Below are 72,089 nucleotides of genomic sequence, written 5' to 3'. Positions count from 1 at the left end.
TTTCACTTGATAAATTTTGTAACCATAATTTTACAGTTCCTATTAATGTTCTTTCTATATATCCTGGTGTTTCTGCTATTGCTATTTTATTATCTATTAGTTGTTTTGAGATATATCCTATCCATAATTGTATTGTTTTATTTATATCTGCTACACAATCTAGATCTAAAAAATTATATTGCTCAGTTATCTGTCTTGGTGCCCATTTCTTATTTAACCTTTTATCCCATAATGTTTTGTTTCTATCATATGCATCATAACTTACTCTGTAATAGGTTGGGTTGAAATGTTTTGGATTTTTTACTCCTGATATGCTTGGTTTATCCTCGTTCATATCTCCTGTATTTATTTCTGGGTTTATTTTTATCTTTTCTGTTTTTTCTATAAGTTCTGTGTATGTTTCACTTGTTTCTGAATAGTTTTCTCCTAGTTCTGTGTCTTTATCACTTTGGTCATTTATTTCGTTTATACTTATTTTTGATGGACTCTCCTGTACTTCTTCTAACTGTAATTTGAACTTTTCTATCTCATTTGTTAGTTTTAGTTCTTGTTCTTCTTCTTTACGTTTTTCCTTTTCTTTTAGTTTATTTGCATACATCTGTTTTAGCATCTCTAATTCTTTTTCTAATTCTGTTATTTTAGTGTTTTTTACTTCCTCTATCTGTTGTATTTTTTCTTTAGCTTGCTGTTGTATTTCTTTAATCTCTCGTTTTCTATCTATTTCTTCGTTTTCTTTTGTTATTCTAACCATGGCAGTTAAACTATCCTCTAGTTTTACAGTTTCTTTTTCTAACATTAAGTTTAGGTTATTTCCTATTTTTTTTATATCTTCTTCCTAAGTTGGAAAATATTATTGTTATTTTTAATCCTTCTGGATTCTCATATGTTTTCTCTTCTAGTGCGAATTCTTCTTTATTCATCTTTTATCCTTTAGATAACAAACATATTTATATTCTGTTTTAGATATTATATCGATTAATTTAGACAACCTAGCTTTGTTTATTTTTGTGATACTTAAGTATTCATATTCTATGTATAGTTTCTTTAGTTTCTTTCTAATTTTCTGCGATTTCTTAGTTATTTTAATTGTTTCACTGTTTTGCGGGTTTGTACTATTAATGTCAGTGTTATTTTTCATGATTTGCTTCTTAATATAAATGTTTATTTTCCATAGCTCTGATACCAATTTGAGGGGTCATGTTTAATACTGAGATGTATACCTGTTGATACATATATCCATGGTTTCTATATTTCTCAGATTTATTTCTTTTCGGTGTTGATAACTTTCAAGTTTATCTTCATAGAATTCAATTTCATTTTCTATAGTTAATAAAGCTTTATTACGTAATCTATTATATCTAATTATGTCTTTGCAGGTTTTAATATTGTGTTTAACACAATCTATTTTTCTATTTATGTTACTGAGGGTTTTAAGAAGTTTCCATTTCTGGGTGTTATAGAATCTTATATAATGAAAAGTGTTATGTTTCATTTATAAACAGATTTTATTAACTTGATATGTGATCATTAATCTGAATATAAATCTAGTTCATATAGATCTAATATATCTATTTCTTGTGATACAATTAGTTCTGTAAATGCTTGTTCCATTACATATATTATTTCAAAAGTAACTAAAATATCATAAATTTTTCTTTTAATATCGTTATTAAGTCTGTTAAAGATATATAATATAAGTATTTTGTACTCAATATTTTCTTCTAATAAATACGTGTGGTTGTGGTTGTTCATTCAGATTTACTATTTATCCTTATCATGTATTTACTAAACATATTCCCTCTAACCTCTTTGTTTATCATATTATTTATCATATTTATGCTATTTTGAAGTTATTTTGTATATTGAAAATATATTGAGAAAAATTGGGTATCAACAATACCAAACTTCAACTTCCAGAAATATTGACTGATTATAAAAGGGGCAATAATTACGAAACGAATAATCAAGGAAATAATAGTCTAACCTAAACATTGATATAATAATTAAGCAAGCAATAAAATAAAGGAAGCAAGTTCCACCTGTATGCTTTAACCCAATAACAACATATAAGTACTCGTCACCTCACCTCTACGTTGTTTCCACACATAAAACACGTAGCAAATAGACTACCAAATCCTAATCCTCAAGTCAAGGTTAACCTCGATACGTACCTTGCTCCGCAATCAAATCAAAGCTCAACCAGTGCCTTGCATCTAGAAATAGCTTATAAACTAATCAAATTTAACCAAATATAGTTCAAACAATTGAAAATAAGCTTTAGAAACTACCCATGAGTGGAAATGATTCAATCTTTGATGATTTTAGAAAAAGTCAACCCCGAGCCCGCTTGGTCAAAATCAAAATTCGGACCAAAACCCGATTACCATTCACCCCTGAGCCCGGTTATGTAATTAGTTTTGAAATTCGCCCTCAATTTGAGGTCTAAATCTAAATTTCTCAAAATTCACAATTTCTACCTAAATCCCTAATTTCTAACATAAAAAAATATAGATTAAAGGTTAAAATCAATTGGTGTTTAAGGAAATGAAAAAAAAAAAGCTAAAATCTACTAACCTATGAAGTTTGGATGAAAAACCTCTTCAAAATCGCCTCTAAGTTGAGCTCAAACTTGGAAATGGTGAAAAATGAAGAAAATCCCGACTTTCAGCTATTATATTAACTTGGCGTCAGGTGCTCTTCGTGTTCACGAAGAACAACGGCCAGAAGGCCTATGCGTTTGTGATATCACATTCGCATTCGTGAAAGATTATCTCCCACTTTGCCTTCACGTTTGTGAGCCACAGCCCGTGTTCGCGTTGATTAACATCCCTTCTACCAGGATCCAACAAAGCTTGCGTTCACGAAGGGTAAGCCCCTATCCACTTTGCGTTCGCAACCAATTCCTCGCGTTCGCGAAGAGTAACACCACCCCAGCCCTAATTTCCCTTCACGGTCGCGAGAGTAGCTTCGCAATCGCGAAGCACAAAAGAGCAGACATCAGCAAATAGATGAAACCAGTAACTTCCTAAATCCCAATGGTCCGTAGACTATCCAAAAGTCACCCCAGCCCCTCGAGCTCCAAACAAAACATGCGCACAAGTGTAATAACATCGTACAAACTTTTTCATATGATCAGAACACCAAAATAACACCTAAAAGTATGAATTAGATATCAAAATGCATAAAATTTTCAAAGAAACTTAAGAACTTTCAAATTCACAACGGAACATCTGCATTACGTCAAATCAACTCTGTTTTGCACCAAATTTTGTAGACAAATCATAAATAGTAAAATTAATCTATACCAAGTTTCGGAACCGAAATCTGAACCCAGTAGCTATAAAGTCAACCTACGATCAAACTTTGAAATTTTTTAAACCTTCAAATTACTAGTTTTTAATAAATCGGGTTAAATCAAGTTAGGGACTTATGAATTTGATTCTGGGCATACGCGCAAGTCCTAAATAATAATAGGGATCCATAGGGACTATCAAAATACTGATCCGGGTTCCTTTACACAAAATATTGATCGTAGTTAACTCAAATTCTTTTTAAGGCAGAAATTCACATTTTCTTCAATTTTTCACTTAAAGACTTTTTGGAATGAGACACATACTGCATACACAAATCGAGGTATGCTAAATGGAGAAAATAAGGTCTCAAAATACAAAAATAAAGACAAAAACACAAAATGACATATCGGGTCATCACATTCTCCACCTCTAAAACAAACATTCGTCCTTGAACGGACATAGAAAGGTATCCAGACTGATGAAAAGGTATGGATATCTACTTCGCACATCGGACTTGGACTCCTATGTAGATGCCTCGATCGCCTGACCTCTCTACTACGATCGAACAGAGGGATAACTCTTAGTCCTCAACTTTCAGACCTGCCGGTCTAAAATGGTCGTCTGCTCCTCTTCATAAGCCAAATCCTTATCGAAATGGACTGAGCTGAAATCTAATACACAGGATGGATCACCGTGATACTTCCGGATCATGGAAACATGGAACATGCCCCTCACTAAGCCACCTCACTAACTCTCTCAAGAATCTCAAAAGGCCCAAAATACCTAGGGCTGAACTTGCCCTTTTTTCCGAACCTCATCACACCCTTCATGTGTGAAACCCAAAGCAGAACCCTCTCTCTAACCATGAATGCAACATCATGAACTCTACGATCGACATTACTCTTTTTCCTAGACTGAGTTGTGCCAAGTCGATCCTAAATCCTCTTGACCTTTTCTAAGGCATCCTAGACCTAATAGATACCCAACAACCGAGCCTCTCCCGGCTGAAACCAACTAACTGAAAAACGGCATCGCCTCCCATATAATGCCTCATAGGGAACCATCTTAATACTCAATTGGTCGTTGTTGTTGTAGGAAAACTCCACAAGTGGAAAGAACTTATCCCAAGAACCTCGAAATCCATAATGTAGGTGCGAAGCATATCCTCCAATATCTAAATGGTGCACACGGAATGTCTATCCATCTGGGGGTAAAATATTATGCTCAACTCAACCCGTGTGCCTAACTCATGTTGTACGGCCCTCCAGAAATGCAATATGAACTGCATACACCGATCAGAGATAATGGACATCGACACATCGTGAAGACAAAAACTCTCGTAGATATAGATCTCAGCCAACCGCTCCCTGAAGAATAGGTAGTTGGCACTGGAATAAAAAGTGTCGACTTAGTCAACCTGTCCACAATGACCCATACTGCGTCAAACTTCCTCGATGTCCATAGGAGCCCAACAACAAAATCCATTGTAATACGCTTCCACTTCCATTCGGAAATCTCAAACTTCTGAAGTAAACCACCAGGCCTCTGATGCTAATACTTTACCTGCTAACAATTCAACACCGAGCCACATATGCAACTATATCCTTCTTTATTCTTCTCCACCTATAATGTTGCCTCAAATCCTGATACACTTGGCGACACCCGGATGAATGGAATATCACCAACCATGAGCCTCCACAAGAATCAACTCTCGAAGCCCATCCACATTGGGCACACAAAGCCGACCCTACATCCGCAACACCCCTTCATCTCCAATAGCAGCTTGCTTGGCACCACTATGCCGCACTGTGTCCATAAGGACAAGCAAATGGGGGTTGTCATACTGATGCTCTCGGATGCACTCATACAAAGAGGACCGAGCAAGCGTGCAAGCTAGGACTCGACTAGGCTCCGAATCATCTAACCTCACGAATTGGTTGGGCCAAAGCCTAAACATCCAATACAAGCGGTCTCTCGCCAACTCGAATATATGCAAGTTTACCCATACTCACAGCATTTCCACTCAAGACAATGGCTACCACATTGGCCTTCTCGGGACGATACGAATTGTGATATTAGTCTTTCAACAGCTCTAACCATCTCCACTACCTCAAATTAAGATCTTTTTGCTTGAACAAATACTATAGACTCTGATATTCTGTGAATACCTTACACGACACGCCGTAGAGGTAATGTCTCCAAATCTTCAGTGCATAAACAATGGCTGCCAACTCTAAGTCATGAATAGGGTAATACTTCTCATGAACCTTCAACTGCCTAGACGCGTATGAAATCACCCTACCATCCTGCATCAACACTATGCCAAGCCCAATATGCGATACATCACAATACACAGTGTAGGATCCTTAACTAGTTAGAAACACCAACACTGGAGCTGTAGTCAAAGCAGTCTTGAGCTTTTGAAAGCTCAAATCACACTCATTGAACCATCTGAATGGAGTACCCTTCTGGGTCAATCTAATCAATGGGCCTACTATGGATAAAACCCCCTCGACGAACCGACGATAGTAACCCACTTAACCTAGAAAACTATGAATCTCGATAGCTGAAGTAGGTCTAGTCCAGTTTTGAACAGCCTCAATTTTCTTAGGATTCACTTTAATGACTTCGGTGGATAAAACATGCCCTAAAAAGGCAACTGAGTCTAAGCAAAACTCACACTTTGAAAACTTGGCATATAACTAACTATCTCTTAGAGTCTGAAATACAATCCGAATATGTTGCTCATGCTCCTCTGGATTGCGGAGTTGATCAATATAGCATCAATGAATATGTTCACAAAAGAATACAAATAGAGCTTAAATACCCGGTTCATCAAATCCATAAATGTTTCTGGGGTGTTTGTCAACCCAAATGACATCACCAGGAACTCATAATGCCCATACCGAATCCAAAAAGTTGTCTTAGGGACATCCGATATCCTAATCTTCAACTGATGGTAGCCAGATATCAAATTAATCTTCGAAAATGCTTTGGCACCCTGAAGACGATCAAATAAGTCATCAATCATCGGCAACTGATACTTGTTCTTGATAGTGACTTTGTTCAACTAGCGATAATCCATCACATACTCATCGATCCATCCTTCTTCTTCACGAACAACACTAGTGCACACCAAGGCGAGACACTAGGTCTAACAAATCTCTTATCGAGTAAATCCTACAATTGCTCCTTCAGTTCTTTCAACTCAGGCGGGGACGCACGATATAGTGGAATAGAAATGGGTTGAGTGCCCGAAGCCAAGTCAATACAGAAGTCAATATCTCTATCGGGTGGTATCCCCAGCAGATTTGAAACTCACGCATAACTAGTACTAAATCCATGGAAGGAACATCCGCACTGGAAATACGGATATAAGCCAAATAAGATATATATCACTTCTCGACCATACATTGAGCCTTCACATAAGAAATAACCATGCTGGTGGAATGGCTAGGAGTCCCCCTCTACTCTAATCAGCGTAGACCCAGCATGGCTAAGGTCACTATCTTAGCATGACAGTCCAATATAGCATGATAAGGTAAAAACCAATCCATGCCCAAAATAACATCAAAGTCCACCATATCATGAAGTATGAGATCTACACTACTCTCAAGGCTACCAATAGAAACCACAAACGAGTAATAAACATGTTATACAATAACAGAATCTCCCACAGGCATGGACACATCTATAGGAGCACTCAAAGAATCATGATGTATAACCGGATATGAAGCAAAATCGGATGACACGTAGGAATAAGTAGAACCTGGATTAAATCAAACCGAGGCATCCCTATGGTAAACTAGAACAATACATGTGATGACGGTTCCGGATGACTCGACCTAAGGCCTAGTTGGAAATGCATAGAAATAGGGTTGAGCCCCACCACTTTGACCTTCTTACCTCGAACGACCTCTAGTTGGCTGGGCTCAACCTCCAACGGCCTGACCTCCACCTATAGCAGTCTGGCCCCTACCTCTAGATGGCTGAGTGGACGGTGAAGCAACCCGCACTGGAACCATGGCACGAGAACCCTTCCGAGGCATGCCGCTCTGTGATCTGGGGCAAAATCTAGAAAGGTGCTTTAGATCTCCATAAGTATAACAAGCCCTCGGCTCTTGTGACTGTTGACCCTGGAACTGGCCCTATCAACCTAGATAACCACTCTGATAACTCTGGATTGGAGGTGCACTAATAAGAGTTGATGTTGCACTATAGGCTAGCTGCTCAAGACGAGATACATAAGGACCACCACTAACCAAAGTATCGTGGGATACTTGAAGCGCTGACTAAAACGGCCTAGGAGGATGGCCTCTGCCAAAAGTACCCCTACCTCAAAACAAGGCACCACTAAAACCACCAAATTTATGAGGCCTCTTTTCAGATACCAGCCCCCTCTTCTGACCACGAACCATTCAATCCATCTAGCAATCTCTATGACTCACTGAAAAGAAATATCATCTCTGGTCTCCTTGGCCATCTGCAACCTGATACTGAAAATGAGTCTGTCAATGAATTTCCTCACTCTCTCCCTCTCAGTAGAAGTAAAATGATTGCATCACGAGCTAGGTCCACAGTTGAATATCATACTGGGTAACAGTTATGCTACCGTGCTGAAAGCGCTGAAATTGCCTACGGTACTCCTCTCTCAGAGTGAAAGGAATGAAATTCTCTAGAACTAGTTGTGAAAATTGATCCAAGGTAAGTAATGGTGAACTCGCTGGTCTAGTCAACACATAATCTCTTCACCATATCTTAGTATAACCGGTCATCTAGAACACTCCAAAGTCTAACCCATTGGTCTCAACAATACCCATGTTGCACAACACCTCGTAGCAACGATCCAAGTAATCATGCGGGTCCTCAGAACGTGCACCACTGAAATGAACAAGGAAGAGCTTGGTAAACTTATCCAGCCTATTAAGGCCTTAAAAGACATAGCAGACCTATCCTCGGCATGTGCCCCAACAACCGGCTAAACTACCCCAACTGGATGGGTTGTTGCGGTCTGATATAGGGGAGCCATCTGCTCCGAAGTGTGAGTAGCAGAAGTCTGTGCTCCTCCCCAACTTGAGAGATGGCTAGTTCTATCGAAAATGCGCCGGTTCGGGCTACACTCTTCATAAGGTCCACCAAACAGACTAGAGAATCCTGAAGCACTGGAGCGACTATGAATTCCTCCAGGACCTGAGCTGGCCCGACTGGTATGATCTGAGCTGGGATATCCTACTCATGATCAATTTGAGGCTGCATTGCAGGTGCTGCTGCTCAAGCTCTAGGCTGAGCTCTACCTCTGCCTTGACCTCTGGGTCGACCTCAGCCTCTGCCCATGGTGGTAGCTGCAACAGGGACTTCGGCTCTTGCCTAGCTATAGATGGTGTGCGTGTTCTCGCCATCTGTGAGATAACAAGAATAGAATGCTTCAATCATCAATGATAGAATAAAATTACACGATAGAGAGAAAAGGAAGTGATTTTTTTCCTAAAACTCCATAGCCTCTAGAATATAACTACAGACGTCTCTGTACCGATCCTCCAAACTCTACTAAGCTTGCTCAGGACTCGTGATACCTAAGCAACCTAGTGCTCTGATATCAACTTGTCACGGCCAAAAATCCTAGCCTCTGGGTCATGATGGAGCCTAACATCCACTTGCTAGGCAAGCCGATGAGAGATAATTAAATAGCCAATTTTAACAGTTAAAAACACAATGGTGATATACAATGAGAAAAAAGAACCCATTCTAACATAGTACTGATATAAGTCACGTGATAATATTTACTCCCAAAATCCAGAGTTACGAGTACGCGAGAAACTAGAAGTCTACAAGCAAAGTTTGAAATAAATGCAACTGGTTCGAAAGAAATGAATAGTAAAAGTGGGAAAGGGGGGGACTTCAAGGTTTGTGGACGCTAGCAGATCTACCTCGAGTCTCCGTATGCAATAATCCAAGATGAAGCACCTCACGCACCGCGGGGACCAATGACATTATCTGCACAAGAAGTACGGAAGTGTATTATGAGTACAACCGACCCAAAGTACTCCATAAGTGTCGAGCCTAACCTCGACGAGGTAGTGACAAGGCTATGACAAGACACCTACGTAAATAAACATGTACAAGTGTTATAAAGCAGCAATAATAATACAGAATGATAACGTGAACTTGGAGGGGACATGCAAAAAGGGGCAAATATAACAGCTGTGACAGGTAAGAAATCACGAGATAGCCAAGTACGTCATCAACCTATAAAATCAGATAACCCAATGATATAAAAATGGAATGGTATCACCCTTCGTCCTTTTACTCCCTTCCTCACCATGCAATAATGGTATAAATGAAAAGAATGGCACAGTATCACCCTTCGTGCTTCTACTCTCTTCCTAGCCATATAATAATGAATAAATGAGATGAATGGCACGACGAAATAAAGGAATTAAACAAGCCAAGATAACTCCTACAGTAACCTAAGTCTACCCGGACAATAATATGAGTTTAGCTATGTACAGACTCATGTCACCTCGTGTGTACGTAGCCCCCGCAACAAGTAGCACATATCAAATACATCACCTAAGGATAGTTTCCCCCTCACAGAGTTAGATAAGAGACTTACCTCGCTCTGAAGTTCCACAACCGGCTCCGACGCCACTCTAAAACCTCAAACAGATGTCCGTCACTCCCAAACTAGTCAAACAATGTGAAAATCAATAAAAATATCTCTAATACTCATAATCACTCAATTCATAACAATTTCAAAAAGATCAACCCTCAAGCCCACGTGCCCGGATTTCAAAACTTTCCGACGATAAACTTTACCTATAACAATACGAACTCAAATATATAATTTATTCCCAATTCCATGTCCGATTTCGTGATCAAAATCCAAAAATACCAAATTCTAGGTTTTCTACCAAAATCCCAAATTTCTACTAATTTCCATGTTTAAATCCATATGCAAACCATGTATGTAACTTGCAATAGGTAGGAATCACTTTCCTTGTGTTTCTCGATGAAAATCCCCTCAAAATGGCTCCCCAAATTCAGCCAACCCAAGTGAAAAATGAAAGACGAAGAACCAAATCCTGTTCTTAAAACAACACTGCCCAAACGACCTTTTCGCATCTGCAGTCAATTAGTCGTTTATACGGTTCCGCACCTGCGAAAAATCCAACACATGTGTGACTCCAGCTCAAGCCACCATCCCTCTCTTCTGCATCCCAAGTAGTGCATCTGCGCATCTGCTTCTATGGACCACAAGTTCTTCTATGTTCACGCATCTGCGTGACCTTGCCCGCTTCTGCAGCCCAGGCCTTCTTGGCCAACCTCCGCTTCAACGATCACCTCTCCGCATCTACGACTTCCCAGGTGCGGAGTTTTCCTTGCACCTGCGCCCCCATGTCCTTTTCACCAAATCACACCTGCGATTGACCCTTCATTTCTGTGTGTTCGCACCTACGGCCACTTCCAACGCAGGTGTGGTTGCACCAGATCCCAACTGCTTCAGCTCTTCTTCCAAGTCCTAACTAGATCTGTTGACCATCCGGAATCTACCTGAGTCCCTCGGGACCTTAACCAAATATACCAACACGTCCAAAAATAGAATACGAACTTTGTCGAGGCCTTAAATCACGCCAAGAAACGTCGAAATTGCATTGCTCCTCGAATCGATCTTATAGATTTTCAAATTTCCAAATTCTATATCTTGTGTCGAAACATATCAAATCAATCCGGAATGACTTCAAATTTCGCACACGAGTCATAAATGACATAAAGAAACTATTCTAAGGCTTGGAAACCCAAATGGACATCGATAAAATAAAAATCCACTTCAACTAAAACTTATAAAATTCAACCAAAATGCCAACTTTCCATAATAGGCGTCGAATGCTCGCGGGCCACCCGATTCTCAACCCGAACACAGGCACAAGTCCAAAATCATCATATGAACCTATTGGAGCCTTCAAATCTCGATTCAGAGGTCGTTCACTCAAAAGTCACACTTTAGTCAATTCGTCCAACTTAAAGCTTCCAAAATTAGAATTTTCCATCCGGATCAACTCTGAACTTCCTGAAATTCAATTTCGACCACATCAAGTCATAAAACATGAAGTGAAGCTACTCAAGGCCTCAAACATCCGAACGACATGCTAGAGCTCAAAACAACGGATTGGGTTGTTACATTCTCCCTCACTAAAACATACGTTCATCATCGAACGTGCTAAAAATTGCTCCGGAGTTTCCCTGAAATCACTGTTCAACACCTTGTGTATCTAACCCTGCCACCACAACCCAGTTGAGCACATTAGCTCGATCCAGAAAGAAGATTCTCCCTTTTATTAAGTCAATAAGCCTTAGAACCTAATTCCAACCTCTGAATTCCTCTACCAGACCTGATTCTAACATACGAACACCGTTTCAATCTCCACACGCTAAACCCACACATGATCATGCACCCATCCTGACATTACACAACGCAATGCATCACTCATTTGCCCAAGGAAACCTCTCCCAAGCACAATAGGTGCAAATTCAATGACCCGATACCTATAGTATACCTTATAACACATATAAACCCTATTCCAACTCTCGCAACATTGCCGCAATGAAAGAGATGTGTAGAAACTCATAACTACCTGCCAAATCAACAAATCATGGAGTCTCTCCTCCAGACAAGAATCATTACCTCTTGCTGAACTGAATAACAATATTTTCTCTTTAATATACCCTACAGAACTCTGATTGCACTGATCCCAGGTCCAGTAAATCTTGCCTCGCCCACTACAAGCTACTTAGACAATAAGCCACCTCACACACTAACCAAGATTCCATATGACATCGTCAATGCGCCAACAATCTACAACTTGAATATGACACATAAGGAAGAACAAACTCTAGGAAAAGAACTACCCGTACCGCGTAACGAATAAAACGATCGAACAGATGCCATGAACCCTCCACAGAGAACAAGAAACAAAATACACAAGAATGGATATAGAGAACTATATTCATCATCTCACTGTTGTGGCATGCAACCCGATCCATACATGATACCGTTGCGGCATGCAACCCGATCCAAATAATATACCCGTAGCGGCATCCCACGTGATCCACACATAATAATAAATAAGGAATACCCATCAAGACATAATACTTATACCTATAAAATACCCGAATACCGACCACAAGCACGCCAAGTGCATAATACAACCCCAGAGAGACGGATAATGTCATACGCTACAAAACCAAAACACGATTAAGGTACGATACATGACCTGCATCTAGAGCCGTCCTGCTCCTATACACCACAAGCTATATATGTGTGAATAATCAAGTCGTCTCAAAACCCACATCGCACAATAGAGTATTACACAGAATAACTGATGATAGGAATAACATCTAATGCCCGATGACTCCTCCGTAAGCAATGCTATGACGAATGAATACATCTAGGCTGACGTAGAGCACACATTCACATTAGACCCACCAATGAACCTCAAACCGATCCTAATCATACCATATTGAGCTAATGGCTTTTCAAGGATCCATAATGTCCTTATTCATGAAAAACACAATCAGCCGTCCAATCCGGAACAAACCCCTACAGTCCACAACCAAATGAATAGAGTTCCTTTCAGGCATAAACCCTCACATTAGCGATAGTACCAAGATCTCCATAATTGGTTTCAATCCTTAACAATCAAGTGACTAACATGCCACACTTATACAAATTTCCCCGTGGGATACGCTCCTATGATCTTTCCTGCCAGGTAGTAAAATCTGAACATTAGTGGCCATCGACCATGCTAATTCCATAATACTGGCCAAGCATTCGCGTTTCAATACCCAACACTCCTACCACAAAACATCAAGCTGCCCGAAAATAGTGTCAACATACCCTGAACATCTGAAATCCTCCCTCGCTTCTCGGAGCTCGTGACATTCTCATCAACACCAAACTGCAACCTTGATCCTCAACTTCCAATTTCTATGCCGCTCACTACACCTAACGTGCTGCTACACGAGAATCCCAGGGCTTCATCATAACCCCGGAACTACTAGTAAAACAAAAACTTCATTGGCTAGAAACCTTTCACTTAACTCATTTCAGAAGAACCGTTGCAACATGCAACTAAATTCCCATAACTGTAGAAAATAGAAACATCAAGTCGTGATCTAAGCCGCCATAACTCTTTTGGGATCCATTTATACATAAAAAGGCCATTTTGATCAAATACCTCCCAAATCAATCAAATTATGGTGGTTGTCAGCCCACACGTACAACCACAAACCACCTGTATAACTTAACACGCCGAAGGAACTGATCATTGCCAAAATTATGCTGATTCAAACCATTACTAACCGACCTCACTTCTTCCAATTTGCTCTTAACTTGCCTTAGAAATTATAATAGCTCCATTCAAAAATATAACTAAACTCAACAACACTCATCCCAAGTGACCCAATTCACGATACCATATCGTCTCAATACCCATGAACTGCCTCATGCCCTCCTCATGCGCACAATAGTATCTCCAACTGGTACATCAATTCTGAAAGACCTTCTGTGAATCCGAAGCTTTTTCTCCCACTTCTCTAACATTGCCCCGCAGACCCGATGATAACATAGAAAAATCTCCAAGTATTCTTCACACTCTGCTACAAAATCCCAGTCTCCAGTGATATAACAAACCCAAAAGTTCGTAGACTTCGCTCTTACATTCTTGAACCCATTAGAGCCACTTTTGAGAGTCACCCAATCTGACTTGGTCCCTAATATAAACCAAACTCTAGTGTGCTATTTTCACCCGAACACTCCCAAGAAGTAGCTAAATGACCTTTTCTCCTCGTACATTACATCCACAAGAAGCATAAACTCTGAGTCTCCCAAAACCTGCACATGAATCGATAAGGCAAAATATATCATACATTCATTAAGTTCTATGCTTGAATTCCCCTGATATTTTTTTCTTAGTCATAAATAATTCACCAAGGCACTGTCACCCAACCAAGCGATCCAATTGTAGATGGTGGGCTTCCTTACTTATCTTTAAGCTACCATCACATATTGTTGAACCTACAAAATTCCTCCTCCTCTATTACATGATCTCGCACTGTTAACTCGCCAAATTTCTTAAAATCCCTTGTTAAACTTTTCATGAACATTCCAAATTATTAGCCATAATCGCATATTCGACCTTCTATTGAGTAGTAAGTAGAACTCTTCATAGAAACCTCATCAAGATCACGCAACCGCTAACCTGCTCATAGGAGATAGCCCATATGTGGAATTTCATACTGACATCTTCCAACGACGCTGCACTAGGTACAACTACCATGAAACCAGTAAACCTTCCTGAGCCCATGCTCCTCTACCACCTATACAAGTCTGTTCACTCGCCATTGACATCAACTCAATGTTTGACAATACATTCTAAACTCGAAGTCACGTCATATCCCATAACGATAGTCAAGCTCTTACACCCCTAAATACTCCAAGCAAACTTCCTTCCGTCATATTCAACTTTCCTCAGCATAGTAACCACCATTCCAAATAAAATTCGTAGACCTAGTCACTATCCACTATGATTCCCAAATCGCTCTAAACCTTTCTCAAGGCATGTGGCTATCCTATCACAGAATCCATATGCTACTCTTCCACTCCCACTTTGGTTAAATCATCTACTTTAAGCAACTTCTTGACCTCTGCTTTTCATACATGACTTGCTAGCAATTCAACCACCGCGAGATGCCTCCCGCCAGGTCCCTCCTCATCCTTCGCTGCCCAAATGTTGCTTCTAATCAAATCCTTACCTGTAATACCTGAACTAATAAATTGTTGCCAACTCTAAACCTCCTAGAAGATCATCTTTATCAAGCCATACATTATAAACACCAATTCGATTCTGAAACCGCTACACACTGCTATCTCTGACAACCGCTTCTCGGGCACCATTTCACAACACCCTGCCCAGAAGGCAAATCGAAGAAGACCATAACACCGGCGAACCTTAATGCATTCAAACAAGGACTACGACACCACATCACAAATGAAAATTCCACCACGCTCGAAAATATCAAGTCTTTTTACTCCATCTACCAAAGCCTAAAAACCTATAGTCCGATTGCCTATCCTCCGCTGGAATTAAATGTCGAACTTATGAATCATGCACTGGAAAATCCTCATTTCAAGTCATTCACTGCCTCAACCCACAAACAAGCACCCTACCATCACACCAACATTGTGCGATAACAACATATGAACATCATAGCAATTTGTGCAAAGCCTCAAAACAATAGGAAATGCGAATATTGAGTTGAATGACAGAATATCCTTCCCTAAGGCGACGATAATATCTCGCTCGAATACGCAGGGAGAAATATCCTGCACCACATCTGCAGTACCACTACAACTCATTGATGCCCTATTGAAACGAGCGCTCAACATCATATAAGAATAAGTAGGAAGGGAATGAATGCATAAGCTTCAATGGAAATCAAATTGCACGATGAGGAATCAAGAAAGAAAGTGCTCCTAACACACCTATAGCCTCTCGAAGATAAGTACAGACATCTCCATACCGATCTACAAGACTCTACTAGACTTGATCATGACTCGTGAGACCCAAGTAAACCTAGAGCTCTGATACCAAGTTGTCACGACCGAAATCCACTATAAGTCATGATGGTGCCAAACGTAGCCATCAGGAAAGCCAACGGTGATTGATCAACTTAATTACTCATCTTATTACCTTTAAAATCATAATTTCCCTTAATTAAATAATATGAAATGGAATTTACAGGGTGAAGTGGAATAGTGAACACCTAGTAGAACCCCCAAAATCTAGTGTCACAAGTGCATGAGCATCTACTAAGAGGTACAATATAAATACAACTTTCGTCTGGAATACAAATTAGATAGGAGAATATAAATAACTCTAATAGAGACTCTGTATGCTGCGGATCGTACATGGAATGCAGCTCACCGTAAATTCCCCGCAATAGCCATGCCTCTACACCTAGAGGATCACTAGAAACATATATATACATGCACAATAAGTGCATCAAGTGTAGCATGAGTACATAAATCAATGCATACCTAGTAATTAACTAGCCTAACCCCAGAGAAGTAGTGATGAGGGGTTGAAATCGACACTTACTAGTGGTCCAATAAATCAAATGCAGTAAGAAGTAAATAGACATGAGGCGGAGTAAACAAATGAAATAAACAAGTATAAATACATGGTACAATCCTCCTCTCAACAATAAACTTAAACTCTCAATTAGCAGTTACCTCCTCAACTGGAGTATGTATACAATGGACCTCACCAGATAGGTCATCACAATTCAAATCGGTAAAACTCATAGATTCATTGGCTTCTTGTCAAATATTATTTATGATTCCATAAGAGTATGTTATAGAAATGCTAAGGCATACGGCCAATCCCATAATACTATGTGCATTGGCAAGGGTCGAGCGACACGAACCTTAGATGCATCTATTATACTATCGAGGCAAACGGGCCCGCTTCCATTAGAGTAAGAAGCTTTAACAGGTCCTTGACCCCACTCACAAATGAATGTGTGAGTTATGAATTTTAAGGAAATTTTTTGATGAAAACGCATAGCGCGGGAGAAATTAGTAAGACGAGTAAAATTATTCCACAGCTAATCATGAAGCCCGTCAGATCTCTACAATAGCAAGTCTAATCTCAAGTCGCAATGCAAAATAAAGGAATTAAGCAAGCCAAGATAACTCCTACAACGCAATTATAGCATGGCATGAACCTAAGTCTACCCGGACAATAACATGAGTTTAGCTACGTACGAACTCTCGTCACCTCATGTGTACATAGCCCCCGAAACAAGTAGCACATATCAAATACATCACCTAGGGTTAGTCCCCCCCCCCCAAGAGTTAGGTAAGAGACTTACCTCGCTCCGAAGTTCTATAACAGGCTCTGACGCCACTCTAACACCTCAAATCGAAGTTGGTCGCTCCAAAACTAGTCAAACAATGTGCATACTAATAAAGATATACTCTGATACTCATAATAAATCAATTCATAACAATTTCCAACTTCACTCGAAAAGTCAATAAAATCAACCCTCGGGCCCACGTGCCTGGATTCCGAAAATTTCTAAAGATAAAGTTTACCCATAACACTGCAAACTCAAATATATAATTTATTCCCAATTCCATGTCCATTTCCATTGTCAAAATCCAAAAATACAAAATTCTAGGTTTTCTACCAAAATCCCAAATTTCTACTAATTTTCATGTTTAAATCCATATGTAAATCATGTATTTAACTTATAATAGATGGGAATCACTTAACTTGTGTTGCTCGATGAAAATCCCCTAAAAATAGCTCCCCAAATTCGGCCAACCCAAGTGAAAAATGAAAGAAGAAGAGCCAAATATCGTTCTTAAAACAACATTGCCCAGCAACCTTTTCGCATGTGATCAATTAGTCGCTTCTACGGCTCCGCACCTGTGAAAAATCCATCACAGGTGCGGCTCCAGCTCAAGCCAGCACCTTTTGCTTCTGTGGCCCAAGTAGCACATTTGTGCCTCCGATTCTGTGGACTACAAGCTCTTCTGCTCTCACGCATCTGCGTGACCTTGCCCGTTTCTATGGCTTAGGCCTTCTTGGCCAACCTCCGCTTATGCGATCACCTCTCCGCATCAGCAACTTTGCAAGTACGGAAATTTCCTTGCACCAACGCCCTAGGTCCCTTTCACCAAAATCGCACATGTGTGACCACACCTGCGGCCATTTCCCATGCAGTTCCTATGTGATCAACAGAATGAGTTGACCCTTCGCTTCTGCCTGACTGCACCTGCGGCCACTTGCCATGCAGGTGCGATTGCACCAGATCCCAGCTGCTTCAGCTCTTCTTCCAAGTCCCAACTCATTTCGTTGACCATTAGGAATCCACCTGAGGCCCTCGGAATCTACCTGAGGCCCTCGGGACCATTCGAATTACGAATGGCGTCTCGAATCAAACTTATAGATTTTCAAATTTTCAAATTCTATATCTTGTATTGAAATGTATCAAATCAATCCGGAATGACTTCAAATTTCGCACATGAGTCATAAATGACATAACGAAGCTATTCTAAGTCTCAAAACCCCAAACGGACATCGCTAAAATAAAAATCCACTTCAATCAAAACTTATGAAATTCATCCAAAATGCCAACTTTCCATAATAGGCATCGAAATGCTCCCAGGCCACACGATTTTCAATCCGAACATGCGCACAAGTCTGAAATCATCATACAAATCTATAGAAACCTTCAAATCCTGATTCTGAGTTCATTTACTCAAAAGTCATACCTTAGTCAATTCTTCCAACTTAAAGCTTCCGAAATTAGAATTTTCCATCCAGATCAACTCTAAACTTCCCGAAATTTGATTCTGACCATATGTACAAGTCATAAAATGCAAAGTGAAGCTATTCAAGGCCTCAAACCGCCGAACGATGTGCTAGAGCTCAAAACGACCGTTCATGTCATTACATAAGTACTCGTCACCTTACCTATACATTGTTCCCACACATAAAATATGTAGCAAATACACTATGAATTTCTAATCCCTCAAGTCAAGGTTAACCACGACACTTACCTTGCTCCACAATCAAATCAAAGCTCAACCAGAGCCTTGCCTCTATAACTAGCCTCGAAACCAATAAATCTAACCAAATATAGCCCAAACAATTCAAAATAATCTTTAGAAACTATCCATGAGTGAAAAAGATTCAATCTTTAATGATTTCGAAAGAAGTCAACAAAAGTCAACCCCGAGCCCGCTTGGTCAAAACCCGAGATTCGGACCAAACCCCGATTACCCATCACCCCCGAGCCTGGTTATGTGATTAGTTTCGAAATCCAACCTCAATTTGAGGTCTAAATCTCTATTTCTCAACATCCCGAATTTCTATCTAAATCCCTGTTTTCTTCCATGAAAAAGAATATATTAAGGGTTAAAATCAATGATTTTTATGGAAATGGAAGAAACAAGTGAAAATCTACTAACCAATGAAGTTGGTATGAAAAATCTCTTCAAAATCTCCTCTAGGCCGAGCTCAAGCTTGAAAATGGTGAAAATAAGGATAATCCCGACTTTCAGCTATTATATTAACTAGGCGTCAGGTGCTCTTTGCGTTCGCAAAGAATAATGGCCAGAAGACCTATGCGCTCGCGATTTTCACCTTTGCGTTAACATAGGATTAACTCCTATCTTGCCTTCGCGTTTGTCATGACCCAAATTCCACTAAGGGTCATGATGTCGTCGGACACCTCGGTCAGGCAAGCCAACATTAAGTAATCAATTAAACTCTCATTTTAATATTTTTGAAATCATTTCTTTTATACATTAGACATTAAATAAGGAACTCCACAGAATAAATAGTGATGTCTTTACAAAATTTAACTACTAAATAATCCCATAATCACCCCTGAACCCGGTGTCACGAGTGCGTGAGCAATCACTAGGAAATCTAATGAAAGTACAATAACTGTCCGGAATACAAATTTGGATAGAAAATAAATATAATACACTTAATGGGACTTTGCTGGCTGTGGGTCATCTCGAGAGCTGCAGCTCACCTAAGCCTCTGTATCATCCACGCTGCTACACCCATTAGGCCACTAGAGGTACATGTGTATGTGCAACAAAAATGTACGGCAATTGTAGCATGAGTATGAAAACAACACGTACCTAGTAAGTATCCTGCCTAACCTCGAAGAAGTAGTGATGAGAGGTCGACTTCGACACTTACTAGTGGTCCAATAATATCAAATACAGTAAAAGAAGTGGGTAAGTATGAAATAGGGCAAATATATGAAATAAGCATGGATAAAACACATGGTACCATCCCCTTCTTTATAGTTTTACTCAAGTCCTCGGCTAGCAAGTTCCCTCTGTAACCAGAGCATATATGTATAAGTATAGTGGATTTCATTAAGGAAATTATCATAATTCAAATCAGGGAAAAGTCCCTCAGATTCACTGGCTTCTAGCCCAATGTCACGCATGATTCCATGAGGATATATACATACATATATATATATATATATATAGAGAGAGAGAGAGAGAGAAAATGCCGAGGTGTACGGGACGATCCAACATAATGCCGAGGCATACGGCCCGATCCAACATAAAAGTAAACTATGCACTGCCAGAGAGTCGAATGGCGCGAACAATAGATGCATCTATTAACCTACCGAGGTGATCGGCCCGCTCACATGAGAGTAGTAAAATGTAATACCCTCTCACGAATCATACGTGCGATGTAGTGAAATATAATTTAAGGGACTTCCCCCGCTCGCAAATCATATATGTGACGGGATCAATTATAGTTTTTCTTAAGTTATTATGATATTTATCATTTTTTTTTTCGAAAATACGTAGTTTAATGGAAACTTTTAAAACCTCAAGTTCCTCAATTTAAATTTCTTTCAACCCAATTATTGCACAACTGAAATTTCGGTTCTTCTCAAACAAACAATAAACATAAATTAACAACAATATCAATCAAGGCATGATGTATGCCTAAAACTACCCGGACACAGGCAAAGCTAGTAGCTACGCACGGACTCTCGTCACCTCGTGCATACTGTGTGTGGTAAAATTGGGGGTCTAATTTCCCCGTCATTATGGTGCCCCGCGAACGTGCTTCTCGAGGTTCGAGACCAAGGTCGAGGCTTACTATCAAGGGTCGTCGGGGCCCGATCTCGGGGCAGTATAGACCAACAGCTATATTCGAGAAGAGGGAAGTTCCCAAGGCACTTGGCTAAGACTGACAGAGCCTAGCAGGCTATTCTAAACCTAATATAGGGAGTCAGGACTCATATCTAGCTGTCCCATCCCCGTATCCGAGTAGTTAATGTATTTTGTACTATGTTGTGATTCACCTTCTATATAAGGGGAATTCCCACCATTTTTTTAAGCTCTATTGCTCCAGCTGTTTCATAAGAAATATAGAAGAACATTCTCTTTGCTCTCTCAAATACTCTCTTGATACTATTGCTTTCATTTGTTATCTTCATATTTGTTCATCATTTATTGCCTATCATTGGCCATAAAGAGCCTACATTGATTTTATAATAATTGTTAGTCACATAGCAAATGTCTTCGATAGCTCGTAATCGAGCTCCGGGATCGACCTCGAGACTCAGAATCGACGAGCTCGAGGCCCCGATTATTGGTCTAGCGGTTTGATTTTCACCCTATTCTTAATCCTTATTTCATTTCTAAGTCTCACGTACATAGCATCGACTGCTAAACCAACTAGCATAAAAATAGATCATGTATTTTTAGATTCCCATCAACAAATTTAATTGTTATTACCATTTTCACAGCAAACAGTTTGGCGCCTACCGTGGGGCTAAATATAATAGTGATTATTTTCTTGCTGGTTTCGTCACACAACGCTAGTTATCTTTCACACTTTCTCTTGTCCAAGATATTCAAATTTCAGGTTGAAATGCCTAACTTATCAGATAGAGATGAAAACAACTACATGGAAGACCAGGGAAAAAGTGTTGTGGTTGTTCCAGCCTAGGCACAAAAAGAGATTCCTCAGCACGTCGTTCATATGATTATTGGAAGGACCGATATTACCCAAGGGCCCATGATCAAGCCGACAAAAATATTCGCCGCAACAAAAGGGCCAATCCGAGACCGCGTACCGAAGACACCCTCGCGTTCAGCGAAGAAGATCTCGAGACCTTGACAGAACCACACAACAATGCGCTGGTAATCTCATTTCTTTTAAATAGCGTCTGAGTTAAACGTCTGCTCGTGGATCCAGGAAGCTCGGCCAACGTGATTAAGTTAGAGGTAGTAGAATAGCTTGGGTTACTCGACCATATCATACCCGCCTCCCGGGTCCTCCATGGCTTCAACAAGACTGGCGAAGTAACAAAAGGAGAAATCACCCTTCCAGTCGACACGTCCGAAACGGTTCAAAACACAAAGTTTCAAGTTATCAATGGAGACATAAGGTATAATGCATTGCTTGGCAGGCCGGGGATACACAACATGAGGGCAGTACCGTCAACCCTACACCAGATGATTAAATTTCTGACAAAGGATGGCATAACGGCCATACATGGAGAACACCATGCAGCGAAAGAAATGTTTGTTGTTTACCAGGAGGAGTCGACCCCTGTACTCCCGACCTCGGACGTGTCTGGGTACATACAGACCCCCGAGGATGACAAAGAAGATTTCCTCTCTCCTCAAACTTTTGTTGCCCCCGAAGATTCAGATGCAACGAAATCGACGATCTAAGATCTGGAGCAAGTTGTTTAGATCGAACACCTCCCCAATCGTAAGGTATATCTGGGAACGGGATTAACCCCTGAACTCAGGAAAAACTTTATTCAATTTTTTATCGATAATATCGATTGTTTCGCATGGAAATAATTTAAGAATGTGCATAGACTATAAAGACTTAAATAAGGCATGTCCCAAGGATTCTTTCCCATTGCCTAGCATCGATCGTATGATCGATGCTATGGCCGGCCACGAGACCCTCACCTTTTTCGATGCCTATTCAGGGTATAATCAAATTCAGATAAACCCCGAAGATAGGGAGAAGACCTCATTCATCACAAAGTGTGGTAACTACTGTTGCGATGTAATGCGTTTCGGACTGAAAAACGCAAGGGCTACGTACCAGCGTCTAGTTAATAAAATGTTTGAGAGTCAAATAGGCAAATCCATGGAACTTTATATTGACGACATGCTAGTTAAGTCCTTGCACACAGAGGACCATTTAACTCATTTGCAGGAAACATTCGACATCCTCAAAAGCTACAACATCAAGCTCAACCTTGAGAAATGTGCCTTCGGAGTAGGTTCGGGCAAATTCTTAAGCTTTATGGTATCAAACAGAGGGATAGAGATTAACCCCAATAAAATCAAGGCCATCGAAGAAATCACGGTGGTAAATAATGTAAAGGTCGTGCAACGGCTAACAGGTCGGATAGAGGCTCTAGGCAGATTCATATCCAGATCATGCGACAGGAGCCATTATTTCTTCTCTTTACTCAAAAGAAAGAACAACTTCGAATGGACTCCAGAGTGCCAATGCGCCTTAGAAGAGCTGAAGCGATATCTGACTAGCCCACCGCTACTCCACACGTCAAAGGTGGATGAAACACTATATCTATACCTGGTCGTATCTAAGATAGCGGTAAGCGGCATGCTAGTTCAAGAAGATCGAGGTACGAAATTCCATGTTTATTATGTAAGCCGGACCCTAGGGGATGCTGAAACTAGGTATCCACACCTCGAAAAATTGGCTCTTGCGTTAATAAGTGCATCACGAAAATTGAAACCCTATTTTCAATGCCATCATATTTGTGTTCTAACGACATACCCCCTCGAAGCATATTGCACAAACCCGAATTATCGTGTCAATTGGCCAAATGGGCCATCGAACTCGGGGGGTATGATATCAAGTATCAACCTCGAATGGCCATCAAGTCCCAGATTCTAGCTGACTTCGTGGCCGATTTCTCGCCCTCCCTCGTGCCCGATGTAGAAAAGGAACTTTTGCTAAAATCAGGCACGTCTTCCGGGGTATGGACCCTGTTTACTAACAGTGCCACAAACGTGAGAGGTTCCGAACTATGTATAGTCCTAAAGCTACCTACGGACGGCATAATCAGACAATCCATAAAAACTGCAAAATTGACTAATAATGAGGCCGAGTACGAGGCATATGATTGCAGGTTTAGAACTGGCCAAAAGCTTGGGAGCTGAGACTATTGAAGCAAAATGCGATTCACTCCTGGTAGTGAGCCAGGTGAATGGGAGCTATGAGGTCCGAGAAGACAGGATGCAGAGATATTTGGACAAACTCCAAGTCGCATTATGTCGCTTCAAAGAATGGACTTTAGTCCATGTACCTCAAGAGCGGAATAGAATGGCTGATGCCCTCGCAAACCTGGGATCATCTATTGTAGAGGATGACCTACTCGACGGGGCTATCATTCAGCTATCTAAATCAGTAATCGAGGAAGGTCATGTGGAGATTAATTCCACCAGTCTAACATGGGACTGGAGAAATAAATATATTGATTATTTGAAAGACGGAAAATTGCCCGAGGATCCAAAAGAATCGAGGGACCTGCGAACCAAAGCAACCTGATTCTTGCTCGATGAAAACAAGACATTGTACAGAAGAACTTTTGACGGCCCCCTAGCAGTATGTCTGGGGTCAGGGGATGCAGATTATGTACTTCGAGAAATTCATGAGGGAGTCTGCAGAAATCATTTCGGTGCCGATGCCTTAATCCGAAAGTAATCAGAGCATGCTACTATTGGGACAGCATGGAAAAGGACACCAAAATATTCGTCCGGAAGTGCGACAAAGGCCAGAGATTTGCCCCGATGATTCACCAACCCGGTGAACAGCTGCACTTAGTCTTATCGCCATGGCCGTTTATGAAGTGGGGGATGGACATCGTCGGACCCCTGCCAACGGCACCAGGTAAGGCTAGATTTATTTTATTTATGACTGACTATTTCTCCAAATGGGTGGAAGCGCAGGCCTTCGAAAACATAAGAGAAAAAGAAGTCATCAGCTTCATCTGGGACCACATCATGTGCCGATTCGGGATTCCTTCCGAGATAACATGTGATAACGGGAAGCAATTCATCAGGAGCAAGGTAACACAATTCCTTGAGGATCACAAAATCAAGAGAATCCTATCGATGCCCTACCACCCGTGTGCGAACAGCCAGGCCGAGTCCACAAACAAAACCATCATCCATAACTTAAAAAAGAAACTGGAAAGAGCCAAGGGAAAGTGGAGAGAAATATTTCCAGAGGTGTTGTGGGCATACCGAACAACTTCAAAATCGAGCACAGGGGAAACACCTTTATCTCTAGTATACAGCGTCGAGGCTTTGATACCAGTGGAGGTCGGGGAGCCGAGCGCTAGATTCCAACACGCCACTGAGAGCTCGAACAATGAGGCCATGGCAACGGCCCTCGAATTGCTGGATGAAAGACGGGAAGCCTTGATGGTTCGAATGGCCGCCCAAAAGCAAAGGATCGAAAGATATTATAATAGGAGAACAAACCTCCGATATTTTGGAGTTGGGGACTTGGTTCTAAGGAAGGTCACCCTTAACACCCGAAACCCCAATGAAGGAAAGCTAGGCCAAAATTGGGAAGGATCGTACTGCGTCCTCGGAGTAGTCGGCAAAGGGTCTTACAAGCTCGGCACCATAGAGGGAGAACAGCTTCCAAGCAACCAGAACATATCAATGCTAAAACGATATTATTTCTAGGGCATCTGATGGAAAATTCTAGGAACATCCTCGAGCACCCGTTGCACTCTTTTCCTTTGGCCGGATTTTGTCCCTAGAAGGGTTTTACCAGCAAGGTTTTTAACTAGGCAACGACCATACAACACCTGAAGGAGACTCAACAAGTGTTCAAGATCTCTTATACAATCCACCTCGAATACTAGGAATCCCCCCCCCCGCAAGGACATCTACTCGGGAGAGCCAAGGCACCCGAAATGGGATCCTGATAGGGAAAGTAATGTATCGGGCCAAACGGTCGAACAAATCATGCCCATATAAAGCAGCCAAGATTTTAACAGCAAAAACATGTGTACTGGTACCAGGTAATCAAAGAACACTTTTCATCAAAGCACTTCACGCTTCAAAAGAATCTCAATGTTTTAGCAAAGAGGACTCCTCTGTCAAAAATGTCCCGAACACTCTGAGACTGGCATTAACACTTCGACACCGGAACGACCCCCGGGTCAAAACTCCAAACTCGTAAGCCATCAATGAGGCAACACCAGGATCGTAAAACGTCTCCAAAATTGAAGGTGCCACGAACACCCGGAGACTAATGCCGAAATCTCAAAAAACGTGCGACCTCAGGGTCGGGATCTCCAAAATCGTAAGCCCTCGATAAGGAAATATAAAGTTCACAAATAATGGCTCCCGAGTCAAGAAACCCTCGATGACTCGGGGACTGCCTTCAAGCGCCATCTCCACCCACTTGTCAAAACCTGAGGCTATAAGACCCCGAGCGGGCAGACTCGGTCTCGTAAGACCTCAACGGCATTAAAAGACTGTAAGACCTCAACGGCATGTAAAAAGTGTAAGACCTCAATGGCATGTAAAACTTGTAAGACCTCAACGGCATGTAAAGATTTTAAGACCTAAACGGCATGTAAATAAGACCTCACTAAAGGCATAGACCCGATCTCAAAGTTTTGGCTATATATCGAATTTTTAAGACCCCTAAAAGGGTATACCCTTGATATAGATACCGAAACTACTTCACTCGGGACTCAAAGGCTCTGGCCAAACACAAGTGACTCCGGTCACACGGCTGTACCAGCCGAACTAACGCGACTCGGGGACGCCCGACCATCACTACAAGGCGTAAAAGTCATTGTCATCAGCCCACATAGGCCTTTAATTACTCTGAATCTACTTCAGAAAGAACCGGTTAAACAAGCTACCTTCGGCATAGGTAAAATAGCTTTGACCATGTCAGCTCCAAGTCACAGGCTTCGAGCTACTCAGCCTCTGAGCCAAACCTCCCAAGGTGCTCGAATATCGCCACAAGTTACTTGAAATCAAGGTTATTCCAAAACCAACGACGAGTAAGGAAAAAATTACTTCAAAAGTCCTTAACGAGAGGAAAATAAAGCCTACATAAAAAGGTCGCATCGACCAAAAGCGTAAGACCCATTGTCGCCAGCTCACACAAATCTGAAAACATAAGTGTCAAAATGAGCTCGATTCTTAACCCGATTCGGAGACTGGACTCAAAATAGTTAACCAAATATGCCTAAGGGCAAAATGCGTAAGAGCCATTGTTTCCAGCATAAAGAGCCTCAGGCCCACACACACAAAAGGTCGCTTCGACCCAAGGCATAAGATCCATTATCGCCAGCCTAATAACCCCCAGGGCCATACACACAAAAGGTTGCTTCGACCCAAGGCATAAGAGCTATTGTTGCTAGCCTAATGAGCCCCGGGGCTACCCGCACATAGGGTCTCTCCAACCCAATGTGTAAGAGCCTAAGGGCCAGCTCGAAATCCTAAAAATTTGAGGGTCAGATGAACTCGAGTCGAGATCCAACTCGGAGACTGAGCTTGACCTAATAAAAATGCCTGAAAGCAAAAACACAAGAGCTCAAATGCCAGCTTCTTCTAAGAAGTAACTGACTCAGTGTGCATGAGTCGTTGTCACTAGTCTCGATGACAATGGAGCCAGGGGGTCTAACCCAAAGACCGGGACCATGGGTCAAAAGTCAGAGAACATCACATAGTATTTCCGAAAAGCAAAAAGGAAGGAAGGAACATGAAATAAAAAGCCTTCTTATAGCCTCCAGGAGGATGTTTACAAGTCTTGAAAAACCCCTTACAAAGAGAGAACCAAATAGAATCTTAATCTACCATCGAAAGGGGGGTCTTCGGTGTCTCCAACAAAGGTTGCACCCCAACAACTACGGTTCCTTCAGTGTCCCCTCTTCGACGGCCTCTTCCCCTCCGGGGGCTCCGCCTTCTCTTTTATCACCTCCTCATCCACTGCTTGGCGCACCCCCGAAAGCAAGCAAGGAAGCATCTCTCTTCTCTAGGGTCTCCACTCTCTCGAACTCCGCAGGCAAAATGATATCTCCCACACATATGTTCGCTGCCAGAGTCAGCCTCGGCTCAGCCCCCTCGGGTGCCTCTCCGGCTTGGGCGTTTGTCACAATAGCATCTTCTCCATGCAAAGACATAAGCCTCTCAGCTTCAGTCTTGATCCTGGATAATGCAGCCACCAGATCACAATGGAGACCTCTATACTTGCCGTTATCCTCCCTCGCCTCACTAAGCTGATGCCCAACTAATATCACCTTCTCCTTGAGGGCATCCCTCTCGAAAGACATCTCTCTCTCACTATTTAAGTTCGGAGACTTCAGAGTCTCTAGCCCGAAGCTCCTCACTCGGCAAGGCGCGTTCCTTCTCAAACTACACAAATCAGATCTAAGATGCTAAAACACTGGGATCTGGCAAAACATTCAGATAAAGGCAAATGGGGACTAGATAACCTGTTCAGTAAGGAGAGCCTTCTCACGCTCGAGACGGGTAACATCGACCTGATACCGAGTGAATGTCCGATTGTAAAGCACCTTGGCCTAAAGCCACGAAAAAAGACAAGCTAGAAAGACAAAGGTCAAGGCAACCGAGGACCAAGCGACAGGCAGGGAAAGGCAAGGAAAGCAAAGATTACCTGCTCACAAAGCCTGCTCATTTCATCAAAGACGAGGGAAGCATCGACCTCAAGAACTCCCTCGGAAATGGTTGGGATCCTTTCTAGCACATCTTCACCTTTGACAGGCATCCTCGCATCGGTCGATTCCTCGTACGGGGCATCTTGCACTCCTTTAAAAGGTAGGGTCGTTCCTTGAGGAGAATCAATGACGACCACGACACTGGCAAGGTCAGTCAGGACTATCCCTTGTCTATTCGGGGTCCTTGAACTAGGCCCCTCCAAACCACCTAACGAAGGCACCTCGAACCGAGGAGAACTCTAACCACCGACTAGCTTAGGGGCAGAACCAGATACTCCCTCAATTGTCTCTCTCCCACAAAGTGGGGCCGCAACGACATCAATCTCTGACTCGAAAGCCACCATCTCTACGGCCCTAGGATCGACCAGGTTTATCCCTCCCTCGAGCGCCGTCGAGAAGATGTTTTCCTCCTTACCCTCAACTCGAGAGTTTCCCACTGCTTTCGGGGTTAGACCTGTCGGGTAGGCCTTAGTCTCTTCTACCTTAATCTTCCTAGATTCGGAAAGCCCGTCCAATGGATCCCTTTGTCTTTTTTTCCCTTCATCGGGTACCAAAGCGCCTTCCCTTCCAGGTAATGCTCCCTTCATCAAGGGGACTTCCCCCATACCTACACAAAGGCAAGAGGTAAGCATAGGGAACAGGAGTGCTTCAAGTAGAGATTTAAGTCGAAAAGGATGACTACAACAAGGGTGAGAGCTCACTATGATCCTTCACTTCCTACCGGGACTGGGATAAATCATGCCACACTCGCTCAGCATATAGGCAAATCGAGTACAGATGACTGACCCAATTTTGGAGATCTGAAACTATGCCGGGCTAAATTGTTGCGGCTGCAGTAACAAAAATATATATATATATATGTTAAGTGCTTGAAAGAACATAGCCAAAGAAATGCAAGGGAAGGCAAGGTAACGTGTCTACTTATGCTTCATATTCCACCTCTCGGGGAACGGCATTTTTTCCGCCGGGATCAGGTCAGAAGTCCTCACTCGGACAAATCGTCTAATCCATCCCCCCTTTTCGAGCTCCTCGATATAGGAAAAGAGGGACCTCGGGGCTCCACAGCGGAGTTTGATTACCCCCACGGAAGAGACGAGGGTTGTACATCCTGATCAGATGATCAAGGGTGAAGGGCATCTCCCCGATCACGTTCACGTAGTACCTGATCGTGTAAACAAGATGCCAAAGTGAAGGATGTATCTGGACAAGGATCACTTGGCATCATTGACAGAAGTGGAGAATCACGGGGTTGATCAGGGGCGAAGATGCCCCCACCGGCCCTAGAGTAAACGGATAGGTGTACACATTAAGGAAACTTGTTTTGTGTGTCGTAATATTCTCCTCCAAAGAAGGGATCTCCACAAGCACCGCGTTCCCCCAGCGACAATCAGCTTTCACTCTTCCGATGTCTATTATCGAGCTAATATACTGAGTCATGGGCTCGCGGCGCCCCGACTTCGAAGAAGGTCTCTCGACCTTGAAATCAGAAGACACCACGAAAGACCCTGGAACACATTCCTCTGCACGAGGAGGCATTGTCACTTCACCTTGAGATAAAAGCGAAGAGGATGAGGCCACAGCCTCCTGAGAAGCAGAGACAGAAGTTTTCGCCATTTCTAGAAATTTCCGGAAGAAGAAGGAGAGTTTCGTTCCTAAGAAAAAACGAAAGCAAAGGAAGAACGAACCTTTTCTGAGGTTTGGGGATACAATGAGTTATAGAAAACAAGAAGGGGAGTATTTATAGAAACCCCGTGTGCGCATTGAAGAAGGCCAAAAGACAGCCAACTGCCATAGTTAATGCGAAAATCTTCAGGGACTGCATGTGCATCGTATATTGGCACATTGTGACTGACGTCGTTACAAGAGTATCGGAGGGGGAAGAAATTCAATGTCATTTCTTATCACTTTCACTCTAAGAAACGTGGAGACTATATGTGTATGGTAAAATCGGGGGGTCCAATTTCCCCATCATTATGGTGCCCCGCGAACGTGCTTCTCGAGGTTTGAGACCGAGGTTGAGGCTCACTGTTAAGGGTCGTCGGGGCACGATCTTGGGGCAGTGCTGACCAATGGCTATATTAGAGAAGAGGGAAGTTGCCAAGGCACTTGGCTAGGACTGACAGAGCCTAGCAGGCTATTCTAAACCCAATATAGGGCGTCAGGACATCATATCTAGCTGTCTCATCCTTGTATCCGAGTAGTTAATGTATTTTGTACTATGTTGTGATTCCCCTCCTATATAAGGGGCATTCCCACCATTTTTGTAAACTCTGTTGCTCCAGCTGCTCCATAAGAAATATAGAAGAACATTCTCGTTGCTCTCTCATATATTCTCTTGATATTATTGCTTTCATTTGATATCTCCGTATTTGTTCATCATTTATTGTCAATCATTGGCCATAAATAGCCTCTATTGATTTTATAAAAACTGTTAATCACATAGCAACTGTCTTCGATAGCTCGTAATCGATCTCCGGGATCGACCTCGAGGCCCAGAATCAACGAGCTCGAAGCCCCAATTATTGGTCTAGCGATTTGATTTTCACCCTATCCTTAATCCTTATTTCGATTTGATTTTCACCCTATCCTTAATCCTTATTTCGTTTCTAAGTCTCACATACATAACATCGACTGCTTAACAAACTAGCATAAAAATAGATCACATATTTTTAGAGTCCCATCAATAAATTTAATTGTTATTACCATTTTCACATTAAACACATACGTAGCCCTCACAAATAGGAGCACATATTTGATTAATTCACCTATGGGGTTAATTTCCTCTTACAAGGTTAGAAAGGAGACTCACCTCGCTCCGAAGTTCCATAACCGGCATTCTACACCCTTCCAAACACTCAAAGCGATGCACAACGCTCGAAAACTAGCCAATAATTATGCAAACCCATTAATATATACTTAATTACTCATTATAATCCAATTTATAACAATTTCTAACCCCGCTCAAAAAGTCGATAAAAACACCCTCGAGCCCACGTGCGCGGATTCCAAAAAATTTTGAAGATAAAGTTTACCCATAACCTCACAAACTCAAATATATAATTTACTCTTAATTTCATGTCCAAAATCGTGGTCAACATCCAAGAATACCAATTTCTAGATTTTTCTTCAAAATCCCAAATTTCTACCAATTTCCATGTTAAAAACTATACATAATCAATGTATTTAACTCATAATAGGTGGGGATGACTTACCTTTCCACTGATGATGAGAACCCCCTCTTGAAACCCTCTAGGAATCGCCCAAACCAAGAGAAAAATGAAGGAAAATAGGCCAAATCTCGTTTTTAAACGAACACACTGCGTCCAGCCTTTTCGCACCTGCGGTCAGTTGACCGCTTCTGCGATTCCGCAGGTGCGGTCCCCACTACCGCATCTGCGGTCCTTCACCAGGCCCTCACTCTACTTCTCCTTCCGCAGGTGCGGTCCCGCTTCTACGTCAAGATGACCGCATATGCGGCCCCAGTCTTCCCCCTTCTCAACCACATCTGCGCTCTTTTGGCTGCTTTGACTCCGCACTTGGGGCCAAGACCTCGCAGGTGCGGTTACACCAACAGTAGGATTCAGCTCTTCCTCCCAACTCCAATTCGATCTGTTAACCACCCAAAATCCACCTGGGACCCCGTCCAATCACACCAACCACTCCCATAACTTAACGCGGACCTGCTCGAGGCCTCAAATCACATCAAACAACGCTAAAACCATGAATCACACTACATTTCACACTTGATGAACTTTAGAACTTCGAACTTCATCATTCGATGCCGAAACTTATCAATCACATCCGATTGATATCAAATTTTGCACACAAGTCATATTTGACATTACAGACCTACTCCAATTTCCGGAATAGCAATTCGACCTCGATATCAAAAAGTCCACTTCCAGTCAAACTTCTCAAAAACTTTCAAATTTCTAACTTTAGCCAAACGACTGCAAAATGACCTATGGACTTTTGAATCTACTTCCGATTGCGCTCCCAATACCAGAATCACCATACGGAGCTATTCCCAGACTCGGAATCCCAAACGGATATCGATAACACTGAAATGTGCTTCAACCCAAATTTATGAAATTCTTCCAAAAATGTTAACTTCCACAATAGGCGTCGAAACGCTCCCTGGTTATCCAAAACCCGATCCAAGTCCAATATCATCATACCAACCTATTGGAACCTTCAAATCCCGATTCTGAGGTCGTTTACTCATAAATCAAACCTTACTCAATTCTTTCAACTTAAAGCTTCCGAAATGGGAATTTTCTTTTCAAATCAATTCCAAACTTTCCAAAATTCAATTAAGACCATGTGTACAAGTCATAATACTTAAAGTGAAGCTGTTTATGGCCTCAAACTATCGAACGACGCGCTAGAGCTCAAAACGACTGATCGGGTTGTTACATTCTCTCCCACTTAAACATATGTTTGTCCTCGAATGTGCTGAGACATACACTAGAGTTGTCTGAAATCACTGTTTAACACCTCGTGCACCTACTCGTGCTACCACCACTCAGTTGAGCACATTAGCTTGATCAACTCTGAAGATATCCTCTTTTATTTAGGCAAATGAGCCTTAGAGCCCAGTTTCAATATCCGAAATTTTCTGCCAGGCCTGCTTCCAATATATGAACATCGTATCAATCACTACACGATGTACCAGAACATGACTGCATACCTTTGCAGAATTCTCACCATGCACTACATTATTCACAAGACCATAATAATATTCTCTGATCATAATAACAGACATTCCCCGAATCTAATGCTCACAATGCAGCTCATGACATGTATAATCTTGTTCCAACTCTTACAATACTGCCACGGCGGAACAGACATGTAGAAATTCATAAACAATTACCGAGTCAACAATTCATTGAGGCTATATGATGTTAGCCTAGAAACACGTGTTTTAGCCATAGTATTACATTCCAATTACTACATTTTTACGTGTGTTTGAGCTTAAATGATAGTGAATTACACTTAGTACGTGTTTTATGCCTTGCAGGAAGTGACCCTGAGCTCAAAAGTTAATTTGGAGCTAAATCGATCAATCTAGAGCTTTGAAGTCTAACTAAAAGCCCAATATGTTAAGCCGGGATCGTGTTCGGAGGTCGTGTACCAAAGTATGAATGTTAAAAGAGGACAAAATAATTTCACTCTAAGGAAATTGCACTGCCGTGCCGCATGGGGCGCTGCAAGGCGCGGTATAGCCGTGTAGAAGGCTGCCTGACAAGAAAAGTGGAGGTTGCAGACAAAGTTTACTAACGCGCCGCATGGTGCGGTGCAGCTGTATGTTTTTTACAGAGCCAAGTCCATTTCGCGCAGGAAAGGGTGTTTCGTCTGGGCCCGACCCTCCTTGGTATAAATACATATAAAACAGTATTTTTAGGACTTTTGACATATCTTAGACCTAGGGAGACTATTTAGAAAGGGAGAAAACGTTTGAAATAATTTCCGGAGAAGATTAGCATCGAATTCTTCATTCCTTCATCTTTACTTTGTAAATTAATTATGCCAAGTATTTGGAAAATTGTTACTATGAGTATGAGTAGCTAAATTCCTAATATAGGTTTTGATCGAACCTGTTGAAGGATTATTTTCTCGTTATGTTAATATAAATTTGTCGTAGTATTATCTCTATTTGTTCTACTATATGCTTATTGTTGTTGATTGAAGGTCCCTCAATTAACTATTCCTATTTAGTGTGGATTACTCGAGAGAGAGTTCATGTTTAGGTAGTTGTTGAACATCATCACTCCTAATGTATATGAGGGATCAATACGAAGAGTTTAAAGGTGGGATTAGGGATAACAAAACCTTGGGTGCGATCTAAGTGAGTTGTACTTAAAAGCTAGCTAGCGTAATTCGGGAGAATATGTCTAGTATATTGTTGTAATTACCCGGGAGAGTTACGACAGTTGGAGTGCTCATGATCGATAGAGAAGACGTAGGCAGATTTATAGCAAACATAGCAGAAAGGAAAGGATTCCGACAACAGGAGAAATCAGAACCTTAGACCCTTCCAATTCTTGTTTACAAACCGTTCATAGTTAGTTATTAATTACTATATTTTTATTACATAAATATTTAGTTAATAAACACCCAAATTGTTAATCAAATATCTCTAAAGATTAAATACGTGAATTTTTGTGGGTCCAATAGCTGTGATTGATAGGTTAATTCCCTGTGGGATTCGACTCCGGACTTGTTAACCGGAACATATTCTCAGCGACCGCTTTGTCCTTTTTATAAGGCATAGTTGGGCGCGATCAAATTTTTGGCATCATTGCCGGGGAATTAACGGTGTTATTGATTGCACTTAAAAAGAAGTGCATAAATTCTTAGTGTAGTCAATTTTCTTCAATTTAAATTGATCATTGAAATTCTAACGTTTGTAGTCGTGGTTGTTATAGGTGCATGCCTAGAAACTCCTCAAGAACTAGAGAATTATTCAAAGCATTATTAGATCCTGAGAAGGTGTTCAAGGCATTGAACCGTGCAAACAGGAAAGGCAAATAACAACAAAACTCAGCCGAAGGAATTGAATCAGACATGGAAGACGATAATCTAAACAATAGGGACAACGTGAATGTCCCAAACAACAGAAACAACTCAAATGACCCAAATGATCAGGGTGTGGCACCTCTTGTGCCAGAAGCAGCACTATATGACTGGGCACAACCCACAACTGACAACTTAGCAACTGCTATTGTAGTCCCTTATATACAAGCAGACTCATTCCAGATCACCAATAACATGTTACATTTGTTGCAGAAGAAGGGACATTCTCCGGGTCATACGTTGAATATCCTCAGCAACATCTAAAGAACTTCCTCTCAATCTGTGCCACGTAGAGATAGCACAATGTCACACCGGAAGTAATATGTTTGTTGTTGTTTCGATTCTCAATGACATGAGCAGCCCAAACTTGGCTTAATTCACTCCCTATCAACTCTATCACTACTTGGGAGGAATTAGTCAAGCAATATTTGAGCAAATTTCACCCACCCAACAAAACTGCTCAACAAATTGATGAGATGTTGAGTTTCAAACAGAGACCCACTGAGACGCTGCATGAAACGTGGGAGAGATTCAAGGGTCTCCTGGTTACATGTCCACATCATGGTATTCCGGAGCAGATGTTGGGGCAGATATTTTACATGGGTTTAGCAGATACTTTGAAAGATAATGTTGATGCTTCAATATGTGGAGCATTTTTGAACAAGACATTCAAAGAGAGCAAGATCCTGCTTGACAAGATGGCACAAAACTCAAGATGGACAACAAGGAACGCTCCAATCACTCGTGTGGTTCACTCAATGGCTCTAGACCCAGCTAACTCCATAGCTAAAAATATGGCTACTTTGATGACACAAATGAGCATCCTCACCAAAAAGGTGGAATAATCAGGCCAGAAGCAATAGGTACACATAGTTGATGCAACTAATGGGGGTCTACGCACATCATGCATTAATTAGCCAAATGTCTGCTCATGGAGTGCTGAAGGTGATAATCAACAATATCAGGAGAACATGAATTATATGGATAACTACGGGGGACCGAGACCAGGTGGTCAGAATTGGGGTCAGCAAAATCAACAATACAGACCAGCTCAGCAGCAGTACAATAACAACAATAATCATGGTGCTATGCGACCACAAGGGCAAATGGTGCCTTACTAAAGGCAGCAAGGGTACAACCAGCAAAATCAGCAGCAGGCTTATCAATAACCTCAATAACAACAAATTGTGAGACATGAAGATCGGTTTGCTAAACTCGAGGGTATGATGCAACAAGTGATTGGGTCAACTGGAAAGCTAGCTGATAGAGTAGACTCACATGAGTCAGCAATTAAAAATATTGAGATCCAGTTAGGGCAGATTTCCATGTCCCTAAATAATCGTCCTCATGGGACATTACTTGCTGACACCCAAATCAATCCAAAAGAGTAGGGCCCGAAGTAGTTGATGGCAGTAAGTCTCTGAAATGGAAGGAACTTAGACTAGAGCAAGAAATTGCTCGTGAAAACAGGCCGACTGAGAAAACTGGTGATAGTATCCATTGAGATAGATGATTCAGTAGGTTTAACTGAGGTGACGGTACAGAATGCGGAAGAAAACACCAGCAAGGAAGATGTGGTTGAAAAAGAGACTAACGCTGCATCGGAATCAACAGTAGAAGCACTGCCTGAACAAGAGAAAAGCTAAATTACAGGGAAGAAGCAACCTCTGGCACCATTCCTACAGAGATTGGAGAAGTATCAAAAACATGAGCAGTACAAGAAATTCTTGGAGATATTGAAGCAGATTCAGGTCAAAACTCCAAACTTGTAAGCCCTCAATGAGGCATCACCAGGATCGTAAAACGTCTCCAAAATTGAAGGTGCCACGAACACCCGGAGACTAATGCCGAAATCTCAAAAAACGTGTGACCTCAGGGTCGGGATCTCCAAAATCGTAAGCCCTCGATAAGGCAATATAAAGTTCACAAATAATGGCTCCCGAGTCAAGAAACCCTCGATGACTCGGGGACTGCCGTCAAGTGCCATCTCCACCGACTTGTCAAAACCTGAGGCTATAAGACCCTGTGCGGGCAGACTCGGTCTCGTAAGACCTCAACGACATTAAAAGACTGTAAGACCTCAACGGCATGTAAAAATTGTAAGACCTCAACGGCATGTAAAACTTGTAAGACCTCAACGGTATGTAAAGATTTTAAGACCTCAACGACATGTAAATAAGACCTCACTAAAGGCATAGACCTGATCTCAACGTTTTGGCTATATATCGAACTTGTAAGACCCCTAAAAGGGCATACCCTTGATATAAATACCGAAACTACTTCACTCGGGACTCAAAGGCTCTGGCCAAACACAAGTGACTCCGGTCACACGGCTATACCAGCTGAACTAATGCGACTCGGGGACGCCTGACCATCACTACAAGGCGTAAAAGCCATTGTCGCCAGCCCACATAGGCCTTTAATTACTCTGAATCTACTTCGGAAAGAACCGGTTAAATAGGCTAGCCTCAGCATAGGCAAAAGAGCTTCGACCATGTCAGCTCCAAGTCACAGGCTTCGAACTACTCAGCCTCTGAGCCAAACCTCCCAAGGTGCTCGAACATCGCCACAAGTTACTTGAAATCGAGGTTATTCCCAAACCGACGACGAGTCAGTAAAAAATAACTTCAAAAGTCCTTAACGAGAGGAAAATAAAGCCTACATAAAAAGGTCGCATCGACCAAAAGCATAAGACCCATTGTCGCCAGCTCACACAAATCTGAAAACATAAGTGTCAAAATGAGCTCGAGTCTTAACCCGATTCGGAGACTGGACTCAAAATAGTTAACCAAATATGCCTAAGGGCAAAATGCGTAAGAGCCATTGTTTCCAGCCTAAAGAGCCTCAGGTCCACACACACAAAAGGTCGCTTCAACCCAAGGCATAAGATCCATTATCGTCAGCCTAATAAGCCCTAGTGCCATACACACAAAAGGTCGCTTCGACCCAAGGCATAAGAGCTATTGTTGCCAGCCTAATGAGCCCCGGGGCTACCCGCACATAGGGTCGCTCCAACCCAATGTGTAAGAGCCTAAGGGCCAGCTCGAAATCCCAAAAATTTGAGGGTCAGATGAACTCGAGTCGAGATCCAACTCGGAGACTGAGCTTGACCTAATAAAAATGCCTAAAAGAAAAAACAGAAGAGCTCAAATGCCAGCTTCTTCTAAGAAGTAACTGACTCAGTGTGCACGAGTCATTGTCACGAGTCTCGATGACAATGGAGCCAGGGGGTCTAACCCGAAGACCGGGACCATGGGTCAAAAGTCAGAGAACATCACATAGTATTTCCGAAAAGCAAAAAAGGAAGGAAGGAACATGAAATAAACAGCCTTCTTATAGCCTCCATGAGGATGTTTACAAGTCCTGAAAAAACCCTTACAAAGAGAGAACCAAATAGAATCTTAATCTACCATCGAAAGGGGGGTCTTCGGTGTCTCCAACAAAGGTTGCAGCCCAACAACTACGGTTCCTTCAGTGGCCCCTCTTCGATGGCCTCTTCCCCTCCGGGGGCTCCGCCTTCTCTTTTATCACCTCCTGATCCACTACTCGGCGCACCCCCGAAAGCAAGCAAGGAAGCATCTCTCTTCTCTAGGGTCTCCACTCTCTCGAACTCCGCAGGCAAAATGATATCTCCCACACATATGTTCGCTGCCAGAGTCAGCCTCGGCTCGGCCCCCTCGGGTGCCTCTCCGGCTTGGGCGCTTGTCACAATAGCATCTTCTCCATGCAAAGACATAAGCCTCTCAGCTTCAGTCTTGATCCTGGATAATGCAACCACCAGCTCATAATGGAGACCTCTGTACTTGCCGCTATCCTCCCTCGCCTCACTAAGCTGATGCCCAACTAATATCACTTTCTCCTTGAGGGCATCCCTCTCAGAAGACATCTCTTCTCTCACCGTTTAAGTTCAGAGACTTCAGAGTCTCTGGCCCGAAGCTCCTCACTCGGCAAGGCGCGTTCCTTCTCAAACTACACAAATTAGATCTAAGATGCTAAAACACTGGGATCTGGCAAAACATTCAGATAAAGGCAAACGGGGACTAGATAACATGTCCAGTAAGGAGAGTCTTCTCACGCTCGAGATGGGTAACCTCGACCTGATACCGAGTGAATGTCCGATTGTAAAGCACCTTGGCCTAAAGCCACGAAAAAAGACAAGCTAGAAAGACAAAGGTCATGGCAACCGAGGACCAAGCGACAGGCAGGGAAAGGCAGGGAAAGCGAAGATTACCTGCTCACAAAGCCTGCTCATTTCACCAAAGACGAGGGAAGCATCAACCTCAAGAACTCCCTCGGAAATGGTTGGGAGCCTTTCTAGCACATCTTCACCTTTGACAGGCATCCCCGCATCGGGCGATTCCTCGTACGGGGCATCTTGCACTCCTTTAAAAGGTAGGGTCGTTCCTTGATGAGAATCAATGACGACCATGACACTGGCAAGGTCAGGCAGGACTATCCCTTGTCTATTCGGGGTCCTTGAACTAGGCCTCTCCAAACCACCTAACGAAGGCACCTCGGACCGAGGAGAACTCTAACCATCGACCAACTTAGGGGCAGAACCCGATACTCCCTCAATTGTCTCTCTGCCACAAAGTGGGGCCGCAACGGCATCAACCTCCGACTCGAAAGCCACCATCTCTATGGCCCTAGGATTGACCAGGTTTATCCCTCCCTCGAGCGCCGTCGAGAAGCTGTTTTCCTCCTTACCCTCAACTCGAGGGTTTCCCACTGTTTCCGGGGTTAGACCTATCGGGTCGGCCTTAGTCTCTTCCACCTTAATCTTCCTAGATTTGGAAAGCCCGTCCAATGGATCCCTTTGTCGTTTTTTCCCTTCATCGGGTACCAAAGCGCCTTCCCCTCCAGGTAATGCTCCCTTCATCAAGGGGACTTCCCCCAAACCTACACAAAGGCAAGAGGTAAGCATAGGGAATGGGAGTGCTGCAAGTAGATATTTAAGTTGAAAAGGATGACTACAACAAGGGTGGGAGCTCACCATTATCCTTCGCTTCCCACCGGGACTGGGATAAATCATGCCACACTCGCTCAGCATATGGGCAAATCGAGTACAGACGACTGACCCAATTTTGGAGATCTGAAACTGTGTCGGGGTAAATTGTTGCGGCTGCAGTAACAATATATATATATATATATATATATATATATATATATATATATATATATATATATATATATATATATATATATGTTAAGTGCTTGAAAGAACATAGACAAAGAAAAGCAAGGGAAGGCAAGGTAACGTGTCTACTTACGCTCCATATTCCACCTCTCGGGGAACGACATTTTTTTCGCCAGGATCAGGTCAGAAGTCCTCACTCGGACAAATTGTCTAATCCATCCCCCCTTTTAGAGCTCCTCGATACAGGAAAAGAGGAACCTCGGGGCTTGGCATCGGAGTTTGATTAGACCCCCATGGAAGAGGCGAGGGTTGTACATCCTGATCAGATGATCAAGGGTGAAGGGCATCTCCCCGATCACGTTCACGTAGTACCTGATCGTGTAAACAAGACGCCATAGTGAAGGATGTATCTGGCCAAGGATCACTTGGCATCATTGACAAAAGTCGAGAATCATGGGGTTGATCGGGGCAAAGATGGCCCCACCGGCCCTAGAGTAAACGGATAGGTGTACACATTGAGGACACCTATTTTGTGTGTCGTAATATCCTCCTCCAAAGAAGGGATCTCCACAAGCACCGCGTTCCCCCAGCGACAATCAGCTTTCACTCTTCCGATATCTGTTATCGAGCTAATATACTGAGTCACGGGCTTGCTGCGCCCCGACTTCGAAGAAGGTCTCTTGACCTTGAAATCAGAAGCCACCACGAAAGACCCTGGAACACATTCCTCCGCACGAGGAGGCATTGTCACTTCACCTTGAGATAAAAGCGAAGAGAATGAGGCCAGAGCCTCCTGAGAAGCAGAGACAGAAGTTTTCGCCATTTCTAGAAATTTTCGGAAGAAGAAGGAGAGTTTCGTTCCTAAGAAAAAATGAAAGCAAAGGAAGAATGAACCTTTTCTGAGGTTTGGGGATACAATGAGTTATAGAAAACAAGAAGGGGAGTATTTATAGAAACCCCGTGTGCGCATTGAAGAAGGCCAAAAGATAGCCAACTGCCATAGTTAATGCAAAAATCTTCAGGGACTGCATGTGCATTATATCTTGGCACATTGTGACTGACGTCGTTACAAGAGTATCGGAGGGGGAAGAAATTCAAGGTCATTTCTTATCACTTTCACTATAAGAAACGTGGAGACTATATGTGTATGGTAAAATCAGGGGGTCCAATTTCCCCATCATTATGGTGCCCCGCGAACGTGCTTCTCGAGGTTTGAGACCGAGGTCGAGGCTCACTGTTAAGGGTCGTTGTGGCACAATCTCGCGGCAGTGCAGACCAATGGCTATATTAGAGAAAAGGGAAGTTCCCAAGGCACTTGGCTAGGACTGACAGAGCCTAGCAGGCTATTCTAAACCCAATATAGGGCGTCAGGACATCATATCTAGCTGTCTCATCCCCGTATCTGAGTAGTTAATGTATTTTGTACTATGTTGTGATTCCCCTCCTATATAAAGGGCATTCCCACCATTTTTGTAAACTCTGTTGCTCCAACTGCTCCATAATAAATATAGAAGAACATTCTCTTTGCTCTCTCATATATTCTCTTGATATTATTGCTTTCATTTGTTATCTCCATATTTGTTCATCATTTATTGCCAATCATTGGCCATAAATAGCCTCCATTGATTTTAAAATAACTGTTAATCACATAGCAACTGTCTTCGATAGCTCGTAATCGAGCTCCGGGATCGACCTCGAGGCCCAGAATCGACGAGCTCGAAGCCCCGATTATTGGTCTAGCGATTTGATTTTCACCTTATCCTTAATCCTTATTTCGATTTGATTTTCACCCTATCCTTAATCCTTATTTCGTTTCTAAGTCTCACATACATAGCATCGACTGCTTAACAAACTAGCATAAAAATAGATCACACATTTTTAGAGTCCCATCAATAAATTTAATTGTTATTACCATTTTCACAGTAAACACATACGTAGCCCCCACAAATAGGAGCACATATTTGATTAATTCACCTATGGGGTTAATTCCCTCTTACAAGGTTAGAAAGAAGACTCACCTCGCTCCGAAGTTCCATAACCGACATTCTACACCCTTCCAAACACTCAAAGCGATGCACAACGCTCGAAAACTAGCCAATAATTATGCAAACCCATTAATATATACTCAATTACTCATTATAATCTAATTTATAACAATTTCTAACCCCGCTCAAAAAGTCGATAAAAACACCCTCGAGCCCACGTGCGCGGATTCCAAAATTTTCGAAGATAAAGTTTACCCATAACCTCACGAACTCAAATATATAATTTACTCTTAATTTCATGTCCAAAATCGTGGTCAACATCCAAGAATACCAATTTCTAGATTTTTCTTCAAAATCCCAAATTTCTACCAGTTTCCATGTTAAAAACTATACATAATCAATGTATTTAACTCATAATAGGTGGGGATGACTTACCTTTCCACTGATGATGAGAACCCCCTCTTGAAACCCTCTAAGAATCGCCCAAACCAAGAGAAAAATGAAGGAAAATGGGCTAAATCTCGTATTTAAACGAACACACTGCCTCGAGCCTTTCCGCACCTGCGGTCACTTGACCGCTTCTGCGGTTCCGCAGGTGCGGTCCCCACTACCGCATCTGCGGTCCTTCACCAGGCCCTCACTCTACTTCTCCTTCCGTAGGTGCGGTCCCGCTTCTACGGCAAGATGACCGCATATGCGGCCCCAGCCTTCCCCCTTCTCAACCACATCTGCGCTCTTTTGGCCGCTTTGACTCCGCACCTGCAGCCAAGACCTCGCAGGTGCGGTTACACCAGATGACAGCAGGCTTCAGCTCTTCCTCCCAACTCCAATTCGATCCGTTAACCACCCAAAATCCACCTGGGACCCCGTCCAATCACACCAACCACTCCCATAACATAACGTGGACCTGCTTGAGGCCTCAAATCATATCAAACAACGCTAAAACCATGAATCGCACTACATTTAAAACTTGATGAACTTTACAACTTCGAACTTCATCATTCGATGCCGAAACTTATCAATCACATACGATTGATCTCAAATTTTGCACACAAGTCATATTTGACATTACGGACCTACTCCAATTTCCGGAATAGCAATTCAACCTCGATATCAAAAAGTCCACTTCCAGTCAAACTTCTCAAAAACTTTCAAATTTCTAACTTTAGCCAAACGACTGCAAAATGACCTACGGACTTTTGAATCTACTTCCGATTGCGCTCCCAATACCAGAATCACCATACGGAGCTATTCCCAGACTCGGAATCCCAAAAGGACATCGATAACACTGAAATGTGCTTCAACCCAAATTTATGAAATTCTTCCAAAAATGTTAACTTCCACAATAGGCGTCGAAATGCTCCTGGGTTATCCAAAACCCGATCCAAGTCCAATAACATCATAAAAACCTATTGGAACCTTCAAATCCCGATTCCGAGGTCGTTTACTCATAAATCAAACCTTACTCAATTCTTTCAACTTAAAGCTTCCGAAATGGGAATTTTCTTTTCAAATCTATTCCAAACTTTCCAAAATTCAATTAAGACCATTTGTACAAGTCATAATACTTGATGTGAAGCTGCTCATGGCCTCAATCTGTCGAACGACGCGCTAGAGCTCAAAACGACCGATCGGGTTGTTACATTCTCTCCCACTTAAACATACTGTTGCGACCAAAACACTCACGCAAGTATACGCGATCAACAAGTAATATAGTAGTAAGTAAAGTATCGTTCCCATGAGGAATTGTGATCAACTTATCGACTGATGTAGACTCAAACAATTATCAATTTATGCTATATTATTACAAAATATTTAAAGAATCAATTTACAACTTACTTAATAATTGCACAATAATTCAACACAAAATTACTACACCAATTTCACAATATGTTTATAACAATTTGGATAAATATATTCCCGGGTCATGGACTTGCTAGAAATTATGCTACTATTTTAGCTTAAAATGGATTTATTGAATTATCCGGGTTATTGATTATAGGGTTAATAATATTCATAAGAATCTTTCGAGTTCTTATGCATCTATTCAAGTTAAACTAATACCTATATGTCTATGGTATTAATATTAGCAAGAATGCATTTACAACTCCTATTTTTCAACCAAACAAGGCAATTAAGTATATGTCTATCTTAATTGCGAATTCTTCACCTGATGCCCGAGATTCAAAACTTGTTCTATTTGATTCTATATGCAACCAAGAATTTCCTTTGTCAAGTTTAATTCAAGATTCGTAAGTAATATTTCACTGTTAGCTACGCATAGAAGCAGAATCATATAAACAACCCATAACAAAAAATTCAAGATCTTCAATCTAAGCTTCAAATAACATAATTATCTAACATCCATGACCCAAGAATACTAGAGTTTTTAGCTACTCATAATTATACAAAAATCAACAATAAAAGTTTTAAACATAATATTAACAAACAAATAGAAGAAAGTTTAGAAGAACTCTTTGAATCCTTGCTTCAAGATTGTAATCCCCTTCTTTTCTTCACTTCAAGATTGAGTCTTCTCTTCACTTTCTCTCTCTAAAATTATTTCTTCCTCTCAAAAACTGATCTTCCAATAATGGAGTCTTTGCTTTTTGTAAATTAAGTGGGATTAAGAAGGAATTCCAATTTTACCCCCAAATAATTGATTTCCCGGACAGGACTAGCGCGGGAGCGCATGACCAGCGCATGACCCGCGCTAGTGAGGTTTCTTTCTGTCCAAAACAATTGAACTAGCACGGGAGCGTATGACCCGCGCTAGTGGGGTTTTCTCTTGTTAAGATGTTGCTGCTCAACTTTTCGTCTTTGACTTCATTTTTCACTTGATTACCATCATAAATCCTCATTTGTTTATTGAACTCCTGTGAGACATTAAAGTCATGATTAGAGCCAATTTTTACATTATTTGAACATTTACAATAGTAAACCATCCTTAAGTTGAGCTAAAACATAGGCTATATTAAACAATTTAGCCTATTATCAACACCCCACACTTAGCTTATTGCTAGTCCTCGAGCAATCCACTATATTCTTTTTAGAGAATTCTTCACTCAACCATTTCCCCTCACGCATTACACCTAGAACATTGTACATACTTAACACCTAGCAGTGAACAATCCTAGCCTTAAAGTTGTCTCTCAAGTGCTATGCAATATTCAAACTTCCTCAACTTACTCTTCACAGAAGTCAAGATTTGCTTTTCTGTCACAAGTCATATGCCCTCACCATCATGCCAACAAGAAATATTTGGTAATTACTCTGCACATTCAAGTCATATACTTATAATGATCAATTAAAGTACTCACTCTCACAATAGAAGTCACATGCATGCAATGGGTACCATAAGCTTGCCCGTAATATAAATCTCTACTAATTTAGGCTAGCTCGACTCAAAATCAATTAGGACTTTTTCATGGTTGTAATGTGGGCTAAGGGACGGGTAGGATGTATTTAGGAATAGTGACTCAACCCTTAAGCACTTTAACACATCACACGAGCGATTTTTCAGCATAAATTCTTCAACCCACTTCTCATTTATACACAATATCATCCCACACATACGCCCTTCTTCTTTAAGCACTCTATTAATTCATTCCCACTAGCTAGAGCAAAACACAATGTAATTTTTCTTGTCACTCAATTTCTGCTAGTGGTGTATTTGTTTACAACATAAGTGCACCTTTCATCCTTTTATTGGTTCCACTCAAAAAGCCACCCCACACTTATTTCCTTCTTACTTCTTTTAGCGCTCTTCTCACAATTAAAGTGCTTTAAGTGGTAAAAGGATCAAAACAATGTCAATTAAGAACAAAAGGGTATGGGCTTGTAATGCGGGTGCCAAACAAAAAGTCTGAAGGCTCAAAAGGGTTAACTAGGGACAAATTTTATTTTTAATAAGCAATTAAGCTCAAAAAGGTCAAAGAAAGCCTAACATCATTTTTCAAACCGAGCATCACCTCAAATTTCGCTTCAACTCACATACCGGGCAAGTTCTAGACACAAGTACAACACATGGACTACACAAATACTCACCACACATGGCATATGACTCATTCCAGATCAGCTAATCAAGACACTCCATTATGAGCATTCAATTCAGTACAAACATACAAATTAAGGCACTTTCAGTGAGATTCAACAATTAGGACTAAGCGTTATACTCTAGGGTCTATTATGTTCAGGTGTGTCAACGCTATGGGTTCACTTTTCTATAGCTTATAACTCCTTATTTTAGTCTACAAATAAAAAAATATATATAAAAAAAGAAATTTAAAACTACCTATGCCCGGTTCAAGATAAACCCTTGGAAAAGAACCGCGGCTTAAAGAAAAACCAAGGGGGAATTGTTATACTACCTGAAAATACAAAACAATAAAAACAAAAATCTTTTTGTTGTTTTCTATGGGCTCAGTCCCTCAAGAACTCCTATCTAAAAGAATCCGTCATCGGGCCGCGCCAATATAACTACTAAAAAAATCTACTGAAAAAAATCCTCCCAAAAAAAATCTACTGAAAATGTTTAAGAACAGACAACAATTACTCCAACAATACTAAATCACCAAAACATTTAAAAACAAAAGTGAAATAGTCACGCAATCCCAAAACATTATATATTGTACCACACCACCAAAACATTCCAACAATCCAAAATAATTGAAACAACCTAAAAATCCATAATAATTACTACCATCCAAAACATTTAAGAACAGTTAAACATATGTTTAAGGGAATCCTCCACCTCACACTTAAAGTGAGACATGTCCCCATGTCTTTCATTATAAACAAGAGATGAAGCAAAGATACTTCCCCGAGTAGTCACTCCTGGTCGGAGACAGAACCTGAATCCACATTGCATGCCCGACCAATTTCACTAAGCCAACCCATGAGCCGGCTTTCCATTTTCTTTTGCTGAACTTGTATTTCATCAACACGTCTCCCCAGAACTGTCACTGATGTTTTAATTTCAGTGATTTCGTGCTCCATGCGGTCTATCCTTTGTCCCCGACCAGCCTTAGACAGTCCTGCTACATCAAAAGCTTGTGGTTGTGCAGGTTGTACATCTTCTCCCATATCCACATCATCAGCTCCTTCTTGTTGCTCCTCTCCTTCCTCATCGTCACTGTTATCAGAATCAACAGCAACCAATTTAGCTGGATGTACAACTTCCTTACCTGTGGTGACCATTTTAGCCGTGAAAGGATTGACTTTAGCTAGTCGTCCATCTGCAGCAAGATTGTTTGGTACATTGGCTCGAAGGTACAGTAGGGTGACAAGAGATGGGTTATACAACCCGTAGCGTTGAATTCTAACCCTCTGGAACATTTCTTTATGTATCAACAATGGAACATCAAACCATGCCCTATTCATGAAACACCATATTAAGCAAGCTCGAGGGATGTTTACTTCAGTCAAATTCTTGGAAGGCAAGAGACGGTTGTTGATGAAGTACAACCAACATTTGGCCTCGAACTTCAGGGCATTAGCGTGGAACTTGTTCCCATATTTATACCATTGGATATCTGCATCTGGGCGACAAATTATGTCGGTGAACGTGGACCATGGTATTAGCTTGCTGTTATATGCCTGGAACATATCTATGTAATCTTCCTCCACTGGGGGTAGTCTGTACACATCCCGAATTGTTTCTATAGATGCATTGACTTGTCGCTTTCGGACTGTAAGTTATCATGTTCCGGAAGGTTGGCATAATATTCCCTCACTAGCACTACATTCTCCGTGATTGGCTCCTCGAAGAATATGTCAAGCCCACGCCTCCTCAACTCGTTTGCTATGTTTGGACAATTAATAGCCAAAGCATTTGCATCCATTTCTTGTTCAGGCACTATTGTTTTCTCCTCCTTTTTGTTAAATTTGTCATGTGCCTTGGCTGACACAAACTTTTGACTGTTGAATGGCCTAGTATCAACTGATTTTCTGGGTCGTCCACCAACATTTGCTGTAGTTGGGCGTTCGGATGAGGAACTTGATGTTGGGCGTTTACGAGGGGCCATGGTACCTGCAAGCAGTTTAGAGTTAGCCCTATTCACTTGGGTAACCAAACCGGGCTACTTAGACTTTACCACATAGTTGATTACATCACTTCCTCCAAAGAGGCATTTTTTCAAACACATTGTGAGCATGTTGAGTTCCAAGCTTTTTCCAACCCTATGTCACAATGTATGCACCATCAACCAACCCAATTACTACTTTACACCACCATACTCCTAATTTTTCACTTCCTCAACCCAACCAAACATCAAACATATGTTTAAATCTTCTATAAATGCTACATTCTAATGTTAAATAAGAAAAAATTTAAGAAACTATCCTAAAAATATACAATCTTGACAACCACATAATAATGTTACATAATAAAACTAAACAAGGAAAAAAATTGAAGACATTATACTAAATATATGTAAAGAAATTGAAAATCGAACAAAAAATAGAAAATTAAAACTATGTTCATCATAAAAACGAAATTAATCTGAGAAATAAAAAAAATTAACTAATAAGAAGAAGATGAAGAAGACATACCTTAGAGGAGATGGGGTATGGGGTGAATGAAGAGGTGGGGAGATTTGATGAAGAAGAAGAAGTGGGGTGTTGATGAAGAAGAAGAAGAGAAAGATTAGGGTTTTTTTTGGTTGTGGGGGGGTATTATTAAGTTAAAGAAGTAAAAAAAAACTTTTTAAAACGAAGTTACTTGTGACTAGCACGGGTCGTGCGCTAGTCATGCGCTCCCGCACTAGTCACTTTGTCCCGAGGCAGACTAAAACTTGATTAGCGCGGGCTATGCGCTAGTCATGCACTCCCGCACTAATCACTGAAGGTCAGGCAGACGGAAACCCAATTAGCGCGGGCTATGCGCTAGCCATGCGCACCCGCGCTAATCACTGAACGTTTCTCCTTTATTTTTTTTAACATATAGCCTCTCAAGAAGGCCAAGTTATAAATTCTCATTTACAAACTATATTTACACTACATTTATGGGTTGCCTCCCACACAGTGCCTGATTTAATGTCGCGGCACGACGCCATATTGCATTATACATCAATTAAATCTACTGAGGTTTTGTGACATTTAATGTCACCACCCCAATAGTGTTTAATTCGTTGCCCATTTACCAAGAACGTGCCTGTTGAATTAATGTTTCGCAATTCAACTATTCCATGAGGAGTTACACTTACTACAACAAAAGGGCCTGCCCAACGGGACTTAAGCTTTCCAGGAAAAAGCTTTACCCTTGAGTTGAACAAGAGAACTTCTTGACCCGGCTCAAACTCATGATGTTGGATGTGTTTGTCGTGCTACTTCTTGGTCTTTTCTTTATATAACTTGGCATTTTCATAAGCATGCAACCGAAACTCATCAAGTTCATTGAGTTGTAGCAGTCTTTTTCTCCAGCTAAGTCCATATTCATATTTAGCTTTTTGATTGCCCAATAAGCTTTATGTTCTATCTCAACAGGCAAATGACATGCTTTTCCATAAACCAACCTGTATGGAGAAGTACCTATTGGAGTCTTGTATGCAGTTCGGTAAGCCCACAATGCATCTTCTAACTTACCGGACCAATCTTTCCTATTTGCGCTCACAGTTTTCTCCAAAATCTATTTTACCTCCCTGTTTGACACTTCAACTTGACCACTCGTTTGAGGGTGATATGCAGTAGCAACCTTGTGTCTTACACCATATTTTTCTAGAACATTTTTCAACAATTTGTTGCAAAAGTGTGTTCCTCCATCACTTATCAACACCCTTGGAGTTCCAAAGCGTGTGAAAATGTGTTTCTTCACAAAACTTACCACTACCTTCCATCATTAGTAGGAAGAGCAATGGCCTCAACCCACTTAGACACATAATCCACTGCAACCAAAATATATCTGTGCCCATTAGAATATGGAAATGGTCCCATGAAATCTATTCCCCAGACATCAAAGAGCTCTACTGCCAAAATATTTTGTAAAGGCATCTCGTGCTTCTTCGTGACCATTCCGGTTCTTTGGCACCTGTCACAATTTTTAACAAAAGCATGTGCATCTTTAAATAATTTTGGCCAGTAAAAACCTGATTGCAAAACCTTAAGTGCAATTCTGTCTCCACCATGATGACCTCCATAAAGAGAAGAATAACAGTCATGCAATATTGCATTCATCTCCTCGTCAGCGACACACCTTCTTACCAATTGATCTGCGCATTGCTTGTATAGAAAAGGCTCGTCCCACATGTAGAATCTCACATTATGTAAGAACTTTCTTCTATGGTCAGCTGTGAATTCTAGTGGAGTCACCCCACTTGCAATGAAATTCACATAATCAACATACCACGGGGTTTCATCCGAAGTGATGGCCAGCAAATGTTCATCAGGGAATGTTTCTTTGATTGATTCTCCTTCAGTGACATGGCCTCTATTTTCCAGCCTGGATAAATGATTTGCAACCTGATTCTCTGTTCCCTTTCGATCTCGAATCTCCAAATCAAATTCTTGCAAAATAAGAACCCATCGAATTAACCTTGGCTTGGCATCTTTCTTTGCAAGTAAATACCTTATAGCTGAGTGATCTGTGTAAACTATGACTTTTGTCCCCACTAGATAGGATCTAAGCTTATCAAATGCCCATACTACTGTGAGCAACTCTTTTTCAGTAACAGTGTAATTCATTTGAGATGGATTAAGAGTTCTACTCGCATAGTGAATGGAACAAAATATTTTCTCTTTCTGCTGCCCCAAAACAGCTCCAATGGCCATATCACTTGCATTATACATAAATTCAAATGGAAGTTTCCAATCTAGAGAAATGATAATCGGTGCAGTAACTAATCTTCGTTTCAGCTCATCAAATGCTCTCAGACAAGCATCATCAAACTTGAAAGATGTATCTTTCTCAAGAAGCCTGCACAATGGAGATGAGATTTTTGAAAAATCCTTGATGAAACGACGGTAAAAACCTGCATGGCCTAAGAAATGCCTCTAACTGATGTTGGTGGAGGTAATTTTTCAATTACTTCCACCTTTGCTTTATCCACCTGCAATCCATTCTTGGACACTTTATGCCCTAAGACTATGCCTTCTCGTACCATGAAATGGCATTTTTCCCAATTTAGTACCAAATTTGTTTCTTCACATCTAGCATGGACTTTATCAAGATTCATTAAACATTCATCAAAAGAACATCCAAATACAGAAAAATCATCCATAAATACTTCCACAAATCTTTCAACCATATCAGTGAAAATAGCCATCATACACCTTTGAAAAGTCGCAGGTGCATTGCAAAGACCAAATGGCATTCTTTTAAATGCATATGTCCCATAGGGACATGTAAATGTGGTCTTTTCTTGGTCTTCTGGGGCTATAACAATTTGATTATATCCCGAGTAGCCATCCAAAAAATAGTAGTATTCCTGCCCGGCTAATCTATCAAGCATTTGGTCAATAAAGGGAAGGGGAAAATGGTCTTTTCGGGTGGCATTATTCAATTTTCTATAATCTATGCAAATCCTCCACCCAGTAACAGTTCTAATGGGAATCAAATCATTATTTTCATTTGTCACTACGGTCATTCCTCCTTTCTTTGGAACACATTGGACTGGACTTACCCATTTGCTATCAGATATTGGAAATACAATACCTGCATCAAGCCATTTAATCACTTCTTTTCTTACCACCTCTTTCATGTTCGGATTTAGGCGGCGTTGTTGTTCTATGCTTGGCTTGTGCCCTTCCTCTATGAGAATTTTATGCATGCAAAAAGCTGGACTAATACCTCTTATGTCAGCCATTGTCCACCCAATTGCTCTTTTATGCTCACGTAGTACTCTTAACAATTTCTCATCCTGCAATTCAGACAAGTCAGCAGAAATAATAACAGGTAACATTTTAGAACTACCCAAATAAGCATAATGCAGGTGAGAAGGTAAAGGCTTTAATTCCAATTTGGGAGCTTCTTCAACTGAGGGCTTCTGAGGAGGACTATCTGGCATGTTTAAAGGTTCAAAGGTATTAAAACCTTTTATATATTCACATGTTGCATTCAAAGTATGTTTCATCTCCTCAACCTCATCATTAATCTCCAAACTTTCAAACAACACAATTGCTTTTTCTAAAGAAACCTGCAAATATACACTTGAGGTAATAAGTTGTTCATCAATTTCCATGACAGATATCATAGACAATTCTTCATACTGCCGAGGAAGTTGAATTGCTTTATATACATTAAAAACAGCTTCCTCGTTGTCAACTCTCATGATCATTTTTCCTTCTCTTACTTTAATTATAGCATCACCTGTAGCCAAGAGAGGTCTTCCCAATACAATAGGAACTTTTTCATCGGCCTGAAAATCCAAGATAATGAAATCAGCCGGGAAAATAAATTTCCCAATTTTCAGTAGCACATCTTCTATCACCCCTTTCGGGTAAGTTATGGACCTGTCTGCTAGTTGCAACATCACAGTGGTGGGTTTTGGAGCCCCCAATCCCAATTGTTTGTACAAAGACAATGGCATCAAATTTATGCTTGCTCCCAAATCACAAAGTGCATGGCCTACATCAACATTGCCTATTCTCACAGGGATAGTAAAGCTGTCAGGGTCCTTAAGCTTTTGAGGAAGCTTATTTTGGACCCTTGAAGTGCACTCTTCAGTAAGTGCAACTGTTTCAAATTCAGTCAGTCTCCTCTTGTTAGCCACAATGTCTTTTATGTATTTGGCATATTTTGGAATATCATGAATCACATCTACCAACGGAATATTCAACTGAATCTGACTCAACATAGAGAGAAATTTGTTGAACATGCAATCGTCATTCTTTTTCTGCAATCTTTGTGGAAAAGGTGGTGGTGGCCTTGGAACATTCACAGGTGCTGAAATTGTATCATCTTTCCTTACTTCCTGTGTTGCTTTGGGAATCAATTCACCCTCAGGTACAGGCTTGTCTTTTCTCTTCTTTGGAACTTCTTCTAATTCCCTTCCAGTTCTAAGTGTAATTGCACTAACTTGCGGATTTTTCTCTGTATCACTTGGAAGAGCACCTGCAGGCCTAGTATTTTGATTTGCAGCTAGTTGTCCCAATTGTCTTTCAAGATTTCTAAAATCAGTTCTGATTTGTTGGTTGTCTTGCAACAATTTCTTCAACAAATCATTTGTATTTTCTTCTACCTGCTGAGGTGGCCTTTGTGGTTGATTAAAATTTCCTTTGGGTCTATATTGATTCTGATTTGATTGATTTCCACCCCAAGAGAAATTAGGATGATTCCTCCAATTTGCATTGTAAGTGTTCCCATATTGTGCCTGTTGGTTCATCGGCCCTCTGCTTTGTTTCCCCACATAATAAATAGATTCAGGATTCGTTGGGCACATGTCACTTGTGTGATTATCGCCACACATTTCACAACAAATCGACATTTGTTGAACCTGTTGCATTGGTTGTGATGGTCCCATTATCATTCTGGTCATTTGATTTGCCAATTTTGCTAAATCTGCTCTCATGGCGGAAATGTCATCCAGTTCAAGTAACCCTGCTTTCTGTTTCATTGCTCTCCTTGGTTCTCCTTCACCTTGCCAATTATGATCATTAGCAGTAAAGTTATTCAGCAGAAGTTGTATTTCACTGTATGGTTTTGCCATGCAACTACCTCCACAAGCTGAATCAAGATTCATTTTGGAAGTTTCGTCTAATCCATCAACAAAAGTATGGCCCAATACTTCATCAGTTTGACAATGATGAGGACAATCCCGAAGTAGTTTCTTGTATCTTTCCCAAGCTTGGCGAAGAGTTTCACCATCCCGTTGTTGAAACCCAAGAATCTGACTTCGCAAAAACTTTGTCTTTTTGGTGGGGAAAAACTTGATTAGGAATTTCTTTGCTAAATCATCCCAATTGTGGATTGAATTAGCTGGCTCTTTTTGCAACCATTCTATAGCATCCCCCAATAATGAAAAAGGAAATAAGGTCAGCCTGACATAATCCTTGGAAACATTTGGATAATTGTAAGTATCCGTTATTTCCAAAAAATTTGAATGTGCCTTTGTGGGTCTTCATGAGATAGACCAACATATTGCCCAGTGGACTGTATCAGCTGCACCATGTACTGTTTAAGCTCGAAGTGACCGGTGATTTCAGGCTTCACAATGGCCTGAGTCATATTAGCAAGGTTTGGCCTTGCTGCTTCTATCACCGCACGTTCTTGATTACCTGCCATCACTGTTGGATGTGGTTGAACTTGAATGTCCAACTCTCTTTCTGTTTTGTTTCTAGCTTCCCACTCCTTCCTTGTTCTATGAATTATTCGTTCAATTTCAGGATCAAAAGGGAAGAGGTTGTTTGTGCTTCTACTCCTCCGCATTCAAGAGAAGAGTCTGCGCAACACAAACAAAGTAGATGGAAAATTTAGGTTTTTATTAACAGCTAATAAAATCTTAAAACAGTCAAGTAGCTAATTTCAATTCCCCGGCAACGGCGCCAAAAACTTGTTGCGACCAAAACACTCACGCAAGTGTACGCGATCGACAAGTAATATAGTAGTAAGTAAAGTATCGTTCCCACGAGGAATTGTGATCAACTTATCGACTGATGTAGACTCAAACAATTATCAATTTATGCTATATTATTACAAAATATTTAAAGAATCAATTTACAACTTACTTAATAATTGCACAATAATTCAATACAAAATTACTACACCAATTTCATAATATGTTTATAACAATTTGGATAAATATATTCCCGGGTCATGGACTTGCTAGAAATTATGCTACTATTTTAGCTTAAAATGGATTTATTGAATTATCCGGGTTATTGATTATAGGGTTAATAATATTCATAAGAATCTTTCGAGTTCTTATGCATCTATTCAAGTTAAACTAATACCTATATGTCTATGGTATTAATATTAGCAAGAATGCATTTACAACTCCTATTTTTCAACCAAACAAGGCAATTAAGTATATGTCTATCTTAATTGCGAATTCTTCACCCGATGCCCGAGATTCAAAACTTGTTCTATTTGATTCTATATGCAACCAAGAATTTCCTTTGTCAAGTTTAATTCAAGATTCGTAAATAATATTTCACTGTTAGCTACGCAGTAAAATTATTAGAAGCAGAATCAAATAAACAACCTATAACAATAAATTCAAGATCTTCAATCTAAGCTTCAAATAACATAATTATCTAACATCCATGACCCAAGAATACTAGAGTTTTTAGCTACTCATAATTATACAAAAATCAACAATAAAAGTTTTAAACATAATATTAACAAACAAATAGAAGAAAGTTTAGAATAACTCTTTGAATCCTTGCTTCAAGATTGTAATCCCCTTCTTTTCTTCACTTCAAGATTGAGTCTTCTCTTCACTTTCTCTCTCTAAAATTATTTCTTCCTCTCAAAAACTGATCTTCCAATAATGGAGTCTTTGCTTTTTGTAAATTGAGTGGGATTAAGAAGGAATTCCAATTTTACCCCCAAATAATTGATTTCCTGGACAGGACTAGCGCGAGAGCGCATGACCCGCGCTAGTGAGGTTTCTTTCTGTCCAAAACAATTGAACTAGCGCGGGAGCGCATGACCCGCGCTAGTGGGGTTTTCTCTTATTAAGATGTTGCTGCTCAACTTTTTGTCATTTGACTCCATTTTTCACTTGATTACCATCATAAATCCTCATTTGTTTATTGAACTCCTGTGAGACATTAAAGTCATGATTAGAGCCAATTTTTACATTATTTGAACATTTACAATAGTAAATCATCCTTAAGTTGAGCTAAAACATAGGCTATATTAAACAATTTAGCTTATTATCACATACGTTTGTCCTCGAATGTGCTGAGACATACACTGGAGTTGTCTGAAGTCACTGTTTAATACCTCGTGCACCTACTCGTGCTACCACCACTCAGTTGAGCACATTAGCTCGATCAACTCTAAAGATATCCTCTTTTATTTAGGCAAATGAGCCTTAGAGCCCAGTTTCAATATCCGACATTTTCTACCAGGCCTGCTTCCAATATATGAACATCGTATCAATCACTACACGATGTACCAGAACATGACTGCATACCTTTGCTGAATTCTCACCATGCACCACATCATTCACAAGACCATAATAATATTCTCTAATTATAATAACAGACATTCCCCGAATCTAATGCTCACAATGCAGCTCGTGACATGTATAATCTTGTTCCAACTCTTACAATATTGCCACGACGGAACAGACATGTAGAAATTCATAAACAATTACCGAGTCAACAATTCATTGAGGCTATATGATGTTAGGCTAGAAACACGTGTTTTAGCCATAGTATTACATTCTAATTACTGCATTTTTACGTGTGTTTGAGCTTAAATGATAGTGAATTACACTTAGTACGTGTTTTATGCCTTGCAGGAAGTGACCCTGAGCTCAAAAGTTAATTTGGAGCTAAATCGATCAATTTGGAGCTTTGAAGTCTGACTAAAAGCCCAATATCTTAAGCCAGGATCGTGTTCGGAGGTCGTGTACTAAGTTTAAATGTTAAAAGAGGACAAAATAATTTCACTCTAAGGAAATTGCACTGCCGTACCGCATGGGGTGGTGCAAGGTGCGGTGTAGCCATGTAAAAGGCTGCCTGATAAGAAAAGTGGAGGTTGCAGACAAAGTTCACTAAAGCGCCGCATGGTGCGGTGCAACTGTACGTTTTTTACAGAGCCAAGTCCTATTTCGCGCAGGAAAGGGTGTTTCGTCTGGGCCCGACCCTCCTTGATATAAATACATATAAAAACACTATTTTGAGGACTTTTGACATATCTTAGACCTAGGGAGACTATCTCGGAAGGGAGAAAATGTTTGGAACAATTTTTGGAAAAGATTAGCATCGAATTCTTCATTCCTTCATCTTTACTTTGTAATTTAATTATGCCAAGTATTTGGAAAATTGTTACTATGAGTATGAGTAGCTAAATTCCTAATATAGGTTTTGATGGAACCTGTTGAAGGATTATTTTCTCGTTATGTTAATATAAATTTGTCATAGTATTATCTCTATTGGTTCAACTATATGCTCATTGTTGTTGATTGAAGGTCCCTCAATTAACTATTCCTATTTAGTGTGGATTACTCGAGAGAGAGTTCATGTTTAGGTAGTTGTTGAGCATCATCACTCCTAACGTATATGAGGGATCAATACGAAGGGTTTAAAGGTGGGATTAGGGATAACAAAACCTTGGGTGCGATCTAAGTGAGTTGTACTTAAAAGCTAGCTAGCGTAATTCGGGAGAATATGTCTATTATATTGTTGTAATTACCCGAGAGAGAGTTACGACAGTCGGAGTGCTCATAATCGATAGAGAAGACGTAGGCAGATTTATAGCAAACATAGCAGAAAGGAAAGGATTCCGACAACAGGAGAAATCAGAACCTTAGACCCTTCCAATTCTTGTTTACAAACCGTTCATAGTTAGTTATTAATTACTATATTTTAATTACATAAATATTTAGTTAATAAACACCCAAATTGTTAATCAAATATCTCTAAAGATTAAATACGTGAATTTTTGTAGGTCCAATAGCTGTGATTGATAGGTTAATTCCCTGTGGGATTCGACTCCGGACTTGTTAACCGGAATATATTTGCAGCGACCGCTTTGTCCTTTTTATAAGGCATAGTTGGGCATGATCAAATTTTTGGCGTCATTGCCGGGGAATTAACGGTGTTATTGATTGCACTTAAAAAGAAGTGCAGAAATTCTTAGTGTAGTCAATTTTCTTCAATTTAAATTGATCATTGAAATTCTAACGTTTGTAGTCGTGGTTGTTATAGGTGCATGCCTAAAAACTCCTCAAGAACTGGAGAATTATTCAAAGCATTATTAGATCCTGAGAAGGTGTTCAAGGCATTGAACCGTGCAAACAGGAAAGTCAAATAACAACAGAACTCAGCCGAATGTATTGAATCAGACATGGAAGACGATAATCTAAACAATAGGGACAACGGGAATGTCCCAAACAACAGAAACAACTCAAATGACCCCAAATGATCATGGTGTGGCACCTCTTGTGCCAGAAGCAGCACTATCTGACTGGGCACAACCCACAGCTGACAACTTAGCAACTGCTATTGTAGTCCCTTATATACAAGCAGACTCATTCCAGATCACCAATAACATGTTACATCTGTTGCAGAAGAAGGGACTATTCTCTAGGTCATACGTTGAATATCCTCAGCAACATCTAAAGAACTTCCTCTCAATCTGTGCCACGTAGAGACAGCGCAATTTCACATCGGAAGTAATACGTTTGTTGTTGTTTCCATTCTCAATGACAGAAGTAGCCCAGACTTGGCTTAATTCACTCCATATCAGCTCTATCACTACTTGGGAGGAATTAGTCAAGCAATATTTGAGCAAATTTCACCCACCCAACAAAACTGCTCAACAAATTGATAAGATGTTGAGCTTCAAACAGAGACCCACTGAGACGCTGCATGAAACGTGGGAGAGATTCAAGGGTCTCCTGGTTACATGTCCACATCATGGTATTCCGGAGCAGATATTGGGGCAGAGATTTTACATGGGTTTAGCAGATACTTTGAAAGCTAATGTTGATGCTTCAACAGGTGGAGCATTTTTGAGCAAGACATTCAAAAAGAGCAAGATCCTGCTTGACAAGATGGCACAAAACTCAGGATGGACAACAAGGAACGCTCCAATCACTCGTGTGGTTCACTCAGTGGCTCTAGACACAGCTAACTCCATAGCTAAAAATATGGCTACTTTGATGACACAAATGAGAATCCTCACCAAAAAGGTGGAATAATCAGGCCAGAAGCAACAGGTACACATAGTTGATGCAACTAATGGGGGTCTACGCACATCATGCATTAATTAGCCAAATGTCTGCTCATGGAGTGCTGAAGGTGATAATCAACAATATCAGGAGAACATGAATTATATGGATAACTACGGGGGACCGAGACCAGGTGGTCAGAATTGGGGTCAGCAAAATCAACAATACAGACCAGCTCAGCAGCAGTACAATAACAACAATAATCATGGTGATATGCGACCACAAGGGCAAATGGTGCCTTACCAAAGGCAGCAAGGGTACAACCAGCAAAATCAGCAGCAGGCTTATCAATAACCTCAACAACAACAAATTGTGAGACATGAAGATCGGTTTGCTAAACTCGAGGGTATGATGCAACAAGTGATTGGGTCAACTGGAAAGCTAGCTGACAGAGTAGACTCACATGAGTTAGCAATTAAAAATATTGAGATCCAGTTAGGACAGATTTCCATGTCCCTAAATAATCATCCTCATGGGACGTTACTTGCTGACACCCAAATCAATCCAAACGAGTAGGGGCCGAAGCAGCTGATGGCAGTGAGTCTCTGAAATGGTAGGGACTTAGATCTAGAGCAAGAAATTGCTCGTGAAAATAGGTCGAATGAGACATTGGTGACAGTACCCATTGAGATAGATGATTCAGCAGGTTTAACTGAGGTGACGATACAGAATGCGCAATAAAACACCAACAAGGAAGATGTGGTTGAAAAAGAGACTGAAGCTGCATCGGAATCAACAGTAGAAGCACTGCCTAAACAAGAGAAAAGCTAAATTACAGGGAAGAAGCGACCTCCGGCACCATTCCCATAGATATTGGAGAAGTATCAAAAAGATGAGTAGTACAAGAAATTCTTGGAGATATTGAAGCAGATTCAGGTAAACATTCCATTGATTGATGCCTTAAAGGAAATGCCTGGGTATGCAAAGATGATGAAGGACTTGATGTCCCGCAAATTTGACTTCCAAGACTTAGCCACGGTTATAATGACTCAGACCTGCAGTGTTGTTGTGACGAGACCCATAGCTGAGAAATTGTCTGACCCAGGGAGTTTCATAATCCCTTGCACAATAGGAAACTTTGCATTTGCTAAGGTACTATGTGATCTAGGAGCAAGCATAAACCTTATGCTCCTAGTTATCTACAAAAGGCTAGGCATTGGAAGAGTTATACCCACGTCTATGCTACTACAGCTGGCTGACCGAACTATGAAAAGGCCCTCTGGGATTCTAGATGAAGTATTGGTGCATGTTGGGAAGTTTGTGTTTCCAGCAGATTTTGTCATCCTTGATTGTCGGGTTGATGAGGAAATCCCCATAATTTTGGGAAGACCATTCTTGGCCACTTGGAAAGCTCTAATTGATTGTGAAATTGGAGAGCTCAAAATGAGATTAAATGATGAAGAGATAACATTCAACGTACAGAAATCTATGCGCAGACCCAGTAAATTTTCCCATTGCTCTTTAATAGATGCGGTGGATGTAGTGTTGGAGGAGGAAGATGCAGCACTAAACCTTAAAGACCCTCTAGCAGCTTGTCTCATGAACTTAGACGAAGCTAATGGTGAATACTTGGCAGAGTGGGTACTTGCTCTTGAAGGCCAAGATTTTTGTAAAAAGGAGTTAGAATTTGAGCCTTTGCACTTGGAGGAAAGAAAAACTCCTCCAGCTAAGCCGTCAATAGAAGAGCCACCAAAGCTAGAACTGAAGCCATTGTCGTCCCATCTCAGGTATACATTCTTAGGACCCGACTTAACTCTACTTGTTATTATCTCATCCAGTTTGTTAGATGTGCAGGCAGAATAGCTTTTGCAGGTACTAACTGAGTGCAAGACTGCAATTGGGTGGACCATTGCAGACATTAAGGGGATCAGCCCGGCCTTCTGTATGCATAAGATTCTATTGGGAGATGGGCACAAACCTTCCAGAGAACATCAAAGAACGTTGAACCCCAACATGAAAGAAGTGGTGAAAAAGGAAGTGATTAGATGGTTAGATGCGGGAATCATATTCCCCATCTCTGATAGCAATTGGGTTAGCCCAGTGCAGTGTGTACCAAAAAAGGGAGGGATGACGGTAGTGAAAAATAAGAAGAATGAGTTGATCTCTACACGAATAGTCATAGGAGGGCGAATCTGTATGGACTATAGGAAGTTGAACTTGGCCACCAGGAAGGACCACTTCCCACTACCATTCATTGATCAAATGCTAGATAGATTTGCAGGGAGGTCTCACTTTCGCTGCCTAGATGGGTACTCGGAGTATAATTAGATTTCCATTGCCCCGGAGGATAGAGAGAAAATACCGTTCACTTGCCCTTATGGAATCTATGCTTTCCGGAGAACGTTGTTTGGCCTATGCAATGCACCCACCATATTCCAGAGGTGCATGATGGCCATCTTAACAGATATGGTAGAGGAGATAATGGAGGTTTTCATGGATGACTTCTTAGTGGTGGGGAATTCATTCGATGATTGCCTTGTGAACTTGAGGCGAGTTTTGAAAAGGTGTATAGAGACTAATCTGGTACTAAATTTGGAAAAGTGTCATTTCATGGTACAGGAAGGTATAGTCTTGGGGCACCTAGTGTCAAGTAAAGGTATTAAGGTGGATCGTGCAAAAGTTGATGTGATAGAAAAGCTTCCATCACCACCTCAGTCAAAGCAATCAGAAGTTTTCCTTGGCATGCCGATTTCTATAAGAGATTTATAAAAGACTCTTCCAAAATTGCTAACCCCTTATGTAAATTGCTTGAATAAGATCACCCTTTTGTGTTTTCTGATGACTGCAGGGTAGCGTTTGAGGAATTAAAGAAGAAACTGGCGACAGCACCTATCATAGTTGCCCCCAACTAGGAGCAAATGTTTGAGCTAATGTGTGATGCTAGTGACTATGTTGTGGGAGCAGTGCTTGGGCAACGAAAAGATAAAATCATGCATCCAATATACTACACAAGTAGGACGTTGAGTGAAGCCTAGCTAAATTACACTGTGACCAAAACGGAGATGTTGGCAGTGGTGTTCGCATTTGACAAGTTCAGATCTTACCTAATTGGCTCAAAGGTAATTGTTTATACTGACCATGCTACTCTCAGGTACTTAATTGAAAAGAAGGAGTCAAAACTGCACCTGATTCGATGGGTACTACTACTGCAAGAATTTGATTTGGAGATCCGTGACCGAAAGGGAACGGAGAACCAAGTAGCTGACCATTTATCCAGGCTGGAAGGAGCTGAAAAGAAGGTTGAGGTATAAAAGATTCTAGAAACTTTTCCAGATGAACAACTACTAACAATGAATCTCGAGGAAGCGCCATGGTGTACAGATATTGTAAACTACCTAGCGAGCGGTATTATTCCTTATGACCTTTCTTCTGTTCAAAAGAAAAAGTTCTTTCGTGATTGTTGTATGTATTACTGGGATAAGCCTTGTCTATTCAAGATTTGTGTTGATAACATGATCCGGAGATGTATCCCCGAGATAGACCAGTCTTCTATTTTGCAGGCTTGTCATGCATCACCATATGGTGGGCACTTCGAGGGAGTGAAGACAGCTGCGAAAGTCTTGGAGTTAGGGTTCTATTGCACATCTATAGATAAAGGGTTGTGATGAATGTCGAACGAGGAACATTTCCCGCGAACATGAGATGCCCATGAAACCAATTCAGGAAGTAGAAGTGTTTGATGTATGGGGGATCGACTTCATAGGGCCGTTCGTCAGCTCATATGGAAACAAGTACATACTCGTCATTGTGGACTACGTGTCCAAATGGGTGGAAGCTACAGCACTCCCTACAAATGATGCAAAGTGAGTAATTGGTTTTTTGAAATAGAATATATTCACCTGATTGGGCACCCCATGGGCAATAATCAGTGACGGAGGCACTCACTTTTGTAATCGAGCCTTTGTAAAGTTGTTGGAGAAGTATGGTGTAAGCCACAAGGTGGCCACCCCATATCATCCACAAACGAGCGGGCAAGTGGAAGTCTCGAATAGAGAAATAAAGAGTGTGCTAACTAAGACTGAGAATGCTACTAGAACAAATTGGGCGAGAAAGTTAGATGATGCACTTTGGGCGTATCAAACCGCTTTCAAAACTCCAATTGGCATGTCTCCATACAAATTGGTGTTTGGGAAGGCGTGTCATCTACCCGTAGAGTTGGAGCATAGATCTTGGTGGGCATTGAGATGGTTGATTCTTGATAGTGAAGTTGTAGGAACAAGTAGAGTGACGGAGTTGCACGAGCTTGACGAGTTCAGATATCACGCTTTTGAGAGCACAAGATTATATAAGGAGAGAATGAAAATGATATATGATAGAAATATTATAGAGCGGAATTTTAAACCTGGAGATGCGGTATTGCTATACAACTCATGCCTGAGGTTGTTTCCGAGTAAATTGAAATTACGATTGTCAGGGCCTTTTCGTGTGGTTGAAATTCACCCTACGGGTGCTGTAGAGATTGATGTAGAAAATGACTCTCGCACATTTAGAGTCAATGGGAACAAGTTGAAACATTATATGGGCATGGATGAGGCAAAAGAAGTGTCAGAGACCCATTTGATCGAGCCTCCGATGTTGAGCATACCTTAAATGCGCTTACCTGCGTCGTGCAGCAACGTTAAATCAGGGGCTTGTTGGAGGCAACCCAATTTTTAACCTCACTAACTCATAATTGTAGTTTAGGATTATTAGAATTTAGGAGTTGTGAGACTTGAATGGGCAGGTACAATCATGAATTGGACATAAAATAAGTACATAATAGAGTCGGGGTGCAACCCGGAAGCTAAATGTCGAAATTAAAGCGAACTGTATGAAAAATGGCCTATCGCGCTGCATGGGATGCCATGCCATGTGTCATTCCAGGCCAAATGAGTCTAAGAGGCAAAAGTGCATGGCCTCTGATAATTAACACTACCGCGCTGCATGGGGCGCCGCACCCTGCGACGCGGTAGTGCAAATATTATTAAAAAAATAAAAAAAATATTGTTTCTCTTAACCAGCCCATTCACCAACCCCCCCCCCCATTTCTTTTCTCTATTCTTCACAAAATAAATGGCCCAGCCCTTTCCCCAAATCCCCCACTCTCTTTTCTTCTCAAATTCCTCTCCCACACACCTCCCATCCCTTCCATTCATCCTCAAGGTAAGTGTTTCTCTACTCTTCTCTTTTCTTTGAGTAATTTATTTTAGTGAGTAATATAGTTTAAGTTGAACTAAATCCTAGGTAGTGTAGTTGTGCTAAAAAAAATTCTTTTGTTTAATTCCTTGCTTATTTTAGCCATGCTTGGTGCTTAACTTGTAGGGTTTTCGTTTTGCTTCTAATTGTGGAAGAGTTTTTATATGTCTTGGTGCTCATAGACTAGTTTGATGGTGAAGTTGGGTGGAGGTACCTTTATGGCCGAAAATATGTGGAATATTTGTGTAAATTTGGAGCACTTTCTACCCTTGTTATATTTGTGTGGTTGTAGGATGGTTGATTGGTATGGATGTGTAGTAATCTTGAAAGAATTAAAGTTGAAATTATGAGGTAACTTTGGTGAATACCATGTATTTGATTAAATGCCTCAATGACATAGAAGGTGACATTGTAGCTTAGTAGAGAATAATTGTTATGAGAAAATGTAGTTCTAGGTGCAATTGGAATGCCCAATTCATTCTATGTGCTTGTGTAGTGCTGTATTGTACTTTCTAAAGTCTATTAGTAGTGCATTAGTATAACTTCTTTTCTTTCTCTTCTTAGTTACTAGATTAGCTTCTTAATTTTGTATCTTTAACTATATAGTCCATGCTTTTGTGGTTGTACTATTATGTTGGTGGTTGGGGGGATTGTTGATTGTTTGTGGCGCACTTCCATTGGGGTAATCTGAGTCCCTAATATATATTTTACTTGTGAATATGCCAATAACATAAGTGTAGGGTGGTTATCTCATTTGTTCTTGTTTTGGTTTTCGTGTTGTGGCTAATATTGTTCGTCCTATGCAGGTATAATGTCTCACCACCCGAGCAAACGCTCTAACACTGGTTCTTCTGAGGTTTCTTCTAGTAGCCGTCGTGGTGGGAGATGGGTACCTCCCCCCGCCTCAGTAGAGGAGGAAGAGGAGCGCATTGACCCTGATGCGGATACGGTGCCAGCATGCAAATAGGGTATACGGGCTGTCCCCACCCATGCTCGACACTGGTTTCAGACATTTGTCCCGTCGGTGAACCCGGACCCTGAGGTTGCTATTGACGATTGGAAGTTAGCCCGCAAATATGGTGAAATATACAACAACATTTGGGCTTTGGGTTTCGACAGTCTGTTCCATCCGGGTGATGCGGTGAATGTGAACCTAGTCAAAGAGTTTTATGCTAACTGGAAACCTGAAGCTAGCCTGGATGCGGTTTACAAAGTGCATGTAAGGGGTAAAGTGATTCTATTCTCCTCCCGGGTGATCAATCGGATTATGGGATTCACAAAGCATTCCCACAAGCTCTTTCATAGGTTTCTCCGTCGGCCAGACTATCCAGCTATCCACCGCCTATTATGTGGTACGGACTCTTCTGCCGCATGGACACGGGATGCGAATGAATTCCACAAGGATATGAAGAAGGCAACATTCCAGCGGCCAGCCAGGGTTGTTTTGCGGTTGATTAATGCCAAGATCATGCCCACTCAAAGTGACACTAATGTCCCCCGACTGAAAGTGTGTTTGATCTATGCCCTGTTGACTCGCATACGGTTCGATCTTGGTAAAATCATGCTAGAGCATATGGCTAAAGTGAGACCACTTGGGGCTCGCCGTCTATATTACCCGAGTATGATCACTCGATTGTTGCATGCATACCTTGTGGATGAGGAGTACCACTATGACAGGAGTATTCCAGTGTCTTACCCTATTAGGGCCTATGATGTTACGTCGGTGATAGACCCCTCTGCTACTGCTATTAATTCGGACTAGAGGATGGTTCGCGTTGAGGAGACACTACAGCTACTGTTTACTGACTTGCGCCTTCGTGTTGCTCGAGGGGAGGCCGGCTTGGAGGAGTTGTAGCAAGATTACCCCCTTCCTACTATGACTCAGCAGTGGTTGGGGTTGGCAAGAGGAGGACAACTGCCACATGATGTACATTCCCTCCGATGATGAGGAGTATTTACGCACCTTCGAGGGTGTTGATGATTAGGCCTCAGGGAGTCACCTTTTCACTCTTGATTTTATTGTTTTGCATTGGGGACAATGCAATCTCTTAAGTGTGGGGTGGGGTGCTCCTATTTGATTGTATTTGTACTTTTCTTTTCATTTGCCAATTGGTTTTATTTGATATGTTTCTTGCTTTCTTAGACAATTGGTCTGTAAATTATAATTCTGAATTCTATCGCGCCTGTAATAATTAGTAATTAAGTATGTAGTTCGACTCTTCCCGATGATGGATTTCGTCGGCTGGTTTCTTGAGGGAGATGAGTCGAAAGAAAAAAAATCATATATGTGAAAATTCAAAAAATATGTCTTTTATTTTAGTTTTTAGTGTAACAATTTTTCCTTGGTTTTTCTTTGTGCTGCAATTCTTTTTCAAGGGTTTTGCTTGAACCGGGTGTAGTTAAATCTTTTTATTATTTTTTTAGGAATTAAGAATCTTTAGTTAGGAAGCTAAGTTGAAGGATCAATTTTCCTTGATTGCATATGCCTTGAGAGTGGTAAGGGCCTTAGTTGTGACACCTAGACTCAATTTTTGACTCTTAAATAAGTGCCCTAAATTGTGTGATTAAAATTGCGCTTAACTGCTTTGACTAGAGTGTCTTGATTAGTCCAATCCTAAGTGAGTTATGTGCCATGTGTGTGTAAGGTTTTGTCTTATTTTGTATGTGACATTTGATGCCTAGAACTTGCCATGTGTGTTTGCAAATCGAAATAGTAGTTTTGTTCAGTCTTGAAAGTGATATAGGCGTTTCTTTGTTGATTCACATATATATATATATATATATATATATATATATATATATATATATTACCCGCATAATTGTTATGTATCGTAGTTAACCCATTTGAGCCTGTAATCCTATTTCTTTGGTAACCATATTACAAGCCTTACCCATTTGTTTGAATTAACCATCTATTTGAACCTTTTAACCTCTCATGAGCACTTGAATTGTTATGAGCTTTGTAAAAGTTAAAGTGTGGGGTGGTTGGGTTGGCTTTTGAGTGGAGCTAATGAAATAAGGAGAAAGATGCACTGTTTTGGAAAAGTAAGAGCCACTTGAATTGGGAAAGGAAAAGAAAAAGAAAGAAAAAAATAGTTGTATTGCAGTGAAAAAATATTCCTTCATAAGTGGTGACTTTTGATGTAATTGTGCTTAAAGAAGTATGGAGTTAATATATATTGATGTGAAGGTGGAGTTTGATTTGATATAAGTGGAGTTTAAAATGTTAAAATGTATGTATTAAAGTGCTTAGGGAGGTATAGTCACTCTTATATCTAAATGTATCTTAATCGTCTCGCAACCTACATTACAATCAAATAAAGTCCTACTTGATCCTAGACTGAATGAGCTCGATTAGTAGAGTAGTACACTACGGGCAAGCCTATGGTGCATCTTTTGTGGCATATCAATATTATTTCTGAGAGTGAGTGAATTCTTTCTATCCTGAGTTCCTAAGTGTTTTTAAATTTTATTCTGTGGAACTACTCTCTTTTTGTTGTGTGAGGGCACTTGATTCATGAAGGAAAGATAATGTCATTGACCTCTATGTTAGAGTAAGTGGGCGAGTGACTAATGCATGGTACTTTTGAGTCAAATCTTGAGGGTGGGATGTTATGATAAGGTGCTCAGTCTACTTTAATTATTCTTGGCATGATGTATCAGGGAGGTTATTTGATAAAAGGTTATCCCTAGATATAGTGTAGTTCAAATGCTCGAGGACGAACAATTGTCTAAGTGTGGGGTGTTGATGTTAGGCTAGAAACCCGTGTTTCAGCCATAGTATTACATTCCAATTACTGCATTTTTACGTATGTTTGAGATCAAATGATAGTTAATTACACTTAGTACGTGTTTTATGCCTTGAAGGAAGTGACCCTGAGCTCAAAAGTTAATTTGGAGCTTTAAAGTCCGAATAAAACCCCAATATATTAATCCGGGATCGTGTTTGGAGGTCGTGTACCAAGTCTGGATGTTAAAAGAGGATGAAATAATTTCACTCTGAGGAAATTGCACTACCGTGCCACATGGGCACCATAAGGCGCGGTGCAGCAGTGTAAAAGGCTGCCTGACAAGAAAAGTGGAGGCTGCAGACAAAGTCCACTAATGCGCCGCATGGTGCGGTGCAGCGTGCGGCGCAGCTGTACAATTTTTACAGAGCCAAGTCCTATTTCTCGCAGGAAAGGGTGTTTTGTCTGGGCCCTACCCTACTTGGTATAAATACATATAAAAATGTTATTTTGAGGACTTTTGACATATCTTAGACCTAGGGAGACTATTTCGGAAGGGAGAAAACGTTTAGAGCAATTTCTGGAAAAGATTAGCATCAAATTCTTCATTCCTTCATCTTTGCTTGGTAATTTAATTATGCAAATTATTTGGAAAATTGTTACTATGAGTATGAGTAGCTAAATTCCTAATCTAGGGTTTTGATGGAACCTGTTGAAGGATGATTTTCTCGTTATGTTAATATAAATTAGTCATAGTATTATCTATATTTGTTAAACTATATGCTTATTGGTGTTGATTGAATGGCCCTCAATTAACTATTCCTATTTAGTTTGGATTACTCGGGAGAGAGTTCATGTTTAGGTAGTTGTTGAACATCATCACTCCTAACGTATATGAGGGATTAATACAAAGGGTTTAAAGGTGGGATTAGGGATAACGAAACCTTGGGTGCGATCTAAGTGAGTTGTACTTAAAAGCTAGCTAGCGTAATTCGGGAGAATATGTCTAGTATATTGTTGTAATTACTCGGGAGAGAGTTACGACAATTAGAGTGCTCATGATCGATAAAGAAGACTTAGGCGAATTTATAGCAAACATAGCGGAAAGGATTTCGACAACAGGGGAAATCAGAACCTTAGACCCTTCTAATTCTTGTTTACAAACCGTTCATAGTTAGTTCTTAATTACTGAATTTTTATTACATAAATATTTAGTTAATAAACACCCAAATTGTTGATCAAATATATCTGAAGATTAAATACGTGAATTTCTGTGAGTCTAATAGTTGTGATTGATAGGTTAATTCTCTGTGGGATTCGACACCGGACTTGTTAACTGGAATATATTTGCAGTGGCCATTTTGTCCTTTTTATAAGGCATAGTTGGGCGTGATCACTATACTCCTGACAAGAACCATTACCTCATTCTGAACAACCAAATGGTATTTGATCTTTAATATACTTCATTAATCCAATCACACTGATCCTAGATCCAATAATCTTATCTCACTCAGTACGAACTGCTCAAGCAGCAAGCCACCCCTGATATGACCAAAAGTCTCATATGATGCCACAACATGCCAATATGCTACAAACTTGATATATAAGGGAAACGAACTCTAGAAGGGACTACTCAACTCACGCCACTAATATGAACTTTCCTTAGAAAATTGGAAACGAAACACACAAAAAATCAGAATATAGAAAATTGTACTCATCATCACACTGTTGCGGCGTGCAACCTGATCCACACATAGAACTCATATAAGGAGATACACACTGAGCTAAATTGCTCATTACCACTAAATACCGAATATCGGTTGCAAGCACGCTAAGTGCATAATACCATCCCTGGGGAGACAGATAGAGCCATAAGCTACAAAACTCAAGTACAACTGAGATGCAATATATAATCTGAATCATAAGAGCCATCTTGCTCACATAACACCATTGCTACGCAGAACCTCAATACATAAGAAATTTATTGAACCGTTTTACTAATTACACTGCCCAATATATAATTACATGAAATAGCCGACGATGAGATAGCATCCAACGTCCGAATACTCCTTCATAAGGAGCGCTATGCAGAAATGAAAATATTTGGCCTGATATAAAGCCCACCTTCATGTTTAAATCCATCCAAAGACCTCAAGCTGGTTCTGATCGCACTGCACTAGACAAATAACCTTCCAAGGGTCCATAAATATCCCTTTTTCCTATAACTCACAAGAACAACCATCATAACATGAGTAAGTCTCCACAGTCCGCAACCCCATAAACTGGGTGCCCTTCAGGCATAAATTCTCAAATTAGCTATATTACCACAATCTTTTTACTTGGTTTAAATCTTCAATCAATCAAGTGACTACATGTCACACTATACAGTCTCCCCATGGAATACGCTCCCATGACCTTCCGCATTAGGTAACAAATCTGCACACTCATACCACCGGTCACACTAACTCTGTAAAGCAAATCAAGAATCCATAACCAGGATGCAAAGCCTCTTTCACAAAACACCAATCTCAAATGACGCTGAAGACAATATCAGCTTACTCTAAACATTCCAATCCCCTTCCTGCTCATTCAGGTTCGTGACATCCTCGTTAAACACCAAACTGCAACCTTGATCCTCACTTTAAAATTTCATACCGCTCACTTCACCTAATGTCACGCCCTTTTTTTCCCTCCCCTTTTTGACGGGGAAGAGGTCTGGGTTTCGACATTCATGGGCTGTAATGACTCATTTTCTTTTGGGAATTGGGTATTTGAAGAGTCGCCACCTAACGAGTTATGGTGCGTTAGGGCACCTAGAGTGATGAACTCTAAATTGGTTTGCATTACCAGAGATTAGGGTAAGGGGTCGAAGTAACCTCGAGGGGAAGGTGTTAGGCACCCCTCTTAGTCCACAATTGTGGGTCCTGGCTGAAGTTATATTTACAAATTAGTCCATATAAATAGTTGAATCAAATAAGTTGCAAGTAAATCACATTAGATAACTCAAGTGGCAAGATAAAGGTTTGAACAAGCTTAAATAGTGAGAGAGGATTTGGTAAAGAGGGGTCCTAGGTTTTTTATCCTATAGGATTACCCCACGCAATGTCCGCTAAACACTCCTCAATGAGGGGCTAAAGTGACATTAACGCGTAGTCATCATATCCCATGTCTACCCTTTCCATCCCCTTATTGGTCATGCAAAGCGAGTGTTTGGTCATTGATTCCTATTACGTGCTACTACTCGTCCCTTCATAATGGTCCCAGAGGGGGTTAGGACCCCTACCTATATGTAGTTCTAGACGTATCCCTAAGGTTTAGAAAGGCAAAAACTCTAAAGCGGCAGTCAAAACATTTAGGACTTTCACACATAATGGGAGCAAATAAAAGGCTCACAGTTTCCTCCTCAAGTAAACATACAAGCAGCATGACTCAAACACAATTAAGGTCTTTATTAATTAATATCCTAAAGCAGGATATCTAAGTGAATATGCAGAAACAGACAAAAACCTTTATAGCCAGAAGTTATAACCTAGCAGTTGCCTAAGGTCTCCCTTTTAAAAGCCTATTAGAATCAGAAACGCTAAGCGACAAAGACAACTTCAGGAAAAGGCAGTTTTAAAATCGCCCTAAGGATTGCCTATATGCAGTATACTGGCGTCTATGTTAATGCAGAAACAAGCAGATTTTTCGAAATAGACTCCTTTAATACCTATAGGCATGATATCTAGATGTATTACTGATTTTAGTCAATTTGCAGCAACATACAAAAAGACTTATTAGAACTAAATCGGAATTGAGTCCTATAGGCATGGCATCTACTGATTTAAGACATAATCGTTTGGAACCTATAAAGATGGTTTCTAACATGACAGAATGCATAACTTTATGAACATGATTGTTGTACAAACGAAATTAGAAGTGAGATCCTATAGGCATGATTTCTATTAGGAAAAGCAAACAGATTCAAAGAAAAGCAAACCTATGAGCATGTTTTCTACTTATACAAGCAGTCAAACTTT

The 72,089-nt window shown here is 40.9% G+C and overlaps 1 protein-coding gene and 2 non-coding genes across 3 annotated transcripts; 1 reads left to right on the top strand and 2 right to left on the bottom strand.

The window, feature by feature from the left end:
• Window positions 1-35,665: 35,665 nt before the first annotated feature.
• Window positions 35,666-35,772, bottom strand: LOC138869804 (small nucleolar RNA R71). Its single transcript, XR_011400057.1, has one exon. It is a non-coding gene; the product is annotated as a small nucleolar RNA R71 (small nucleolar RNA).
• Window positions 35,773-58,753: 22,981 nt separating this feature from the next.
• On the bottom strand, window positions 58,754-58,860 carry LOC138869830 (small nucleolar RNA R71). Its single transcript, XR_011400082.1, has one exon. It is a non-coding gene; the product is annotated as a small nucleolar RNA R71 (small nucleolar RNA).
• A 1,216-nt stretch (window positions 58,861-60,076) lies between these two features.
• On the top strand, window positions 60,077-60,970 carry LOC104216781 (uncharacterized). Its single transcript, XM_009766912.2, has one exon. The coding sequence runs from the start codon at window positions 60,077-60,079 to the stop codon at window positions 60,968-60,970; it is 894 nt and encodes a 297-aa protein (XP_009765214.2).
• Window positions 60,971-72,089: the final 11,119 nt, after the last annotated feature.

The sequence above is a fragment of the Nicotiana sylvestris genome, chromosome 5, assembly GCF_000393655.2.
Source record: "Nicotiana sylvestris chromosome 5, ASM39365v2, whole genome shotgun sequence".
Lineage (NCBI taxonomy): Eukaryota > Viridiplantae > Streptophyta > Magnoliopsida > Solanales > Solanaceae > Nicotiana > Nicotiana sylvestris.
The sequence above is the reverse complement of the archived record's forward strand: the minus strand, read 5'-3'. Positions and strand labels throughout refer to the sequence as shown.

What these genes read in the sequence shown, in the direction of transcription:
- LOC104216781 (XM_009766912.2), top strand. Translation starts at nt 60,077, where the DNA reads ATGCCTGGGTATGCAAAGATGATGAAGGACTTGATGTCCCGCAAATTT.